General features: G+C 46.6%; 1 protein-coding gene across 1 annotated transcript; it reads left to right on the forward strand.

Moving 5' to 3' along the window:
* The first annotated feature begins 16,752 nt into the window (after positions 1-16,752).
* LOC148139869 (putative G protein-coupled receptor 139) lies at positions 16,753-55,369 on the forward strand. The gene is made up of 2 exons (XM_087980693.1): positions 16,753-16,933; positions 54,462-55,369. Exons 1-2 carry the CDS (start codon positions 16,753-16,755, stop codon positions 55,367-55,369), a joined length of 1,089 nt encoding a protein of 362 aa, XP_087836819.1.
* Positions 55,370-72,089: the final 16,720 nt, after the last annotated feature.

A 72,089-nucleotide genomic window follows, 5' to 3' on the forward strand; every position in this document is an offset into this window, starting at 1 on the left:
CCACCTATCACATTTCCGACGCCCCTCCCCCAAGTCCCTCCTCCCTATCTTTTATCTTAGCCTGCTGGACCAACTTTCCTCATTCCTGAAGAAGGGCTAATGCCCGAAACGTCGATTCTCCTGTTCCCTAGATGCTGCCTGACCTGCTGCGCTTTTCCAGCAAAACATTTCCATCTCTGATCTCCAGAATCTGCAGACCTCACTTTCTCCTCATAGAAAACTGGCTAACCGATCGAAGTCAGAGAGTGGTGGTAGATGGTACATATTCAGCCTGGAGCCCAGTTACAAGTGGAGTTCCGCGGGGATCAGTTCTGGGTCCTCTGCTGTTTGTAATTTTTATTAATAACTTGGAAGATGGAGTCGAAGGTAGGTCAGTAAATTTGCAGATGCTACGAAGATTGGTGGAGTTGTGGATATGGAGGAGGGCTGTTGTCGGCTGCAAAGGAACTTAGATATGATGCAGAGCTGGGCTAAGGAGTGGCAGATGGAGTTCAACCCTGTCAAGTGTGAGGTTGTCCATTTTGGAAGGACAAATAAGAATGCGGAATACAGGGTTAACGGTAGGGTGCTTAGTAGGTTGGAGGAGCAGAATGATCTTGGGATCTATGTTCATACATCTTTGAAAGTTTGCCACTCAGGTGGATAGAGCTTGTAAGAAGGCCTGTGGTGTATGAGCGTTCATTAGCAGAGGGATTGAATTCAAGAGTCGTGAATTTAAGGTGAAGGGTGGAAGGTATAGCGGGATGTCAGGGGTAGGTTCTTTACCCAGAGAGTGGTGGGGGCATGGAATGCGCTGCCTGTGGGAGTGACAGAGTCAGAATCATTGGTGACCTTTAATTGGCAATTGGATAGGTACATGGATCGGTGCTTAAGCTAGGACAAATGTTCGGCACAACATCGTTGGCCGAAGGGCCTGTTCTGTGCTGTATTGTTCTATGTTCTATTCACCACTCCACCAATCATCATGTCATCAGCAAACATACTAACCCACTCTTGCACATCCACATCCACATCCAAGTCATTTATAGAAATCACAAAGAGCAGAAGTTCTAGAACCGATCCCTGCAGAACACTATTAGTCACCAAGTTCGAATACTTTCCATCAAATTCCAACGTCTCTCTTCTATGGACCAGCCAATTCTGTATCCAGAGAGACAGATAGAACATTACAGCGCAGTACAGGCCCTTCGGCCCTCGATGTTTTTTTAGACTCACTCCCCTACATTTACCACTTTACCTAACACTACGGCCAATTCACCCAACCTGCATATTTTTGGACTGTGGGAGCAGCACCCGGAGGAGATCTAAGCAGACACGGGGAGAATTGCACCCGTTGTATTCCTATATCCCATACCTCCTGACTTTCTGGACGAGCCATCAACGTGTTCTGTCAATCATGAAAGAACTTTACATGCAGGCATGGAGGATTGCATTGAACGTACAGGGTTACACAGGTCTGTCGGGGTTTATGGAGATAAAGGAAGGTTAGTATCTACTGGACAAGTTTAGGGATTAGGGTGTTAGGGATTGGTGAAGCTGACAGATATGTTGAGCGTTCCGTAGACTAGGGGAGGTTACAAATAGAGGAAAGATCATGAGGATATTACAGAGATCACTAAGACAGCTTGGACCAGTACTGATGCATGGGACCCCCTGTGCTGTCTCAGTGAGGGCCAGTACAACAGAGGTGAAAGCAGAACCTTCACAAGATGGTGGGAATGAAGCCTCGAATCTTACTCCAAAAAAAAAGAAAATGCTGGAAAATCTGAGCTCTGTCAGCATCTGTAAGGAGAGAAAAGAGCTGACGTTTCGAGTCTAACTGACCCATTGTCAACAGCCTGTCAGCATCCGCATTAATTTGCTTTTATCTAGAATCTTACTGTTCCTTGTCCAGCTCTGTATTTATGTCCTGTCTTCCTGGTCTGAACATAGAAGGCCACTAACTCCTCCCTGTGCTGTTTACTGTGAGTGATCTTACCGCCTGCAGGATTTACTGAAGGTTCCAGATCTCCCTCTCCATCTCTCTCTGGTTGAACAACTCTGGTGATAGACGAGACAAGGGTGGGGGATTCTGCTGAGTTAGGAACATCCTGAATACTTAGAGGATAGAGAGAAATAGGCAGACTCAGAAATTAGACTGATGCAGTGAGGTTTACACATATTGAATGGAACTGTCTACCACAGAGATCTGGAAAATTCCAGTCTCCACACCTGCCTGTGGTGACTCCTCTCTCGTGAGTGGATAATTCTGTTAGCTCAGGATGTGGAGAATTTGCAACAGCGAGAGACACTGACAGAGACGGGAATTAGACCCTCACAGTGAGGGATACCACATGGAGTGATACTGAGTGATATCACCAGAGTGTAGGAAGGTATCAGGATCAAACAATGGTGTGAGAAGTGGTTCTGATGAAGTGGACACTGCTACCAGTACTCAAGGAGGAGTCAGATATTTTATTGGGATGGGCTCCTGTGGTACTGTGCTGGGGCCAGTGCCTTGGTCAATCATATGACAAGGATTTAAACTGACATCGATGTGGAGGAATAGCACTTTGGGGAAAGGAAATTTCCAAATCCAAAGAGAAATGATGAAATAGTGGAATACCATGGGGATGTGGCTTAAGACAAACAGAAAGAAACAGGAAGGAACTGACTTTAACTGAAATTGTACATCAGCAAATAGGTTTCTGACAGGAGATTTTGGTAAAAAAAAAGTAAATCACTGTTTCTTAATTTGAATGCACAAAGCGTCTACAATAAGGTAAATTGGTTTCTGGTGATTTCTATCTAATCGTCATCAGGGAGACCTGGTCACAGGGTGAAAACAAAAGTGAGGCATTAATATTCACAGCTACACAACATTGTGGAAAGCCAGGTAGAATGTTAAGTAGGCTGGGGAACTTTTATCATTAGGAATAACAAAGGGATGACCACGAAAATATGTTATCTCAGGTTTGGAATGGGGATAAATCCAAATTCTGGGTAACAGAGAAGCGGAAGGACAGTATTAAGGCACTTTGCAGCTTTAGATTGTAAGACGCTGCATTAACAGGGAATTATTGGAATTTGTAACAAAGACACGGGGATTTAATCTTCCTATCTTACCATCTCATTAGCGGTGGGTCACAGACGGGGCTAACTCTCTCACACTCTCAGCGGGAGTCTGTCGGTGACTGTACAGACCGTTGTGACCTTCCACAGATTCTGTTACACTTGGGGCCGCGGGAAGGGTGTGGGTGAGGCGTTGGGGTGGCAGCACGCTCCTTATGCTTGTTTTCTCCTGGATTCCCCTTTTCTCCCCACAGGTGTTCGACACCTTCCGAATGCTCCTCCCCCATTTTGGATGGTCTTGGCCCAGTGATTCCCAGGTGTCGATGGGAATGCTGCACTTCCCCAGTGAGGCCTTGTGGGTATCCCTGAAACACTTCCTCTATCCGCCTGGGTCTCGCCAGTCGATTCGGAGCTGGGAGGAGAGCACGTGCTTGGGGAGTCTCGCTTCGGTCATGGGAACGAAGTGCCCAGCCCATCGCAGCAGATCGTGAATTGCAGGGGTCAGTGCCTCCATGCTGTGGATATTGGTCTGGTCGAGGGCGCTGGTGTTCATGTGTCTGTATTCCCAGCGGATACTCAGGATCTTACACAGGCAACGATGGTGGGACTGCCCCAGCACCTTGAGGTCCCTGCTGTAGACAGTCCATGTCTCAGAGCCATACAGGAGGGTGGGAACCACCACATCTTTGAGCATTGGGTTGGAGCTAATGTTGTTGTCCTCGAACACCCTTTCCCTCAGACGGCTGGAGGCTGTGCTAGCACACTGGTGGCAGTGCTGAATCTCATCATCAATATCTGCTTTGGTCAACAGGGCATTCCCTCCCCATGGACCTTGATGATCGGGGATTCGCTCTGCAACGCCAGGCCAGGTTGGTGGGGGGGCCTGTGTCTTGTAGAATTTCGGGGTTGGACCCATGTTCTCATATGTCCCTGTAAAGATGCTGACAATGGGCGGGAGTACACCCTCTGAGATTGCACACACACACAACTACGTCCTGCAGCTCGGTGACACTGGGTTGGGGTGTGTTTGGTTTTGATGTAAACGCGGAGGGAGGTTGAATAACTTCCTGCTGGTTCAGGAGGTGCACTCCACCCCAGCGGGGAGCTTGTCGGCGGTGAGATGAAGTATTGCCGCGAGGTGGATCAGGAACAGTGTTGGGGCAATGACACAGCCCTGACACTGGTCCGAACGGGGAATGGATCAGTGATGGAGCCATTTGTCATTTCCATGACCTCCATGTCATCGTGGAGCAGGCGAAGGACGGGGATAAACTTCATGGTGTAGCCAAAGCTGATAATTTTTCCCGGGTGACGATGTCAAAGGCCTTTGTCAGTTCGAAGGTGGCCATGTACAGGGGGAGGTTCTGTTCTCTGCATTTCTTCTGCAGCTGTCACACTGGGACCATCATGTTCATTCTGCCCCTCCGTGCCACAAACCACACTGCGATTCTGGGAGGACTTCCTCAGCCACAGGGAAGAGATGGATGAGGAGGACCTTGGTGATGACTTTTACAAAGGTCGACAGCAGGGAGATATACCTGCAATTACTGCAGTCGGACATGCTCCCTTCGCTGAAAATGTTGACGACGGTGACATCACAGAGATCTCCCGGGATACTCCTCTCCTTCCAGATAAGGCAGACAAGGGCATGGAGCTGCACTGAGACTTGTGTGAGTCCGGACTTCAATGCCGCAGTAGAAATACCGTCTGCTCCAGCAGCTTTGTTGTTTGCAAGGTTTGTGAAGGTTTGCAGCTCAGACGAAATGGTGAGTTTTCTTTCCTCCGTGTGTAGGGCTACGAGGGAGAGAGGGTCGTGTCTTTTTGTGGATAGCTGGTGTTCGTTTATCCTGGTGGCTAACTTTCTTCCTGTTTGTCCTACGTAATGTTTCTGGCAGTCCTTGCATGGAATTTTGTAGATGACATTGGTTTTGTTCATGGGTTGTACCGAGCAACGACTGCCACAAACACGACGTAGGACAAACAGGAAGAAAGTTAACCACCAGGATACACGAACACCAGCTGGCTACAAAACGACACGACCCTCTCTCCCTCGTAGCCCTACACACGGATGAAAGAAAACACCGTTTCGACTGGGACAACACATCTATCCTGGGACAGGCTAAGCAAGGACATGCCAATGAATTCGTAGAGGCCTGGCACTCCAACTACAATGCCATGAACCAACACATAGATCTAGATACCGTCTATCAACCCCTCAGAAAACGAACAGGAAATGACATCACCACAAACCCCAGGAACCCCATCCAGGACAAACATATAAATAGAAAGCAGGAGACAACAGCTTCGCTTCACTTGGAGGTCGCCACTGATAATGTTACCTAGCCAGGTAATGAAAGGTCTAGATATCAAACTTACAGCTCAGTGAGCAAACCTACACTCTAAAGCTTTGTTGTTCTTGAGCTACTTCGTGTGGGGCTGGGTCATTGCTGAGCCCGTGGCGTGTAGCGTGCTGTGGGATGCAATCAAGGACGGTCGGATCGATGACAGATCCCTGGTTGAGGAGGTCTCTGTACTGCTCGAACCAGCGTTGTTTGATGGCTTCTTTGTCTTTGATCAGTCACTCTGTGCATAGCCAGCAGTGGGGTGGTGCCTTGGGGATTTGGGTGATAAGGTGGAATTCAAATGGATCATTAACTTTCACAGTGACCATTCCAAATGCATCCAACAATGTGAAATTGAAAGAAAGCAAACTACAGGAGTATGAGAGGAGACCGGTCCAAGGATAACACGGTAAATTGAAATGTATAGCTCAAAATTAACAACAATGTTCAGCAAAAGGACATTCCATTGACACGGACAGAACTTCAGCAAGAAAGACAAATCAGTAACTCCCTCAGGTCTTTAAGGTTCATATGAAATTAAAAGAGATTTCGAAGACAGTCAATAAAGAAAACTAACATTCTGATGACAGAGTATCTGTGAAACTGATATAGGGCTATTAAAAATTTGAAGCATGTGTTAAAGGGAGAGCAAGGGTTCTCCCAGCAAGATGAGTCTTGTCCGAATCAGAAACATTGTTGGTCTTTCATGAGTTGATAAAGGAGACTTGAATGTCCTGGAAGTGCTGGCGGACACAAGAAACGTGATAAGGGTCTGAATGACATTATAAAGCCTGTGTAAGTTACTGTGGCAGGAGTTCACGGAGTTCGGAGGGCGATGTGTGCTGGACTTGGTTCAAGAGATATGGAGTCTTGTGGGACATGGAAAAAAAAGTACAATCACAGAGCATGTTGTGAGACCCAAATCAGTTTATAGGGAGAGAAAGTGTCAATGGGATTTGACCAGACATTAACAGCAGGTGATAAAGGAGGTTCGATATTCAGTGGAATTGTCGGAACAGGAGGATGTGTGGGCCAAAAGACAGGAACAGATATAAGGAATGTTTTAGGGAGTGGAGGAACATGTGATAAGGGAGAGTTCTGGTCCTTGAGGAGGAGATGCCAACGCATACTGACAGAACTGAAGATTCACACCGACACACATGCACACACACACAGAACTGAACATTCACACCGGCACACACACACACACAGAACTGAACATTTACACCGACACACACACACGCACACACACACAGAACTGAACATTCACACCAGCACACATACACACACGCACACATACACACACACAGAACTGAACATTCACACCAGCACACATACACAAACACACACACACACGTAGACGCACAGAACTGAGCATTCACACCGGCACACATACACACATGCACACACAGAACTGAACATACACACACACACACACACACACACACACACACACACACACACACACACACACACACACACACACACACACACACACACACAACTGGACATTCACCACACACACAAACATTTACACTCTTCCAGAAAAGATCAACTCGACACGGGTGTCAGTTGTATGAGGTAGGGCGTGAAATATGTCGTTTAATTCACGCATTCGTGGAATGTGGGTGTCACTGGCTGGACCAGCTTTCATTACGCACTGCTAATTGCAGGAGGGTAGCTCAGAGTCAGCCATATTGCTGTGGGTTTGGAGACACATGGAGGCCAAACCAAGTCAGAACGTCAGATGTCCTTCCCTTTAGGATATATGTGTAACATATGAGTTTTTCCCGATGATCAACTATGTTTTTATGGTCAACATTAGATGCCAATAAATGGTCACATCAATGTACTGTGCAGCCACAACATAATGTCCCAACTCCTATTCTCAGTGCTCTGACCAATGAAGGTAAATGTGTGAAATGCCTTCTTCCCCATCCTGTCTATCTGTGACACCACTTTCAAGGAACTATGTACATGCACCCATATTTATCTCTGTGAAAACCCTACACTGGGCCCCACCATTAACTGGTTATGTCCTGCTCTGATTCACCTTACGTGGCACATGGCACTGGGAGAAATCTGGAGATCACGACCCTTGAGGTCCTGCTTTTTAACTTCTTAGGTAATGCTCAATACTCATTTACAGGATCCCATCCCTTTGTCCACCTCTGTCATGTGCACTAATGTGCACAATGACCTCTGTCTGTTCACCCTCCCCCTTCAGAATGTTCAGTAACGACTCAGAGACATCCTTTACTCTGGTACCCTAGAGGCAGCACAACATTCTGGCGTCTCTTCTGCAACCAAAGAATCTACTATCTGGCCCCCTAAAAGTGAGTCTCTTATCAATATCAAGATCATTAGAGAGGACCTGGCAAACATATACCGGGAGGATTATCTGCAGTTGGGTCTACATTTGGAAAGTGGGAACATGTTCAACTGATACAGTGAGAATGGAGTTCATTTCTTGTGGAGGGTCTATAGGCAATTGAGGAGGTTACAGAGACAGGAACTGCTTTAGGCGTTACAATTATTAAATACACCGGTCCACGAGACATACCATAGATATAGTGTTGGAGAGGGAACAAAGAACAGAAGGATCCCAGGCAGCAATCCCACCCTCAAGTGGGAGGTCTGCTTTCTGCCTTGTTACACCAATGCTCACTAAGACAGCACAGCCTGGATTGATAACTGTGAACTCCCGATGCTGTCTTAGTACAACAAAACATACAGTAGGGATGGTGATTGAGCCTGAGGTATATCTGTACTCTGCTCTCTCTCCAGCACTGTATCTATATCAGGTCTTGTGAGCTGATGTTTGGAGCCCTCTCATTGCTCTCTGTTTTGTGCACAGAGTGATCTTACCTCGCTGCAGGATGTATTGCAGGCTCCAGATTGTCCTTCCCTTTGTGTCTCTGGCTGACCAACCATCTTCAATGAGATCATGAACGAAACACCCAGCAGCTGGGAAGCCTATTAGGTCGGGAACTTCCTGACTACCTACAGGAAACAGTGAAATAGACAGAATGGGAAATTAGACTGATGCAGTGAGTGGTACACTTGGAGAATGGTACTGAGTCCCACAGAGTTTCGGAAAATTCCTATCTCCATCCCTGGTCCATACCTCAAACGGTCTGCACGGCGTACCCACAGCAAAGTGTTTGCCTTTCAAATACCCTCTGAAATGGCCGAGGAAGCTACTCAGTTCAAGGGCAGCTAAGGCTGGGCAAGAAAGGCTGGCCAGCCAGTGACACCCGCATCCCACACCTGTCAATCTAACTGCCAGGTTACAAATGTAAGAATCGATAGTTTCAGTGATAGTGAGGTCACAGAGAAAGGGAGATGTTCATGGTTGGAGGACGTTACAGAGTTGTGGAAAGTTGCAGAATCTCCAGAATCAGCTCAGCAAGACCTCAGGTTTGTACATTTACAGCTAGACGCTATTGTGTTGTTGAATTTCAGGTCCAATCAGAAAAACCTGTGATTCAAATTGTAAAGTCCTACAGGTTCTACAATCCATTCTCAGTTCGATCCTGCAGGTTCAACAACCCAATCTCGGTCCCATCCTGGAGGTCCCACAACCCATTCTCGGTCCCATCCTGCATGTTCCACAACACATTCCCGGTCCCACCCTGCAGCTTCCACAACGCATTTTTGGACCCATCCTGCAGGTTCCACAACCCAATCTCGGACCCATCTGCAGGATCCACAACCCATTCTGGATCCAATCTTGCAGTTTTCACAACCCATTCTCGATCGCATCGTGCAGGTTCTATGAATCCCACTACCTCTAACCTCCTGCAGGATCTATGTCCCTTCCTACATTTGTATACTCCTCCAGGTTCTGCAACCATTCCTACCTTCATAACATGGCCCGGACTCTACAACTCTTCCTTTCTCTGCAATGTTCCCCAGAAGAGCTTACGAGGTTCATGAACGTTCCCGAAAAAGGGACGGATATCAGGACATGAGGATTATACAGATATTAGGAGAGTTGCAGTGGCACAATGAGGCTTCATTACATGTGAGTGTGCATGGTGATGAATGAGTTTGAGGATGGAAAAAGACTTGTAGGGACATGAAGGTTTCACTGTTTGGGAGTAGTGTAGTGTCTGGGTCAGGATATTCATAGGCATTGGTGTGGGTTCTACAAATCAGTAGTGTTACAGGGACCTGAAAACATTACATAGTTAGGTAGGACGTAAGGTCTCCACAGACTGATAGTGTTGTTGCAACATGAAGACCTTCTGTCGATCGGGATGGCCTTAGGAGATGCAGGAGCTTATGGAGAGTTTTAGAGTTGGAGTAGTTTACAGTAGGAAGAGATTTCTCAGGTTACAGAAAATGAGGGCTGTGTGGACTGGGAAAGCTAAGGATGGATAGAGTTTTCCAGTTTGGAAGAGATTACAGTGATAGGGACGTATGAAGAAACTGAAGAATTCTTCATGAAGAAGATTACAAAGATAGGGAGGGATATAGGGATTAAAGATGAATACACGGGTAAGGAGGGTTGTATTGGTAGCAGGAGCCTCAGAGGTGGGACTTCTGTAAGGGTTTACACAGATAGGGAAGGTTGTATTTACTGGAGAAGGTTACATTCTACAGGGAGTGTTAGGGAAAGTTTAATAGAAGATTGGAGGTCAGAGACTATGTATTGCGGGGGGAGGGTGGGGGGGGTGGAAGAAATTACTGACACCAAGATGGTTGTAATATTGGGATGAGCTTTTAAGATAGTCAGTGCTGTAAGGCTGGAGGGAGGTTTATAATACTGAGAGTTGTCAAGACTTAATCACTTTATTGATATAGAGCAGGTCTGAGGACGTAACTGTCAAAAAGAAGTTGAGACAATCCAGATGAGTTCACCAAGATATAAATGGTTCTAGGAGTTGCAGGGCGTAATAGTGATGGGGAGTGTTGTAATAAATGGCAATAATTGTAGGTAGAACTCTAATGACAGGAAGAGATGAAAGTCGTATGGAGCTTTGTAATGACAGGAGATGCTTTCATAGGAAAAGAGTATTTGAGAGAATGCAGGAGATTGCAGAGATATAGAGAGTATTGGAGATGAGGCAAGGATCAAGAGAGAAGGATGGTCAACAGCACAGGAGGAAGATCTGAACAGAATCTGAATAGAATCTCCAAGGTGTGGAAACAAGTCATTAGGGCCAACAAGTCCACACCAACCATTTGAAGAGAATCCCACCAACCACCATCCCCTTACACATCCATGTAACCATACATTTGTCATGTTAAACACATCTAACCTACACGTCACTGGGCATCATGGGCAATTTATGATGCCCAATCCACCCAAAATAAGACTGTTTTTGACTGCAGGAGGAAACCAGAGCACCAGGCGAAACACACACAGACGGGGGAGGGGGGTGAGCGGTTAGAGTGGGCACCGTCCAAGCCCCACACAGGCAGTTGCCAAGGCTGGAATCAAACCCATGTCCCGGGCGCAATGATTTTGCAGTGCTAACCATTGAGCCACACGTACTACCCTGTATCTGATGAGACAGAGCATTGTAGAGATTGTACTGGGAAACGAAGTCACGAGGGTTATTGGAACAGGAGAGAATGTAGTTAGGAACAGAAGAAGATTACAGAGAAGATGTCCATTAGAGATACTGGAGGAGGTTACAGCAATAGTGAAGGTTGTGGAGGCTCTAGACAATTACAGAGGAAGGGACGTTTGGGGAGACTGGATGAAGTTAATAATACTCAGAGTTATACACTCTGAGTGAGGTTACAGAGTTAGCAAGGATTCTATGGACTTGCTAAGGTTATAGACAGATGCAGTTGAAGGGAATGGAAGTTGGTACAATAATTAAGAGGATTTTGCAGACACATGGATGGTTGTATTGGCTGCAAGATGTTCATGATCTAGGAAGGCTAGAAGTGGCTGGAGGTGGTCAGAGGTAAGCCACATTATAGTGATGGAGGATGTCACAGCGATAGAGACAAGTTAGAGAGTGAGCAATGTTTCAGATCGAGCGAGGTTTCACGTGGCTTGAGAATGTTACATTTTGGCACGTTGGCAGGAAATGCTGTTGGAATTGAAGGACTCTGTAGAGTCAGGGAGGTGTAATGGATGGTGGAAGGTTGGAGGGAGTGAGGTGCTGTAGCACGGGATGGAGGAATGCTGTAGGGACTGGAGAAGGTTACAGTGATATCATGTGTTGGAGAGGCTAGAAGAAGGTACACAGATAGGAAGGTTGGTAAGGGCTCGATGTTACAGTCAGAGTAGACTGCAGGCACTGGACAAGTTGACAGATATAAGGATTTTTTGTAGTTTAGCGGAGATAGTGGCCATAACACTGAGTATCAAAGTCATTACGGAAAAAGATCAGGATAGTGCAGAAATGAATTGTCCAAATCTGGGGAAGCCCCATCCCTCTATTATTAGACTATCACTATTACTACGCATTATCACTGCCATTGGCCAGGATCTGGCAAACAGAAACTGGAAGGAATTACTTGCAGTTGGGTTCATATTCATAAAGAGGAAGTATGTTAAAGTCATACAGTGAGAATTCAGGGTCAATGTGTTCCCTGAATAGGGAATGACAAAGACAGTAACTCCAGCGAATACTGGTCAAGCAATATCATGAGTTTGATAAAGGAAGTACAGAGCAATAAAAACAGGTGAAACCCTTCACAAGTATAGAGTGTGCAGGGGGTCCTTAAAAATGAGGGGTAAACAATGGCCATGGAACATCCTTGGTAGATACAGTTAAGGAAAAGCACCAGATAGAGTTAGAGGAAGAGGACTCCCAGTTAAAGAATGGGGCCTGTTAGACACCAAAGGGATAATCTGTGCATGGAGCCAGAGCAAGCAGGTGAGTTCTTCAATGAATACTTCCCATCTGTATTCACACAGGAGAAAGGCATTGTAGCCGGGGATTTCAGTTGGGATGGTGAGGTTCTAGAACATGTTAAGATCAATAAGGAGGAGGTATTAAATGTTTTCACAGGCATAAAGGTGGAGAAATCCCCATTGCCCAATGAAATGTACCCCGGGTTGCTTTTGGAGATAAGGGAGGAGATTGTTGTGGCGCTGGCAGATTTATTTAATACTTTGCTGGCCACAAGTGAAGTGCCGGATGGCTGGAGGATAGCTCATGTGGTTCCTTTGTTCAGGAAGGCAGCATGGATAGGCCAGGTAATTACAGATCAGGTACTTTGACAGCAGGGAGAGGGAAATTATTGGAAGATGTTCTAAGGGACACAATGAATCAACATTCAGAAACTGGGAATCGATTAGAGATATTCAAATTTGATTGAGAAAGATCATGTCTGACGAATTCAGTTGAGTTTTTTGAAAAGGTGTCCAAAAATATTCATGAGGGCAATACAGATGATGTGGTTTTCCTGGACTTGACTAAGGCCTTTAACAATGTCTGACATGGAAGGCTGCTCCAAACAGCAAGATCCCATTGGATCACAGACAACTTGACAAACTGGATCCAAAGTTGGTGGATGGATGTTTTTGTTTTTGAAATCTGTGACCACGGGTGTGCTAGAAGGATTGATGCTGGGTCCACTGTTTTTCATTATTTTTATAAATCATTTGGATGTGAACATGGCAGCGATAGTTGGTAAGTTTGCAGATGACAACAAAACTGATGCTGGAGTGGACAGCAAGTAGTTTTACCTCAGATTACAATGGGATCTTGATCAGATGGACTGATGGGCTGAGGAGTGGCAAATGATGTTTAATCTAGATAAATGTGTGGTGCTGCATTTTGGAACTGGAAATCAGGGCAGGACTTATACAGTTAATGGTAAGGTCCTGGGGAGTGTTGCTGAACAAAGAGATCTTGGAGTGCAGGCTCATAGTTCCTTGAAAGTGGAGTCACAGTTAGACAGAAGAGTTTAGAAGGCATTTGGTCAGTGCTTTGACTATATGAATTGGGAGGTCATGGTGCTGCTGTACAGCACATCAGTTCAGCCACTTGCGGAGGACTGCATTCGATTCTGGTCTCCCTCCTATCGGAAAGATGTTGTGAAACTTGAAGGGAATCAGAAAAGATTTGCAAGTATGTTGCCACGGTTTGCGCTATATGGAGAGGGTGAGTAGATTTGAGTGATTTTCCTGGAGTGTGAGGGGCATGTAGAGCGTGCACACCCAAGTTCTTTCCCCCAAAACTAGAGGGCATGGATTTCAGGTGAAAGGGGAAAGATTGAGAACTTATCTAAGGAGCAACCTTTTCAAACAGAGGGTGGTGCATGTGTGTAATGAGCTCCCACGGGGATGTGAGGGGGGGGTGGGGTGGGGGTGGAGGCTGTTACAATTACAAGATTTAAAAGGCATCTGGATGGGTACATGAAAATGAAGGGTTTAGATCGACATGAACCAAATGCTGTCAAATAGGACTAGTTTAATTTGGGATTACTCATCGGCAAGGACGAGTTGAACTGAAGGGTCTGTTTCTGTGCTGTACATCTACGAGACTCTATGACTCAATCTGAACTCACACGAATGTCCGTTTAGTTCATCATTCCCGGAAATACTAACCTATGTTGCCATATGTTATCGAAATGTCTTCATTTCAGCATTCTTAAACCTGTGAACACATCATTTCATAACACTGTCTCTGAATCTCTCTTCCTCTGTCTATTTCCCAAACCCTTCCCATTTAGATTAGATTCTCTATCGTGTGGAAACAGACCCTTCGGCCCAACAAGTCCACACCACCCCTCCGAAGAGAAACCAACCTAAACCCATTCCACTACCCTATATTTACCCATGACTAACACACCTCACACTGTGGGCAATTTAGTATGGCCAATTCACCTGACCTGCACACCTTGTTGGTATTTAAACTGATTCCCCGCCATCCAGGTTTAATTGTCCAGTTTCAATGTGAATAACAGTCCAACATCTTTCCCTGGCCTTGAATGTTGATCACCCGAGAGCATCAGCTTCCAAAATTAAGAAGCTTTGAAACAATGTTCAAAGAGCATAGCTTGCGTTTTCATTGAATTCCCGCTGTCCTGCCCTGTGTTCCCTGTTGGACACTGGGGTTTCAACAGTTTTGAGGCACATCTTTGTAACTTGCTCAGTGCCTATCCACTGAACGCCTGTGTTAGCCAATCTCTGCAGATCATGAGGACATGAGAACATGCGTAATCTCCTCAACTGTGACTGATTCATACCAGGCCTCTCATCTGAGTGAGCTTTGACTTATTTTAGTTTTGGTACATCAGTGGAAATACTGAAGACTATTTCCTGGAGGTTGTGTTTTAAACTGCTCTGGAAATTCAGGAAGACGAGAGGCGTGGTGAGCCAACTATAGATGAATCATAGGGACTGTAGCTACAGCATCTGGGTCTGCAACATGACCTATAAATGGAGCAGAGCGTGCAGACATGGGAATCTCTGTAAAATTGAATGAGGGACTCACAATCAAATCAGCGATGTTCTTAGAAAATGTTGGAGGAGGATTGAATGGCTCAGTCAAGCAACTTATTCATATATTTCTGATTGTAACAAACCAATTACCATTTTCTCCCAGTGTCCCATATTGGTGGGGAGTGAGTCACTTCCTCCTGTTCTTGGGGAACAGGATTCTTGGGCCTCACTCGCATCCAGATTTCCCCATGTACCTGTCTGGAGCAGTCGAATGACTGCATCCTGTCCTTGTCTACTAATCTCGAGCAGTTGAGTGACTGCCTCCTGTCTCTGTGTCCCAGCCTCGAGCAGTTTACCGACTCCCTCTTGTTCCTGTACCACAGTCTCGAGGAGTTGAGTGACTGCTCCTGTCTCTGTGTCCCAGCCTCGAGCAGATGACCGACTGCCTCTTGTTCCACTCCCAGTCTCGAGGAGTGGAATGACTGCCTCCTGTTCCTGTGTCCCTGTCTTGAGTAGCTGAGTCAGTGCCTCCTGTTCCTGTGTCCAGTCTCAAGCTTTTGAATGACTGCCTCCTGTTCCTGTGTCCCAGTCTCGAGTATTTGAATGACTGCCTCCTGCTCTGGTGCCCCAGTGTCGGGCAGTTGAGTGACAGCCTCCTGGCCATGTGCCCAAGTTTAGAGCAGTTGAATGACTGCCTCATGTTCCTGTGCACCAGTTGTGTGAATTTCAGGCTCAAATACCTGTGTACTTTTCTGCTACCCATGTGGACTGGAATTGAGGGACTGGATGGCCTCTTCACAATCCTTACAGCTTCTAGTGACTGAAAGCCTTTCTCCTGTTTCTGTGAAACATCCTAGAATTATGAATGATAGATTTGTGTTTTTTTTTTCTCTCGTTAATAGAACTACAAACTGACTGCGAGTGCTTTAGTATGAGACATCTGAGAGGCTGAATGGCCTCCTCCTGTCCCTCTGCAACAGACTCAAGGCGTTGAATGGCTTCCTCCTGTCCCTCTTTAACAGACTCAAGAATCTGAATGGCCTCTTTCTGTCGCTCTGTAATGGGCCTGAGAGGCTGAATGGCCTCCACCTGTCCCTTTGTAACAGGCTCGAGAGTATGAATGGCCTCCTCCTCTCCCCTGTAACAGACTCGAGAGGCTGAATAGCTTCGTTCTGTCCCTCTGTAACAGACCTCAGACATTAAATGACGCAGCAATCCGTGCACAATGAGCAGTCAGTAAACTGTATCTGATCGAGTACCGTTCCTTCTCAGTCACAGAATCACAAACAGCACAATATACTCCAGGTGTCCGCTCAGCCACATCTCGTACAGCTGCAGTAACGCTTCTATATGTTTTGAATGATTCCCTTTTCAAAATGCACCAACATATCAGCTTTCAAACACTGCAAATAGTAATAGGCTAGTTTTGGCTCAATGGCCTCCTCCAATCTCTCTGCAGCTGGTCTGTTATTTTCCCCAACAGCCACCTTATGCAGCTTATCTATTATTTTAGATTTGTCTTCTATTATAAACAGGGTGAATCATACACAACCCTGCAGGGTTCTGGCACTAATCCCATATACAAGGAAAAAAAGACGAATATGACTAAAAGATTTATGGTCCATTCCTCAGCAATCTTCACACCCATTCCATCCAGACCGAGTACAATGTTGCCTTTTATTGTGATATGAAATGTTCTGTAAGGAAGGGGTTAACTGAACCTGTCAGTTCAGTGACTGTGAGTAATGCCAGTCTCCATGGACTGTAATTATTCCAATGAAGGTTTTGCATCTGTTAAAAAAATTGGCTCCATTCAATTTGTTATTCCACAGTATGAGTGGGAGCATCACTGACAGCACTAACAGGGATCTGCAGTTCCAGAGATCGGGGTGGAGATACTGGAATGTTACAACAGTGGAACAGAATCAGAGAACATTCGACTACAATGTTTCAACAATGGATCAGAATCTGAGAACATTAGATTGGAACGTTCCAAAAATGGATCAGAGACTGAGGACATTAGAATGGAATGTTCCAACGGTAGACAGGAGTTTTTCCTGGACTGTTTGGTATTTTTCTACATATTACAACTGGATACCTTTACCACACCGAACCTATTATGCACTTTTGATTATTCAATATTTTTACTATCCTATTCTGGCTATCGTTGGCGTCCCTGGTAAGTCTCACTGTACAGTTCTTATTTCTATAAATAATACCTAACAGTATTTTTGCACTTTTCACAGTCTCTAGACTCCTTGCTGTTGTTATTTATTTCCTGCTTAGTCTCTGATTCGAGATATTCACTCTTGAAACCTATATTAACTGCTCCAGTGTACTCGTTCATTGAGCCTCTCACTTGTTTTCTGGCAGTGTCCGTCATGGGTCACTCTATTGATTCAGTGTCAGCTGTGAACGAAGATTCACTGTACCAGTACCTTTGGTATTTAAATTTTGGCAGCACAGTGGTCACTGTCTTCTGTTCTGTTTACAAGCTCCATTTCATTCCTCTGACTGCATCCCATTCCTGGCCAATATCTGAGAATGAAACAGAAGAAACACGACCGTTATGGTCCCTTTAGCCATGAGCTGATTCTTGATACCATAATCTGACCATTCCTAATTATAACCACTAACATCTTGAGAATATACTTCACTGGCTCATCTCACCTGCTGTTTGAACCTTGAGCTGTGGACTACAGCCTTAATGATGGCAAAAATCTGCTGACAACACTCCCAGCTTCAAAACTGCTGAAGCAAATGTGCGTTGATACTCCTCAGCTCATGTCCGAAATCAAACTGTGCCACTACTACTCCTTTGACAAGGTTACGCAGTTCTTATTTTTTTTCCAGAGTTTGTAAAAGCAGCAATTCCAAAAAGTCTACTTTTGAAAGATTTTAGGGCCAATTTGATTATAGCTAACATAGACTGCCTCAAGCAAAAGTCTTTCAAGTTTAAAAAAAACACTTGCACATTGGAAGGGATAATTGTAACAGCACAGATTTGCTCTGGTTTGATCTGACTGTTCACTGACTGCAGTAAGTCAGTTTTGAGGCTGCTGGTCCAAGAAACAGCTACATGGAAGTAGGTGTTCCATATTGAATCACTCTGACATCTCGCAATCTTCTGTAAGACCCTGTGTTTGCTTTCACTTTTTACGCCAAGTGGTGTTCATGGGGATTGTTGAATTATTTGGAACAGCATCATTAAGTTGGGATAGTTTGTTGCATTTTCGGATAGATTAAGTTATTATATATTATGTTCTATTTTCTTTGTGTTTCATTTCGTAACCTTGCAAATATATTCTGTTTCATTTAAAACTAAAGTGTTTGACTAGCTGCATAATTCCTGCTATACATACTCATCACCCTTGAGAAAAGGGAGTAAAATCAGGTTTCGGGCTACTTCCTGGAAATGTTTTTAAGTGTGTCTGGCTTGGTCCATAACAACGCAAATTCCTATCCATCCATCATTGCTGTGCGCCGTGATCTCTACTGTTGTTGGGTCTAGCAATGCCTTTATGTTAATGCTCTCAAACCACGTCATCACATCTGACCATGAAATGTCCCTCAGTCTCATAGAACATAGCAAAATACAGCGCAGTATAGGCCCTGTGGCCTTCGATGTTGCGCAGATCCAAGCCCACCTAATCTATACGAGCCCACTATCCTACATATGCCTATCCAATGCCCGTTTAAATGCCCATAAAGAGGGAGAGTCCACCACTGCTACTGGCAGGGCATTCCATGAACTCACGACTCTCTGAGTAAAGAATCGACCCCAAACATCTGTCCTATACCTACCGACCCTTAATTTAAAGCTATGCCCCCTCGTAATAGCTGACTCCATACATGGAAAAAGGTTCTCATGGTCAACCCTATCTAAACCCCTAATCATCTTGTACACCTCTATCAAGTCACCCCTAAATCTTCTTTTCTCCAATGAAAACAGCCCCAAGTGCCTCAGCCTTTCCTCACACGATCTTTCTACCATACCAGGCAACATCCTGGTAAACCTCCTCTGCACCCGTTCCAGTGCCTCCACATCCTTCCTATAGTATGGCGACCAGAACTGCACACAATACTCCAGATGCGGCCGCAACAGAGTCTTATACAACTGCAACATGACCTCAGGGCTCCAGAACTCAATTCTGCTCCCACTAAAAGCCAGTACGCCATATGCCTTCTTCACCGCACTATTTACCTTGGTGGCAACTTTCAGAGATCTGTGTACATGGATACCAAGATCCCTCTGCTCATCCACACTACCAAGTATCCGACCATTAGCCCAGTACCCCATCTTTTTGTTACTCTTACCAAAGTGAATCACCTCACACTTAACTACATTGAACTCCATTTGCCACCTTTCTGCCCAGCTCTGCAACTTATCTATATCCCGCTGTAACCTGACACATCCTTCCTCACTGTCTACAACTCCTCCGACTTTCGTATCACTCGCAAACTTGCTCACCCAACCTTCTAACCCCTCCTCCAGGTCATTTATAAAAATTACAAACAGCAATGGTCCCAAAACAGATCCTTGCGGAACACCGCTAGTAGCTGCACTCCAAGATGAACCTTTACCATCAACTACCACCCTCTGTCTTCTTCCAGGCAGCCAATTCCTAATCCAAACCTCCAACTCACGCTCAATGCCATACCTCCGTATTTTTTGAAGTAGCCTACCATGGGGAACCTTATCAAACGCCTTACTAAAATCCATATACACCACATCTACCGCTTTACCTTCCTCTACCTCCTTAGTCACCTTCTCAAAGAATTCAATAAGGTTTGTGAGGCACGACCTGCCCTTCACAAAACCATGCTGACTATCATTGATCACATTATTCCTATCCAGATGTTCATAAATCCTATCTCTTACAAATCTCTCTAAGACTTTGCCACAACAGAAGTGAGACTCACCAGCCTACAGTTACAAGGGTTATCCCTACGCCCCTTCTTGAACAAGGGAACCACATTTGCTGTCCTCCAGTCTTCTGGCACTAATCCTGTAGACAACGACGACATAAAAATCAAGGCCAATCTCCTCCCTTGCTTCCCAGAGAATCCTAGGATAAATGCCATCAGGCCCAGGGGACTTATCTGTTTTCACCTTTTCCAGAATTTCCAACACCTCTTCCCTACATACCTCAAAGCCATCCATTCTAATTAATTGTGACTCAATATTTACATCGGCAACAATGTCCTGTTCCTGAGTGAATACTGACGAAAAGTATTCATTCAGTGTCTCCCCAATCTCTTCAGCCTCCACACGCAACTTCCCACTACTATCCTTGACTGGACCTATTCCTACCCTAGTCATTCTTTTATATAGAAAGCCTTAGGGTTTTCGCTAATCCTACCAACTAAGGACTTTTCATGTCCCCTCCTTGCTGCTGTTAGCTCTCTCTTCAGGTCCTTCCTGGCTACCTTATAACTCTTGATCGCCCCAATTGAACCTTCACGCCTCATCTTCACATAGGCCGCCCTCTTCCATTTAACAAGGGATTCCAATTCCTTATTAAACCACGGCTACCTCACACGACCCTTTCCTCCCTGCCTGACAGGTACCTACTTATCAAGAACAATCAATAGTTGCTCCTTGAACAAGCTCCACATATCAATTGTGCTCATGCCTTGAAGCCTACCTTTCCAAGCCACGCATCCTAAGTCGTGCCTCACCACATCATAATTTCCCTGCCCCCAGCTATCACTCTTGCCCTGGAGTGCACACTTATCCCTCTCCATCACTCGAGTAAAAGTCACCGAATTGTGGTTACTGTCCCCAAAGTGCTCACCTACCTCCAATTCTAACACCTGGCCTGGTTCGTTACCCAGAACCAAATCCAGTATGGCCTCACCTCTTGTTGGCCTGTCTACATATTGTGTCAGGAAACCCTCCTGCACACATTGGATAAATACCGACCCATCTAACGAATTCGAGCTATAGCTTTCCTAGTCAATATCTGGAAAGTTAAACTCCCCCATAACAACCACCCTATTACGTTCACTCTTCTCCTGTATCATCCTCGTAATCCTTTCTTCTACATCTCTAGGACTATTTGGAGGTCTGTAGAAAACACCTAACAGGGTGACCTCACCTTTCCTATTCCTAACCTCAGCCCAAACTACCTCAGATGGCGAGTCTTCTTCCATCGTCCCTTCCACCGCTGTCATACTATCTTTGACAAGCAATGCCACACCTCCCCCTCTTTTACCCCCACCTCTGATCCTACTAAAGCATTTAAACCCTGGAACCTGCAACAGTCAATCCTGTCTCTGTTCTACCTATGTCTCCATAATAGCCACAACATCGAAATCCCAGGTACCAACCCACGCTGCAAGTTCACCTACCTTATTTCGTATACTTCTTGCATTGAAGTATACACACTTCAAGACACTTTCCTGTTTACAGGCACCCTCCTTTGAGATTGATGCCATGTTCCTAACCTCCCTACACTCCAGGTCCTGCACCCTGAAACTACAGTCTGGGTTCCCATGCCCCTGCAGAGTTAGTTTAAACTGAATCAAGATACCTTGGAGTGCAGGTTCATAATTACTTTAAGAAGAGACGCAGTAGGCTGGGGCTGCTTTCCCTGGAGCTTTGCTGGCTGAGGGGTGACCTTATTAAAATTTATAAAATCAAGGGGTTAGACGATAAATTAAATAGACTAGTTATTTTCCCTGGGCTGGGTAAGTCCAGGACAAGGTGCTAAGGTTTAGGGTGAGAGGGGAGGATTTAAAAGGGACCGAAGTGGCAAATATTTTTCATGCCTTTATGGAATGAGCTGCCAAAGGATCTGGTGGAGGCTGATACAATTGCTACATTTAAAAAGCAGGGGGATGGATATATGAATATGAAAGGTTTCGTGGGAATTGGACCAAGTGCAGGCAATTGGGGCTAGAATGGGCGAGATTGTCTGATCGGTATGCACGAGTTGGACTGAAGGATCAGTTTCCTTGTTGTACATCTCTATGACTGTATACCTGTACACTCGCATAGTCTGCACAGCTCTTCATGCTGGAGTATTACCCTGTCCAAATTTATCGTGCCTGGCCTGGTTCATTGAGGCATTTTCAGAATTTAATGTCGTGAACCGTTCAAATTATCCTGCAATGCCTTTATTTAATGTTTTCATCCATGTGATTGGACCCACCAAGGTGTATCGATTGCTGGAATTGTGAAGCTCAGAAACAATGAAATGGTGTGTGTCGGATTGTTGTTCACTTTGTGGGCGGCACGGTGGCACAGTGGTTAGCACTGCTGCCTCACAGCACCAGAGACCCGGGTTCAATTCCCGGCTCAGGTGACTGACTGTGTGGAGTTTGCACGTTCTCCCCGTGTCTGCGTGGGCTTCCTCCGGGTGCTCCGGATTCCTCCCACAGTCACAAAGATGTGCAGGGCCAGGTGAATTGGCCATACTAAATTACCCGTAGTGTTAGGTAAGGGGTAAATGTAGGGGTATCGGTGGGTTTCGCTTCGGCGGGTTGGTGTGGACTTGTTGGGCCGAAGGGCCTATTTCCACGCTGTAATGTAATCTAATATAATCCCCGTGTTTCCCATGTAGTGCTCCAGCTACATAGTGGACAGCTTTGATTCACGTCTTTGAAACTTGGTCTGTGCCTGTCCACAGAACGCATGTGTTTGTCCCTCTCAGCTGATCGTGCGGTCAGGAACACGAGGTAGGCCCACCAGTTATATTGTAAAGGACCAGGCATCGAATTTGTAACTGAGGGGCTTCTAACTGACTCTTGTTATTGAGAAGTTAGTGGAGGGTCTGAGGAAGATTTGCTGGAGGTTGTGCTGTAAGCTGTCTCAGACAATCAGGGAGACCTGAGGATTTGGTGACCGAACGCAGGATAGAGCATGGGGACTGTAGTTACAGCATCTGGATCTGTAACATGAACAACAATTGGAGCACAGACTGCAGAGAGGGGAAGGTCTGACACCACGAGTGAGCGTGTGTGGAGAAAGGCATCTGCTGTATCCACGGTGTGATTTCCAAGAACAGCTTCTCAAGCTGCACTTAACCCAGGAGCAGAGTGTGAGTGGGCCCTGACTTAACAAGGAGCTGATCACAGAGCAGTGTCACCTCCTTCAACACGACCCCTTCAGCTTCACACCAGGGGGAGTACGGTGCTGCCAGTGGCTGTTAGGCTAACAGTTTCATCAGCTTCCATGAACCAGAAATTTCCAGGCAGGAGCGAGTGATATATCCATCATCTCCCAGTATATTAGCATCAATGTCACCATTCGGTGACGTAGGATATATGTGGTGGATGAGGTGAATGCAATGTCTTCTCCCACCGCGGGGAGCTGCCGAGTGTATCCTTGTTTTTTCCAGTATAGTGGGATTCCCGATGGTGAACATGGCTCTGTGGGGTCACCATGTCAATGTGGCGAGGTAGAGGAACTGAAGAACCTCTCACTCCATTAATGTTACTATGTGGCCATGCACAGTACATCATGTTGGTGAATACCCACTGTCCTGGCAGCAGCCACGACCTCTTCATTCAGAAACAGTCAGCCATTCCCATGGACTTCGGGTCTCCATGTAGACAGAAAGAATGGCCTTTCGAATGCAGGCTGTTCTCTTGATACAAAGCCCAAACACCCTTCCCCTGACTACTCCCCACCGCCAACCAACCAAATGAAAACATCCGAGTGTACTGAGAGCAATGGGGCCGCTGGGAACATCAGGGAGCAGACCATCAGGGAGATGGAGCAACACTTCCCATGTCTAAACAGGTCAGGGTGAACTGTCTAGTGCACGTTGTATCACTAAGTCCTGTAAACTCTTTCCATATCTGCAACATTCTGCATTCCATTCTTCCTGAGAACAGAAGGCAGGTGATATATCCATTGATTTTATTGACTCTATCTACTTGCAGCGTCTCCACTTTATCTTGACAATGTAATTTCATGCTTATCTTAGGGTCATCAGTACATGTGTTCCACTTCTGATCATTGACATAGATTGTAATTAGCTGAGGACGCAGCACTCCTGACTGCGTGTTTCCACTGGTTTGTTCTGGCAAACGGATTAAGACTGATTTATCTCAAGTGCCTGGCTCCTGCTTGATAACCAGTCCTCCCCCAGTCCTGTGTAACACATTCGAAGAGCTGAATAAGAAAAAGCAGCATCAGTCAGCAATTCAGCCCCTCGGGGAGGATGAAGAGCTGATGCTCGAAACGTTGATTCTCCTGTTCTCAGATGTTGCCTGACTGGCTGTGGTTTTCCAGCATCACACGTTTGACCACACTTCAGCCCCTCTAGCCTGATCCGCCAGTTAATGCGACCATAGATGATGTCATCTCGGCCTCAGTTCCAATTTGATGCCCATTCTCTGTTTCCCTTCATTTACGCAATGTCCCAGCATCCACTGCACTCTGGGACAGTGAATTACACAGATTCAGAACGCTTTGTGAGAAGTAAGTTCTCCCCACCCTGTTTAAAATCCGCTCCACCTTATCCTAAAACCATGATCTTTTGTTCTAGTTTACCCAATATGAGGAAATAGCCACTCCACATCGACATTGTCAATCAACTTTAGCACCTTCAAGACCTCAGTGAGATCTCCTCTCATTCTTCTAAACTCCAGAGAGTATAGGCCTGAACTGCTCAATCTCCCTTCAAAAGACAAATTCATCTCTGGAATCAATCTAATTAACTTGTTCTGAACTGCCTCCATTGCAACTAAATCCCTCTTCAGTTCAGGGCACGAAAACTGTACATAGTATGCCAATTACAGCGTCACTAATGCCTTACACAGTTGCAGCAACACTTCCACGCTTTTAAACTGTGTTCATTCAGAAATAAACGCTTAAATTGAACTTGCCTTTCTCATTACCTGCTGTATCTGCACGTTTTATGTGATATGCATGAGGACACCCAGATCACTCCACACATTAGAACTCTGAAGTTTCTCTCCATTTATGTAACAATTGCTTTTCCATTCCTCTGATCAAATGGATAACCCGATACTTACCCACAATAAATTTAATCTGGCAAACTTTGGCCTGTCCACCAAACCCATGCATGTCCATTTGTAATTTTCATACATTTTCATTACAAGCTGTTTTTCCACAAATTTTAATGTCGTCTCAAAATTTAGCCACAGCATTTTCGACCCCTTATACAAGTAATAAAATTGTCTGCTTAGATTTCGGTCCGAAAACAATATCACAATAAAAATTGCCAACCAGAAAACGACCAAACTATTTCGTCTCTGTACATTTTACTGGTTCACCAATCCTCTATCCTAACTAGCAGATTACACCTAACACCATGTGCTCATATCTTGTGGATTAGTCTTCTGTGTAGCACCTTATTCCATGTCTTCTGGATGTCCAGGCATGTTACGTCTCCAGGAATCCCATTCCTTCTCACATGTTTCAAACTCGAGTAAATAATTAAAAATATCATTTATGCTTCATAAAGTCATGCTGGCCCTGAGGGATTGTGGTCTGACTTTGCAAAACGTCTGTTACTTATTCCTTGACAATGGAGTCTAATAATGTATCTTGAATCCAAATAGTTTGCTCACTTTTTAAAAGTTCCCTCGTGAAGATGATTATTTTAAGTTAATTTCTTTCTATGTTCCCTTTCAATTCCTGTGCAATGGGCACAAGACTTTTAAAAGATCTGTTCTGATTGCTGTGTAATAGGCATGAGTGACTGGATTGCCTCATTGTGTTTCTGGTTTGCACACTTGATAGGCTGAATGTCCTGTTCGTTTCCCTGACGAGTCGGTGTAAGGTCAGTTTGCCCCCCTGTTGATGCTGGAGATACTTGAAGACTTATGAAATCTTCCTGTTGCTGTGTAAAAGTTTTAGGGGGTGAATATTCCACTATATTCCTCTATAACAGGCTCGATATACTGAACGGTCTCCTCCTATAACCCTGAATGGATTGTTGTTGTGAATGGCCTTCTCCTGCTCCCATATAGCAAACACAGGGTATAAATTACCTCCTACATGCCAAACGAAAGAATCACAAAGCTGTGTGCCATACTCCAGTTTCTGTGTGACAGGCTCAATGGGCTGAATTACCTCCTGTTACCGAAGTGTACCAATCTCCTGTCACTTTCTGGCCTCTTCCGTTTCCTGTGTTACAGATTTGAGCATGCTGAATGAACCGATCAAGTTGTTGTGCTGCATGCACAGTTGTGGGTCATTGTTATAGGCTCGAGGGGCTATTTGTCCTCCTCCTGTAACTGTATATCAGGGGCAATGGGCTGAATAGCCTCGTCCTGTTCTGATCTAACAAGGTCAAGGGCCTGAATACCCTTCTGCTGCTCCTATGTAACAGGTTGGAGAAATGGAACGGATTCCTCCTTTCGCTGTGTAAATGGCTTCTGTTGCTGACTCCTTCTAGTGTTCGGTATAAAATAAGATCATCTTTCATTCTTGTAAACTCCTATGTATTGGATCAACCTGATTATCCTTATAAGTTAACACATTCTTTGAAGGGATGAATTGAGGAGAGCATGTCTGTGCTGTTTCCAATGGAACAATATCCTTTCTTCAATGAGGAGACTAAATCTGTACACAAGACTCCAGATGTGATCTGACTAAAATCCTGTACAGCAGCGGCAACACGTTACCAGCCTGTTGTAAGTGTTCCTCCCAGGATAGAGCAGTCTCAGATGGCTGGGGAATTGCACAGCATTGTTGAAAGATCATTGTCTTTCTCTACTCCACCAGCAAAAGGGGAAATCTGGTGAAAATGTCACAATGACGCTTGAGAAGCACGACTAACATGTGACGAGATGATCTCAACATTGGAACAGGCCTTGCCAAATATCTCATCTCCCCAGAACCAATGTCGCTCAGATTCCACAGAATCTGCTAAGGTGGAGCTCAGAAACAGCAAGGAGATGCAAACATTGATGGGAATTATATATCAAAGTAAAAACTATAACAAAAATGTTGGGCATGTCATAAAAGAGGAAACTGGATTTATAGATTTTTGGATACTGTAGTAATGATGCACAAATTCTTGTTGCATCTAAAATGCGTTAGCCCAAGTGAATGGTATTGCTGGGAACAATTCATTTCACAGGCGTATGTGAGATGGTTTGCTTAAACAGTTTGTTGGGCACAGAGCTAGAGATCAGGCTGTTTTGGAATGGGTGTTGTGTTGTTAAGGAGGTTTTGGGAGCAAGGATCATAATTTATTGACTTTTATTTAACAGATGAATAACAAACTGTTTTTGTTTATTTTTGAAGTCAGGTTAGCCAGGCAAGTCATGAAGGTGTGAGGGAAGAGATTGGCTTCAGTGAATTGGCAAAGTATGTTATACAATTTAATAGCAGACAGACATTATCTGTTATTTATACAAACAATGTAAGATGAAAAATATACATATTTTCCTGCAAGGTGCAAACAGCAGAGGCGAAATCAACGATGGATAAGGAAAGAAGTTAAAGATTGCATTAGATAAAAGGAAACAACTTTTAAATATGCCAGACATTGTGGTAAGCCAGTGGATTCAGAGAAATTTAGGACCCAACAAAGGAGGACCGAGAAGCTGATAACAAAATCAAAAGGAGAACATGAATGAAAAATAATAAGAAACCTAAAGACTGCTGAAAACCTTTTACCAATATTGGAAAGGGAAAATAAAACAATGTCAAATGTGGAACAGCGAAGTAATGGACTGGATAATTTATTGCGGAGAACGGAGAAATTACACGGAAAATAAACAGTTACTTTTGCCTGTCTTCATAGCGGGAGATCTAGAAAGCTCCTGGAAATACAAAGGAACCATGGGACTTGTGTAGCTAAAGAATACATTCATCCATGTCAGTGACGAGTTAGTATATGGAAACATAGCTGTATTGAGCATTGATAAGTCTAAAGGAGCAGCTGTATTTCATGCCAGTCTTTTTGAGGCAACATCAGTAAACGTATTGTTTGCATTGATGTCCACTGTGTTATTTTCCTATACATTTTGCAAAGTCATGAAGCCGTTCTGGATAACAAAAGGTTATAAATATAACCCGACTATTGTGGAAGGGAAGAGGAAGAATGACGAAATATGGAGCAGTTAACTTGTCATCAACAGTAGAGAATCTGTTGAAATCTATTATAAAGGATGCGAAATTGGCTATTTCGAAAGGAATAGCAAATGTGTTAAGAACGACAATGTATTTTTGAAAGGCAAAACAGAATTGACAAACTTTTCTTCAAATCGTTTGAAGATAATACTTGCAGACATAAACAATGGAAAACCAATATATGTTGTATAGACCAGTATAGGAGGAGTTTTCGACAACACGTACCGTGATTTAGTAAATATGATTAAATCGAAGGATGAACAGTTCCAAATTTGATTGTGAAAGTGAATTTGAACTTCATTTTAAAGGGAAACGGAATATTGAAGCAAAGAATATTACAGCTCATTACAGGCTCTTTGGCCCTCGATGTTGCGCTGACCTGTGAAACCAATTTGAACCCTATCAAAGCTATACTATTCCATCTCATCCAAATGTCTATAAAATGACTAGTAAATGCCCATAAATTTAGGGGGTCTACTATTGTTGCAGGCAGGCTGATCCACGCCCCTGCTAATGTATGTAAAGACACCACCTCTGACATCTGATCTATATCTATCACCCCTCAGTTTAAAGCTATGTCCTCTCGTGCTCGCAATGACAATCCGAGGAAAACGGTTTTCATTTCCCACCCTCTCTAACCCTCTCTAACCTCATTATATGTTCCAATTAAGTCACCTCTCAACCGTCTTCTTTCCAACAAAAACAGCCTCGTAAGACACTTCCCTCCATATCAGGCCACATCCTAGTAAATCTCCTCTGAACCTTTACCACAGCTTCCACATCCTTCAAATAATGCGGCGACAAGACCTGTATGTGATACTCCAAGTTCAGCTGCACCAGAGCTTTGCACAGCTGCAGCATGACCAAATGGCTCCGAAACTCAATCGCTTTACCAACAAAAATCTAACACAACGCAAGCCTTCTTGACAATCTGATCAATTGATCAAGGATAGTCAGCATGGTTTTGTGAAGGGCAGGTCGTGCCTCACAAACCTTATTGAATTCTTTGAGAAGGTGACTAAGGGGGTAGACGAGGGTAAAGCGGTAGATGTGGTGTATATGGATTTTAGTAAGGCGTTTGATAAGGTTCCCCATGGTAGACTACTGCAAAAAATACGGAGGTATGGCATTGAGGGTGAGTTGGAGGTTTGGAGTAGGCGTTGGCTGGCTGGAAGAAGACAGAGGGTAGTAGTTGAAGGCAAAGGATCATCTTGGAGTGCCGTCACTAGTGGTGTTCCGCAAGGATCTGTTTTGGGACCATTGCTGTTTGTCATTTTTATAAATGACCTGGAGGAGGGGTTAGAAGGTTGGGTGAGCAAGTTTGCGGATGATACCAAAGTCGGAGGAGTTGTAGACAGTGAGGAAGGATATGGCAGGTTACAGCGGGATATAGATAAGCTGCAGAACTGGGCAGAAAGATGGCAAATGGAGTTCAATGTAGCTAAGTGTGAGGTGATTCACTTTGGTAAGAGTAATAAAAAGATGGGGTACTGGGCTAATGGTCGGATACTTGGTAGTGTGGATGAGCAGAGGGATCTTGGTATCCATGTACACAGATCTTTGAAAGTTGCCACCCAGGTAAATAGTGCGGTGAAGAAGGCATATGGCGTACTGGCTTTTATTGGTAGAGGAATTGATTTCCGGAGTACTGAGGTCATGATGCAGTTGTATAAGACTCTGGTGCGGCCGCATCTGAAGTATTGTGTGCAGTTTTGGTCGCCATATTATAGGAAGGATGTGGAGACACTGGAACGGGTGCAGAGGAGGTTTACCAGGATGTTGCCTGGTATGGTAGAAAGATCATATGAGGAAAGGCTCAGGCACTTGGGGTTGTTTTCATTGGAGAAAAGAAGGTTTAGGGGTGACTTGATAGAGGTGTACAAGATGATTAGGGGTTTAGATAGGGTCGACAGTGAGAATCTTTTTCCACGTATGGAGTCAGCTATTACAAATGGGCATAGCTTTAAATTAAGGGGGGTAGGTATAGGACAGATGTTAGGGGTAGGTTCTTTACTCAGCGAGTCGTGAGTTCATGGAATGCCCTGCCAGTAGCAGTGGTGGACTCTCCCTCATTATGGGCATTTAAGCGGGCATTGGATAGGTATATGGAGGATAGTGGGCTAGTGTAGGTTGGTGGGCTTGGATCGGCGCAACATCGAGGGCCGAAATGCCTGTACTGCGCTGTATTCTTCTATGTTCTATGTTCTATGTTCTAATTTGCGGGACAGCTTTCAGGGATTTATGTACATAGACACCGAGTTCTCTCTGTTCTTCTAACTTACCAAGATGTTTACCAATAGCCCAGTACTCTTTCTTCTGCTTCTTCTTCAAAAGTGAATCACCTCACACTTTTCCACATTTAAAACAATTTGCCACCTCTCCTCCCAGCTCTGCAGCTTATCTATGCCCATGTGTAACCTGCAACATCCTTCAGCACCATCCACAGTTCTACGGAACTTTGTGTCAACCGCAAATTTATGAACCAACCTTCTGTTGAAATGACCTATTATACATGACAAGTATCAATAACGTTTTCCGCTCTGTCAGGATAAAGGACACCGTATTCTCTCTACACCTTCACACTTCAACCTTGTGTGGAGATTCTGGAATAATCACTTCCCATCGACCGAGTAAGGAGCAATGTTCACGAAGGGATAATTCTCACTTTAAACGCACTGTAAGTACCGTTTCCCCCCGGCACAACTTCAAAGCCGTGGCCCTGATGCCATCTCTTTTTTGTGTCAAGCTGGTTCAAATGCAATCCCCACTGTCTAGATGGACAGGAGGGTGGGCTCACAACACATCGTCACCCCCCTCCCAGGAAGGGGGCACGGAGGCTGCCTCCTACACCTCATCCTGTCAACAGCTCAGATACTGAATCTAATCTGTGATATTACTGCTCTCCACAATTGTTCTGACATCTTTAATAACCTGTGCTCATATACATCTCGTGCCCTCTGCTTCTGCACCCCCCTCCCCCCATAACTGTACACGCTGTTTTATATTGTCCTTTAATGCCCTTCCTACCAAAGTGCATTATCTCATATTGCTCTGCATTTATCCACATCGGTCTGTACACCTGTATGCGTTCACTGCCCTGTCGGAGTTCCACACTACTACTTATAATAGAAAGTCACTAAACATTCCAAGATAGAGACACACAAAAATCAACTAATCCCCAGACAAAATGGTTCAGAGTTGCTTTGACAAAATTGCAATCAAAATAGTCTTTAATATGTGCATTGTGTGTCAGAATATTGCCCAAAGATAGATCATCTCCACATGCCAGCGGGAGCACAGACAGTTCGCCACATGAACATGTACCACTTTGACGGCACTCAGTACAAATACAGTCCTTTCCACCTCAACCTAGAGTGTCTGTTTGCGTGTGATGTGTCTGTGTGTGTTTGGTGTGTCTGTGAGTGTGTGTATCTGGTATGTGTGTGTGGTGTACGTGTCTAAGTCTGTGTATCTGTGTTTGTGTGCGTGTGTGTGCTTGTATGTGTGTGACAGAGAATGTGTGCTTGTCTGGGTGTGTCTGTGTGGGGGGAGGGCGTCTGTATGTGTGTGTGTTTTTCTCTGTGTGTGTGTATGTCTGCGTGCCACTATCCTGTTGGAATTTCACATTCTTCTCCACACGGTTAACACTTTTTCCAGGTTTTGTATCTGCAAACATTGCAATTGTACATTGAAGAGTCACATTCGACACAGAAATACTAACAAGCTTAGTCGTGTGAGCAAGTGCAATACTGATAGACTCCAAAGACAGACAGAAATATTGACGTACGCCAGACTGAGTGAGTGAAATATTGACAAGCTCACCATATCTGTATTAGTGTCAGTGTATTAGCGAAAGCGTCTATTTCTCTGTAATTCGTGTCTGTGTAACTGTGTGGGGGCGGTCTGGCAGTCTCTGTCGTGTTTAAAGTGATAGAATATTCCTCTGACATGATTTCTGAGGAAGGATCACTCTATCTGAAACGTTAACCTTCGTTTCCCTCCACAGATGCGGCCAGACTTGCTGAGTTTTCTGTTGTTCTCGGTCTCTGCTGGCCTCCCCCACACCATTCTACAGGTGGCAGCGGAGGGTGAAAACCATCAGGGATTCAGTCTGGGAGGGAGAGAGGGACGGCAGCAGCTCACAGCGACAGCAGCATCAGCACAAACACACACAGACACACATAAACAGGCATACACACACACACATACATACACACACACACACACACACACACATACACAGACGCACACACAGATTTAGACAGACATACACGCACACTCTCACACACTTACACACATATTAGGTTGGCGTGGAGAGGATTGTCATTATACTGAGGCCCTCAGAGTGGAACATGCTCATGTATAGGATATTAGAAGTAGAGGGCCTGGGTTAACATTAAGGGGGAACGTTTGAAAAGAGATGTAAGGGATAACGTTTTCACACAGAGATTGGTGCCACTCAGGTGGATAGAGCTTGTAAGAAGGCCTCTGGTGTATTTGCGTTCATTAGCAGAGGGATTGAATTCAAAAGTCGTGAAGTGATGTTACAGCTGTACATGACTTTGGTTAGGCCACATTTGGAGTACTGTGTGCAGTTCTGGTCGCCTCACTTTAGGAAAGATGTGGAAGCTTTGGAGAGGGTGCAGAGAAGATTTACCAGGATGTTGCCTGGAATGGAGAATAGGTCGTACAAGGATAGGTTGAGCGTGCTAGGCCTTTCCTCATTGGAACTGAGAAGGATGAGGGGTGACTTAATAGAGGTATATAAGATGATCAGGGGAATAGATAGAGTAGACAATCAGAAACTTTTTCCCCGGATACAACAGAGTGTTACAAGGGGACATAAATTTAAGGTGAAGGGTGGAAGGTATAGGGGAGATGTCAGGGGTAGGTTCTTTACCCAGAGAGTGGTGGGGGAATGGAATGCGCTGCCTGTGGGAGTGACAGAGTCAGAATCATTGGCGAACTTTAAGTGGCAATTGGATAGGTACATGGATGGGTGCTTAAGCTAGGACAAATGTTCGGCACAACATCGTGGGCCGAAGGGCCTGTTCTGTGCTGTATTGTTCTATGTTCTATCTTCTATGTTCTATGCTCTATGTTCTATGTTCTATGTTCTATGAATGAATGAGCTTCATCTGGCAGAGAAAGTGGTGGAGGCTGGTACAACTAAGCATTAAAAGGGATCTGCATGGGTGTATGATTAGGAATATTTTAAAGACAAATGCTGGAAAATGGAAAAAAATTAATTTAGGATTTCTGGTCGGCATGGATTAGTTGGCCTAATAGGTATGTTTCCATGCTGCGCAGCTCTAATACTCTATGACATTTATTTTTTAAAATTGTTCTCCTCACCTCTTGTAACTATCCCCTACGTCTATAAATTCTCCACACTTGAGAAAAGATCCCTGCCATTGAACGTTACCTGTACCCCTTATAATTCTTTCAACCTCTATCAGGTCGCCCCTGTAACCTCCTATGGTCCAGTGAAAAAAGAAGACCCAGACATTTCAGCCTTTCGTTATAATTCAAACACCCCATTCCTAGTAACAGCCTGGTAAATGTCTTCTGAATCTGCGCTTCCCCCCTCCCCCCTCCCCCCCCCCCCCCCCCCCCCCCCACCACCCTCCGGTTAATAATGTCCTCTATTCAAGAGGGCGACCAGAACTGCACACAGTACTCGAATGCCCTGCACAACCTGAACATAACTTCCCACCTCCCGTCCTCCTGTCTACATTTGACGCATTATACTGAAACCCTAGTTCAATCTGTTATACAACAATACCAGTGGCCCGACATTTAATTGTTTCAGTCTTGCACGTGTCTGTTTTACCAAAATGCAATACTTCACATTTATCCAAACTAACTCCATCCGCCATTCCTCAGCCCAGTGAGTGATATTACCGCACTGCATCCTCCCGCTTCAGTTTCAAAAGACCCACCCCTTCTCCAGGAGACCTGCACACTCCGGCTTTGATTTTCACAAAGACTCTGAGCTTAGTTTGCTTTATGCGGGCTGTAGGAGGAGGTGATGTTTTGGTGACCCAGTCAACGGGGAGGAGAATTTGGAAAGTAATCGGCTGTCTGGTATCGAGTAATTGTTTTTGGATGAGGACAGGAAATAGTGATCGGTGTTTTGGAGTCAGAAATTATGCCCTTTCAGTGTTCACCAATAAAATCTATTTGAGATCATTCATAGTGCAGAGTGTGTCTGCAGGATTTCTTCCCCTAATATTGCAAAGTACAGATAATCGCCATTTGAGCTGGAGGTCATAGACAAGCAATTAAATATGTTAATTGTTTATCTTGATGGCAGAACACTTGCACTCAACATCCTATATTTGAGGCAAACACCTTGCATTTGTTCATCAAATGGAACATGTTCAATGTGCATTTCAGTAAAGTGAACCGGTTTTTAATGAATTCATACTGAGCTGAAAGCTGACATTTAAATTGTGACGCAAAATTTGAACATGGTTTAGGTATTGTGTAGTGGGTAGCGCCCCTTCCTCTGAACGAGAACTCTGGATTCGATTCCAATTCCTGAACTGTTTTAGTATTGTCCCCAGCTCTGGAGCAGAAGTCTGGATTCAAGCGCTGCATATTGCAGCGCTGACGAAAGAACTCGAAGACCTTAGGCTCATCCGAGAAAACGAGATCTTTCTGGACAAGACCTTCAGCGATGTTATTACACCAATCATGCCAGAAGAGAGCAGAACAGAGCAGACGATGAGGAAGGCGGAGAGGAGACAGGTGCAGGGAGAAGTACCTGTCAGGAACAAGTTGAAGCTTTTGGAAGCAGAGACTGATGACACTGACAGTTCGCAAGGCGGCCAAGTTTGTCAATCAATTGTTGCCGCAGAGGCAGAGCGGAAGAGTCGGACATCGCACAGAGCCGTGGTAATAGGGGACTCCATAGTGAGAGGAACTGACCGGGGTTTTTGTGGCAGCAGACGGGATTTAAGGATGGTGTGTTGCCTTCCTGGTGCTACAGTGAAAGACATCACGGACAGAGTGCAGGAAATCCTCAAGGATGAGGGTGAAGAGCCAGAGCTGGTGGTACATGTCGGCACAAATGATGTCGGGAAGAAGAGGAGGAACATACTACAGCGAGACTTCGGAGAACGAGGAAGAAGGCTGAATAGCAGGACGTCCAAGGTGGTTATCTCCGGTTTGCTTCCAGTTCCTCGGGCTAGTGTGGCCAGAAACATGGAGATAGTGGACTTGAACGTGTGGTTGAAGAACTGGTGCAGGAAACAAGGATTTAAGTTCTTGGATCACTGGGGTATATTTTGTGGTAAACATAAATTCTACAAGAGAGACGGCTTGCACCTTAATAGGTTAGGGACCAGTATTCTGGCAGGCAGGTTTTCTACTGCAACACCGCTACATTTAAACTAAGTAGCGGGGGGGGGACACAAACTGGATGTTTAAAAAGGAAATTGAAGGGAAAGTTAGAACAAGAGAAGTCAAGAAAGACAACTGTATTAATGAGGCAGAAAACTCGGAAAGGCATCATGCTGTAAGGTTGAGTGAAATAAGAGTTGATGGGAAGCGTGAGAGCAGTAACAAATTAAAAATACTATACATGAATGCACGAAGCATTAGACATAAGATGGATGAGCTTGAGGCATTTTTGGAAATTGGCAGATACGATATTGTAGGGATAACTGAGACGTGTCTTCAAGTGGACAGGGCCTGGGAAATGAATATTCAAGGATACACGTGTTATCGTAAGGACTGACTGACCGGGCAGAGGGGGTGGGGTGGCCATGTTGGTAAGGGACGATATTCAGTCCCTTGCGCGGGGGCACCTAGAGTCAGGAGATGTAGAGTCAGTGTGGAGAGAGCTTCGAAATACTAAGGGCAAAAAGACCCTCTTGGGAGTCATCGACAGGCCCCCAAACAGTAGTCTGGATGTCGGATGTAACTTAAATCAGGAGCTGAAATTGGCCTGTCGCAAAGATGTCACTACAGTTTTTATGGGGGATTTTAACATGCACGTAGACTGGGAGAATCAGGATGGTATTGGGCCACAAGAAACAGACTTTGTGGAGTGCCTCAGAGATGGATTCTTAGAGCAGCTGGTGCTGGAGCCGACCAGGGAGAAGGCAATTCTGGATCTGGTATTGTGTAACGAACCGGAATTGGTCAGAGACCTCGAAGTGAAGGAGCCATTGGGAAGTAGTGACCATAATACAATAAGCTTCAATCTGCAATTTGAGAGGGAGAGGGTACAGTCGGAAGTGACAGTACTTCTGTTGAATAAAGGGAATTATGGAGCTATGAGGGAGGAGCTGGCCAAAGTTCAATAGTGCAATACCTTCACAGGGATTACCGTGGAGGAACAATGGCGGATATTCCTGTGTATAATGCAGAAGTTGCAGGATCAGTTCATTCCTAAAAGGAAGAAAGATCCCAGGAGGAGGCATGGGCGGCCGTGGCTGACGAGGGAAGTAAAGAAACATATAAAGTTAAAAGAGAAAAAGTATAACATAGCTAAGATAAGTGGGAAAACTGAGGACTGGGAAGCTTTTAAAGAGCAACAGAGGATTACTAAGAAGGAAATACGCAGAGGAAAAATGAGGTACGAAGGTAAACTGGCCAAGAATATTAAGGAGGATAGTAAAAGCTTTTTTAGGTATGTGCAAGGCAAAAAAATGGTTAGGACAAAAATTGGGCCCTTGAAGACAGATACAGGGGAATATATTACTAGGAACAAAGAAATGGCAGAGGAATTAAATGGGTACTTCAGATCTGTGTTCACTTGGGAAGACACAAGCAATCTCCCTGAGGTAACAGTGGCTGAAGGACCTGAACTTAAGGGAATTTATATTTGCCAGGATTTGGTGTTGGAGAGACCGTTAGGTCTGAAGGTTGATAAGTCTCTGGGGCCTGATGGTCTGCATCCCAGGGTACTGAAGGAGGTGGCTCGGGAAATCGTGGATGCATTGGTGATTATTTTCCAGAGTTCAATAGATTCGGGGTTGGTTCCTGAGGATTGGAGGGTGGCTAATGTTATACCATTTTTTAAGAAAGGTGGGCGAGAGAAAGCAGGAAATTATAGACCAGTTAGTCTGACCTCAGTGGTGGGAAAGATGCTGGAGTCTATTATAAAGGATGAAATTACTGCACATCTGGATAGTAGTAACAGGATAAGACAGAGTCAGCATGGATTTATGAAGGGGAAATCATGCTTGACTAATCTTCTGGAAATTTTTGAGGATGTAACTATGAAGTTGGACGAGGGAAATCCAAATAGATGTAGTGTACCTGGACTTTCAGAAAGCTTTTGATAAAGTCCCACACAGGAGGTTAGTGAGTATAATTAGGGTGCATGGTATTGGGGGAAAAGTACTAGATTGGATTGAAAATTGGTTGGCTAATAGGAAACAAAGGGTAGTGATAAATGGCTCCATTTCGGAATGGCAGGCAGTGACAAGTGGGGTACCTCAGGGATCCGTGCTGAGACCACAGCTTTTTACAATATATGTTAATGATATAGAAGATGGTATCAGCAATAACATTAGCAAATTTGCTGATGATACAAAGCTGGGTGGCAGGGTGAAAAGTGATGAGGAAGATAGGAGATTACAGGGTGACCTGGACAAGTTAGGTGAGTGGGCAGATGCATGGCAGAGCAGTTCAATGTGGATAAATGTATGGTTATCCATTTTGGTAGCTAGAACAGGAAGGCAGACTACTACCTAAATGGAAGCAATTTATGTAAAGGGGCAGTACAGAGAGATCTGGGTGTTCTTGTACACCAGTCAATGAAGGCAAGCATGCAGGTACAGCAGGTAGTGAAGAAGGCTAATAGCATGCTGGCCTTTATAACAAGACGAATTGAGTAAAGAAGCAAAGAGGTGCTTCTGCAGCTGTACAGGGCCCTGGTGAGACCACACCTGGAGTACTGTGTGCAGTTCTGGTCTCCAAATTTGAGAAAAGACATTCTGGCTATTGGGGGAGTGCAGCGTAGGTTCACGAGGTCAATTCCTGGACTGGCAGGATTACCTTACACAGAAAGACTGAAGCGATTGGGCTTGTATACCCTTGAGTTTCGAAGATTGAGAGGGGATCTGATTGAGACGTATAAGATTATGAAAAGATTTGACACTCTGGCAGTAGGAAACCTATTTCCACTGATGGGTGAGTGCTGAACCAGAGGTCACAGCTTAAAAATACGGGGTAGACCATTTAGGACAGAGATGAGGAGAAACTTCTTCACCCAGAGAGTAGTGGCTGTATGGAATGCTCTGCCCCAGAGGGCAGTGGAGGCCCACTCTCTGGATTCATTTAAGGAGGAGTTGGATACAGCTCTCAAAGATAGTGGAATCAAGGGTTATGGAGATAAGGCAGGAACAGGATAATGATTAGGAATGATCAGCCATGATTATATTGATTGGCGGTGCAGGCTCGAAGGGCTGAATGGCCTCCTCCTGCATCAATTGTCTAAAAGTCTATTGTCTATTGTCATAAGTCCTGCCTGTCACGGAGGTGTGTCATGCATGTCAGAACAGGTCGATGAAAAACGCAGGAGAATGATGTTGGCTTTAGGGATTATTGCCGAGTGGTGGTAAAGTCCCCACCTCTGGGCCCAAACGTCGAGGTTCAAATCACACAGATGTTTTTCATAATAGATCTGAACAAGTTTACTAAAATAGCTTTAGAATTGTGCCTTGTTGGAAAAGGATGATGTGTCACTATTGAATTTCAGAATTTAGGTCCAGGATGACTGAAAGTTCAGCCATTCGTGTTGATTGGAGTCAAATTTGCACCTTCTGGAGGTTTCTAAAACCATGACTGGGATAAATAGTCAATTTCTTTTTCGCACGATAGGCGAGTGCAAAACTGGAGGACTGAGGTTCGAGACGAGAGAGGACAGTTTTCAAAAATTATCTGATGGTAGACCTTTCACGCAGTGCATGTATGGAATGGGCTGCCAGAGGAAGTGGTGGAGGCTGGTATAACTACAACATTTAAAAGGCAACTAGATGGGTATACGAATAGGAAGGATTTCGAAGATTTGGGCCAAATGTTGGCAAATGCAATTATGTTAATTTACTATGTCTGGTTGGCACAAACGAATTGGACCAAAAGATTTGTTTATATGTTGTGCATTTGTAATTGATCCAATTGATCCAGATCTCTTTGTAATCTTTATTGTCCATTATGTATTGGGTGGCACGGTGGCACAGTGGTTAGCACTGCTGCCTCACAGCGCCAGAGACCCGGGTTCAATTTCTGCCTCAGGCGACTCTCTGTGTGTAGTTTGCACATTTTCCCCGTAACTGCATGGGTTTCCTCCGGATGCTCCAGTTTCCTCCCACAATCCAAAAATATGCAGGTTAGGTGGATTGGCCACACTAAATTGCCCATAGTGTTAGCTGAAGGGGTAAATGTAGGGGCATGGGTCTGGGTGGGTTGCGCTTTGGCGGGTCGGTGTGGACTTCTTGGGCCGAAGGGCCTGTTTCCACACTGTAAGTAATCTCATCTAATATAACTACACTTGGTACCATTCACAAAATTGCTAACAATGCCTTCTATAATTCTTATCTAAATGATATACATAAATGACAAACAAAATGATCCAGCACAGGTCACTAAGGAATACAGCTGGCTGCAGGCTTCCATTCCCAAATAAAATATATTCCCTCTGATCAAATCATGCTGACTATACCTGATATGCTGACTATCTCCTGTCGACAGATTCTAATTAAAAATTTAGGGGTGGGTGGAAACTTGCCTCCCTAATCTCCAACAACATCCTAGGGTACAAGTAATCTGGACCTGGGAACTTGACAAAATTGCTATCGGTCAAAACCATCAACCAATACCAGCATCTTACATCAACCTACTCAAGTGCTTCGCAGTCTATATTTTTGAGAATGTCGACTGCGAAGCACTTGAGTAGATTGATGTAAGATGCTGGTATTGGTTGATGGTTTTGACCGATAGCAATTTTGTCAAGTTCCCAGGTCCAGATTACTTGCACCCCAGGATGTTGTTGGAGATTAGGGAGGCAAGTCTCCACCCCACCCCTTAATGTTTAATCAGAATTGTAGCTGCATCCTTCTTCTCCAAGTAAAACAGATGTGAAGCTCTCACGTGACAATCTGTCAATGTTCACCAGCTTCATACACAGATTGTCCTCTTGGTTTCTGATTGGTCCTAATTGTTCTCTAGTTATTCTGTTTGCTTCACGTATGTGTGGAATAGCCTGGGATTTTCCCTAACCTTACCTGCTTGTTTTTGTCCATGCCGTGTGTTAATCTGTCCCCTCAGTGTGATTTTTCGAAGTTTCATGGTGAATACCTTGCAACTTTTGAAACTGTAGAGAACACAGGACAAGTTTCTTCATCAGACAATCTTGCCATCTGGGATGCTAATCTGGACGAATGTCAATATATTTCTTCTGTGATCGATACATTCTTTCTTGTATTGGAATACCAATACTGTACCATTACTCTGAACACAGTCTCACCAACAGTCTCTGCAACTGGTGCAGGAGATCGTTCTTCAGACTGCAGATACTGCACTCAGCCGACTAGTGATCTCAGACTCTGCTCGGTGGGTCTGATAGAGTGGCCCCTCTGGAGAGAGTATGGTTATCCTCTGTTCTAGCCCATCCACCAGGCCTTCCTAGCCGCTGTCGACACATTGTGGTGCAATTGCCCGTTATTTGTCCTGCTCAGGGTAAAAAGTGCAGGGCAGCTCCGAACTGAGAAAGCTAAAATGTGTGCCCATTCGGCTTTTAAAAATGGCACCAGTGCCAGGGAAAACAAAATATCCAGGGACATCCGCGCCCTGGTGAGTACCTCCAACGATGATGGGTGGGAGGATCGGGTTGGCAATGATTTTTAAAAATTAATTCACAGCATGAAAATTCACGGGTGAATAAATGAAAAAAATATATAATAATAAATAAATAAATAAATATCGGAGGGCAGTTAGGAGTCAACACGATTACTGTGGGTCTGGAGTCAGATGTAAGCCAGACCAGGTGATGATTGCAGTTTGCTTCCTTCAATGACATCAGTGAACCAGATGTTTTTTTCGAAATCGAAAATGGATTCATGGTCGCCTTTCGACTCGTAATTCTAGGTTCAAAGTGAATCCCGAGAAGAATCGAAAGACAGTCAGAATACTCTTAAGTGGGAAATCACGAGGCCAAACAGAGTACATGGGGCAGCCTTGGCAAATAGGATTTAGGAGAATTCAAAGGGATTCTGCAAATGTTTTAAGAACAAAAGAGTGACTAGGAGAGAATAGGGCCCCGTAAAGATCAGCAAGGCTGCAGATGTGCAGAAACGCAGAAGATGGGAGATGTATTAAATGAGAATATTGCATTGGTGTTTACTGCTCAGACCGAAAGAGAAGCTAGTTATCCAATGCAAGTATAACACGAATATACTGGTAAACGTTTGCTATCCTCCCCGTGCTGGTCAGATAGTCCAGTTTATGGAGCAGTCCACTGGCATGGTCTGCACAGCTCTCCATTCCGGGCTGACATCTTGTACCAGTTTATACTGTCTTGGCTGGCTCTGTGAGGCAGTTTCAGAATTTCATGTAACAAACCATTCCAGCTGATCTGGCAATTTCTTTATTCAATGTTCTCATTCTTGTGATTGAACCCACACCCTACCACCAATGCCTCACTCCTCCAGTTAGTCCGACTCGCTTGCCGTTTTCCTCATATGTCCAAAACATGTTCTCAGTTAATTAGTTGTCTGTTTCTATATTTAATGTGAATCTCTTTGCCCCTCTCTATCCTTCCCAGATCTTGGTTTTTGGCCTCCCAGTGTATCGAATGATGGCATTGTAAAATGGTGTCTGCCCAGCTGTTATTCACAACCCAGTGTGTCCCATGTGATGCTTCATGTTAGACAGGGAGGTTTCAGAAGCATTAACGCCATCTATGAAACTTGGCCTGTTCCTACCTACTGACTGCCTGTGTTTGTCCCTGTCAGCTGATCGTGCAGTCAGTAACGCGAGGAAACCCCTCGCGTATTATTATAAAGGATCAGGCATCTAACGTTTGGTTAAGAGGCTTCTAACTGACTCCTGTTATTGAAATGTTAGTGGAGGTACTGAGAATGGTTTGTGGAGGTTGTGCTGTGAGATGCCTCACACATTCCGGAAGACCTGAGGATTTGGTGACCCAACTCTGGCTGGAACATGGTGACTGCAGGATCAGCATCTGGGTCGGTATTATGATTAAAAAAATGGAGCAGAGGCTGCAGAGAGGGGAAGCTCTGAAACCACGGAGTGAGTGTATGTGAGGAAGGGATCTGCTGCATCCATCGACGGTTTTCCAAGACCAGCTTTCCAGGCTACACTGAACCCAGGAGCAGAGTGTGCGGGGTCTCTAACTGAACAGGAAGCTGGTCACAGAGCGGTGTCACCTCCTTCAACACGACCTGCAGCTTCACACCAGTGGTAGGATGGTGCTGCCAGTGCTTGTTAGGGTCACAGTTTCATTCAGCTTCAATGACCCAGAACTTTCCATGCAGGAGTGTTTGACATATTTATTATCTGTCGACATCAATGTCACCATTCGGTGACGGAGGATATCTGCGATGGATGAGGTGAATGCAGCGTTTTTGCCCTCAGCAGGTCAACTGAAGGGTCTATTCTTATTTTCTCTGTGTAGCGGGATTTCCGGTGGTGTACATGGATCTGCCGGGTCCCCCCTGTCATTGGGGAGAGGGATTGGGGTTTTAGAATGGAAGAATTGACCGGGAACGGTGAGTAGGAATTACACAATCTTTGCATGGAGTGGACGCCTGTGGGTTGTTTCAGGAATTGGTGTTTGGGACTCGGCTATTCCCAATACACAGCAAACGTGTGTCTAAGGGAATTAAATGCAACATTTCCGCTTCTGCTGACAGCACTAACCGATGTTGGATTGTGAGTGAGTGAGGAGGATGTATAAAAGTCCACCAATTGGGTAACTGTAACACTGAAAAGGATCTGTATCTCCTTTACACTAGTCACTGAACACAATGTTAACGCACAGGAAGCAGTTGGGAAGATCAGTGGTGTGTTGATCTTCATTTCAAGGGGATTTGAGTACAGGAGTAAAATTGTCTTACTGTCTCTTACCTTGGTGAGACCCAATATCAAACATTGTGCAGTACTGTGTGCAGTTTTGGTCTCCTTAACAAATAAAGGAAAACCTGACATTGAGGGAGAGCAGTGAAGGATGACCATACTGATCTTTGGGATGAGAGCTTTGTTGTGAGAGCAGGGTGGCTGGGATTGTATTCTATGGGGTTAGGGAAATGACGGTAGATCCCAGTGACATATATAATACTCTGACAGGGTGAGACAGATTGTAAGCAGAGACGATAATTCCCCTGGCTGGGACGTCTAAAACAAACGGCCACAGTGTTTGTTACAGAAACGCCACTTAGCTCAGAATAAATGTTTGCACTCAGAGACTGGTGAATCTGCGGAATTTTCTCCCACATAAATCTCTGGAAGGAAAAGCGCTGAATACAAATAATGATTTCTGGACATTAAAGTGATGGTGAGAGAGCAGGAGTATTGTTTGGAAATAAAGGGTCAGCCACCATTATATTGAATTTGATAGAAAACTTAAAAGACCAAAGGGACGACTGCAGTTTCTATTTTACAGCATCCCTAAGTTAATCGCATTAAGGAATGTGTACAGTGTGTGGGAAAAGTGCATTGTGGAAATGTTTCATCAAGACCTAGAATGGGGAAGGCTCACGTGTTGTATGACCTACTCCTTTCCAGATGTTTCTGTGCAGTCTGTGGGAAAGCTCTGTAAATGCTGTAACACGCTCTCCGATATTAGGAAGGAGGTCTCTGCAGGGTCGACAGGACTGTGCTTCCCGTTCCGTTTACCGTTGCTGAGGCTGGGTTGTGTGTTATCTCTGGTTTTATCCGTCAAGACCTCGGAGCAGTTTGATACAATTGAGAATCGTTTTGGCCGTTTCAGAGATCATTGAAGAGTTTATCACATGTCTGTGTGTGGAGTCACTTTTAGGCCAAACCAGGAAAGTTTGTGAGATTTGCTTCCTGAAAGTACATTTATAATCTACATTGGCTTCAGGGTCACTACTACTGACAACAGATTTTAGATCTCGATATTTTATTAATTGTTTTTAACGTCCACCAGCCGCCAGAGCATTAGCCTGGTCTGAAAAAGTAATCCAGTGACATTTCCTAAACAGCATCTCCATATGGGGACCTACCGGAATCCACACTGAGCAGGTTATTTCTGTGCTGCTTGACAACTCTGTCAGAAAGAACTCCCACCTGTTTGAATATCGTAGTAGAACTGAGGGGTTTAATTAGTATGATTGTCATTATTCTCCTCTAAGGGAACTGGACATAGTTGAGTAATTTTCAACATTGCCAGAGTGACGTCAGAGTCGGAGCTGGAATGAAACAGCTTCCCCAGGTACACGGCTTGTTGATTAGCACAAGTCTTCAGTCCGATTGCAGAACTTGTGGTAGGACCAGTTGCGTTTGTCTTATCTACTGTGTTCATCGGTTTCTTCATGTCACATGCAGTGATTCGTATTGGTTTAAGACTGGCTTCTGTGATTCTGTGGGCATCATGGGGCGGGTGAGTTGGAACATCAACTCAACGCTTCTGGCTGAGGATGGTACAGATACTAGACCTTGTATTTTACACTGATATACAGGTCTGTTCCATTATTTAGGATGTGGATATTTGTGGGGTCCTCTCCACCTGTAAGTTGTTTATTCGTCCATCAACCGTTATGACTGGATGCAGCAAATCTACAGAGCTTCGATTTTATCTGTTAGTCTTGACATCATTCATCTCTGTCTTTAGAATTAGAATCCCAACTGTGTAGGAACAGGCCCTTCGGCCCTACAAGTCTACACTGATCCTCCGAAGAGTATCCCACCAGACTCATTCCCCTATATTTACCCCTGGTAATGCAACTAACCTATACTTCCCTAATCCCAAAGGCAATTTAGCATGGCCAATTCACCTAAACTGCACATCTTTGGATTGTGGGAGAAAACTGGAGCACCTGGAGGAAACCAAATGCAGACACAGGGAGAATGTGCAAGCTGCACACAGATAGTCGCCCGAGGCCGGAATGAAACCCAGGTACCTGGCGCTGTGAGGCAGCAGTGCTAAGCACTGAGCCACCGTGCTGCCCCCATCAGGTATTCGTTCTGCTGTTTGGAATTCAGGCAGTAAAGTGTGGTCGCTTTAGTGGGCTGTCATCAGGTTTCTGTACACATGATTCAACCCCCAACATGTTCAACCACACTCGTCACTGAACCATGGATCAGCTTGGTGGTTATGGTAGACTGAGGGAATATCATGGGCAAAACGATTATCGTTCATATTTGAATAAAATTCTGCTGCTGCTGCTGTGGTCTACATTACTACGTCAGTTTTAGGAATTCTCTTTTCAAAGTAAGATACGTTCGATCGAGAAATGAATTGAGTGCACAAACGAATTGGTGATGAATGAAGAGTTATAAAGTCATGGAGGCTGAAAGTCACACAATATGCAAAAGACCCTTTGGCCCAACTTGTCCATGTTCACATGGTTTTCGGAACTGAACTAATCCTATTTGTCTATATTTGACACATACCCTTCAAACACTTTCCTGTTCATGTACCCATCCAATTTTCTTTTACGTGTTGTAATTGTATTTCCCTGTATCACGTTCTCTGACAGCTCATTACATATACACAGCACAGTCTGTGCGAAACATTTACCTCTTAGATCCCTTTTAGGTCTCTCCCCTTAAATCTGTGCGATTTGGTTTTGGGCACCTTTTCCCTGGGAAAAGTCCATGGCAATTCACTCTATCCACGCCGCTCATTATTTTATAACCCTCTGTAAGGTCATCCTCAGCCTCTTACACAATTGGGCAAGAATTCCCAGCCTATCCAGGCTATTCTTATATCTCAAAACCTCCAGTCTCCATCACGTCATTTTACATACTTTTGCACCGTTTCCAGTTTGTAACATGCATCCTATAGCAGGGCAACATGAATTGTACTCAGTATTTCAAATGTGGCCTTACTATTCTCTTGTACAGTCACAACATGATATCCCAATTCCTCTACTCAGAACTCAGACTGATGAAGGTATGCGTACTTATTGCCTTCAATAACATCCTGTCTACCCGGAACGCCACTTTCAAGCAACTATCTTCCTGCATCCCTAGACTCTCTGAATGACAACATTCCACAAGGCACAACCCTGTTAACTGTGTAACACTGTTCTGGTTTGTCTAACAAAATGGAACAACTCAAATGTACCTGCATGAAACTCCATCTGCAAATCGTCAGCCCACTAGCCCAGTTGATCATGATCTTATTTTCCTTTCAAGTGACGTTCGTTACGATACATGGTGTCAGCAATTTTGGCAGAGTCTCCAAACTTACTATCTATGTTTCGTATATACTCATCCAAATCATTTATAACACCCAACAACAGTGCACCCAGCACTAGTTCCTGTGGCACACCACTGGTCATAAGAAATCTCTCCCAGCACGCTCTGTCTCCTACTGTCAAGCGAATTTTGTATCTCTCCCTGATCCCCTGTGAGCTAACCTTATAAACCAGTCTACCATGCGGAATTCTGTTTGGGAATACCTAAGTTCAATGTCGACTACGTATGGTGATTTAACTTCATCTACCTTCCTGATCACCTCTTGAAACATTTCACTCAATATTTGAAGCCCTATTTCCCCCACACAAAGCTGTGCTGGCTGTCCAAGATGAATCCTTGCCTTTCCAAATGCATGGAGGTCCTGCCTCTCAGAATCTCCTCCGAACATGCAGCCATCCCTGAAATCAGACCTCTTACTGGTCTATAGTTTCCTGGCTTTTCTTTGCAGTCTTTTTAAATATAATGTCACAACATCTAGCTGTCTTCCAGTCCTCATGCAATCATACAAATAAAATGTGAAAGAGCTATGGATGCCGTAAATCGCGAACAGCAACCAGAACAGAATGGAGAAGCTCAGCAGGTCTGGCAGTATCTGTGCAGAGAAATCAGAGTTAACGTTTCAGATCTAATGAACCTTCCTCAGACCACTGAGGAATGAGATAACCACCTCAGCAAGGGGCCCCGTAATTTCCTCTCCAGGTTCTTACAATAATGTGGGATACATTCGAACAGGCCCTGGGTATTTATCTACGGTTATGCATTGTCAGATCTCCAGCACTTCCTCTTCAGTAATGTGGCATCGTTTCAAAATCTCACTACATGGAATTATTTCCCTGAGGTCCCTCGCTTCCATGTCTTTCCCCATAGTAAATATCGATGTGATATATTCATGTGGGCCCTCACCCATCGAGCAAGAACAGGCTGTAAGGCAGAAGAGTGTGGGGAGGTTTAGTCCTTGTAAGGAGTGTGAACCTAGCATGGTCAGTGTCTTATGTACCGTGTTGTTGAACTGTTAACTCTGCTTATGTGTTCTTCCACTTCGATCGGAAGAGTAATAATGTTTACATTTTAACTTTGTTTTTTTTATTTTTCTACGTTGTACAAAAATTCTGTAACTTGGGGGAGCGAGGGGAACTTTGTACATTAGATTGCGTCACATGTGATGACTTGTAAACCTTTCACTGTCCTCATGTGACAAAAATCCAATTAACCTAATTCATCTACTGTGGAACCACACATAGATGGCTGCTTGATTTTTTAGGGAGCCTATTCTCTCCCCAGTTGCTCTTTTGCCTTTAATATATTTGCAGAATCTCTTTCCATTCTCCTTATCCTTATCAGCCAAAGTTATCTCATGGGACCTTTTTGCCCTCCTGATTTACCTGGTAAGTGTTCTCCTACAATCCGTACGCTCAACTGATTCCCTTGATCCCCACTTCCTATACCTGACATTTCCCCCCTTCTTTTTCTTGATTGAGCCTCAGTATCCCCTGTCATGTCCTGTCATGTACGCCTGCTAGCATTGTCCGTCACACCAGCAGAAACATAGAACATAGAACATAGAAAAGTACAGCACAGAATAGGCCCTTTGGCGCACGATGCTGTGCCGAGATTTAATCCTAATGTAAAATATAGTAACAAACTACGCACCCCTCAACTCACTGCTATCCATGTGCATGTCCAGCAGCCGCTTAAATGTCCCCAATGACTCTGCTTCCACCACCACCGCTGGCAACGCATTCCATGCATTCACAACTCTCTGTGTAAAAACCTACCTCTGACGTCTCCTTTGTATCTTCCTCCTAATATCTTCAAACTATGACTTCTCATACCAGTCAATCCTGCCCTGGAGAAAAGTCTCTGGCTATTGACTCTCATTATTTTGTACACATCTGTCAGGTCTCCTCTCTTCCACCTTCTCTCCAGAGAGAAAAGGCCGAGCCTATTCAACCTTTCTTCATGGGCGGCACGGTGGCCCAGTGGCCCAGTGGTTAGCACTGCTGCCTCACAGCGCCAGAGACCCGGGTTCAATTCCCGACTCAGGCGACTGACTGTGTGGAGTTTGCACATTCTCCCCGTGTCTGCGTGGGTTTCCTCCGGGTGCTCCGGTTTCCTCCCAGTCACAAAGATGTGCAGGTCAGGTGAATTGGCCATGCTAAATTGCCCGTAGTGTTACGTTAAAGGGGTAAATGTAGGGGTATGGGTGGGTTGCGCTTCGGCGGGTCGGTGTAGACTTGTTGGGCCGAAGGGCCTGTTTCCAAACTGTAAGTAATCTAATCTAATCTTCATAAGGCAAGCTCTCCAGTCCAGGCAGCATCTTGGTAAACCTTTGCACTCTCTCCAAAGCCTCTGTATCTTTCCTATAGTAGGGCGACCAGAACTGGACACAATATTCCAAGTGTGGCCTCACCATGGTCTTGTAGAGCTGCAGCAAAACCTCATGGCTCTTAAACTCTACCCCCTAATGAAGAAAGCGAAAACACCATTTGCTTTCTTAGAAAACCTATCCAACCTCCTCATCCAAGTCATTTATAAAAACTGCAAAGAGCCGAGGCCCAAGTACAGAGCCCTGCGGGACCCCACTCAACACTGTCTTCCAGGCAGAATACTTTCCATCTACAACCACTCTCTGCCTTCTGTCAGCCAGCCAATTCTGAATCCAGATAGCCAAATCTTCCTGTATCCCATACTTCCCGACTTTATGAATGGGCCTACCAAGTGGAACCCTATTAAATGCTTTGCTGAAATCCACATACACCACATCCGCTGCTCGACCATCGTCGACCTGTCTTGACACCTCCTCAAAGAACTCAATAAGGTGTGTGAGGCATGATCTGCCCCTCACAAAGCCATGCTGACTGCCTTTAATCACACTATGCTGTGCCAAATAGTCACGTGCTGTCGCTGAACTCTCACTACCTCGCCTTTGAAAGACTCCAACTTGACAGACTTCCCTTTACATGTGGGCAGTCTCCCCAAGTCACCTCTCGAACGTTCCTGCCTGATACGATCACAATTGGCCTATCCGTTGTTTATAACATTAACTTGTGGACCAGACATATTGTTTTTCAGAACTTGTTTTTTCAAATTAATAGAATTACGGTCACTGGTCCCAAAGATCTCCCACTCTAACAGCTCAGTCACTTGCATTACCTTATTTCCCAAGAGGAAATAAAGGTGAGACCAGGATCAGGGAGTGTGTGTGTGTGTGTGTGTGTGTGTGCTTGGATATGTGAGCTTTGTGTTATTGATGTGTGTATGTCTTCATCTGAGTCTCTGAGCATTTGGGTTTCAGTACTTTTCTGAGTGAATCCAATGACAAGGGAATCAAAATGTCCCTCCTCATCACGAACTATCTCTCTGTTTGTCTCAAGCCATTTGTATTTAAACTGTTGTAATACCACCCTCCGCTGGCACTCCCATGCCACTGCAGAAGGAGCAGCTTTGTTTGGAAAAGGCATCAAAGACAGTGACTCTCACATTTGAATTGAATTTGCTTCAATGTCGCGTGCACTTTAATAAATGCAGTGGAAACTTTTCAATGTTTTCAGTTATGGCGCCATCTTAAGTACAAGATAGCTATGTACAGATTCTTAAGCAATTGATACAAATTTGGAAGAATCATAAATGAAAATCTAACAGAATAATAAAAAAGAAAAATAAAGAACAGAATCGAATTACAGACCTTTTAACTACAGTCTGTACCAGCACTGTGTCTCCAGGCCACACTGGGACCAGTCTCTCAACCACACCAGTTTCAGTCTCCAAAGCACGCTGGGTTCAGCTCCAGAGCACAGTCTCCAAGTCGCACTGGGCTCACTCTTCAGACCACACTAGGCCCAGTCACAAGACTGCACTGAGCCCAGTCTCACGCATGCACTGCACCTCGTCTCCAGACCGCACCAGGCCCACCCTCAAGGCTGCACCAGCTCAGTGTCCAGATCAGACCGAGCCTACTCACCAGACCACGCGGGTCTCAGTCTCCAGACTGCACTGTGCCCAGTCTCCAGACCGCACTGAGTCCAATCTCCAGGCCACACAAGGCCCAATCTCCCGACTGCAGAGGGCACAGTCTCCACTCCACTCCGGGCCAAGTCGCCAAACCACAACCAGACCAGTCTCCACTGTGCAGAGGGCCAAGTTTCCAGACAGCACCGGGCTCAGTATCCAAGTCAAACCAGGCCCAGTCTCCAGATAACACTGGTCCCAGTCTCTAGGCCACCTCAGGCCCACTCTCCAGCTCGCGCATGGGCCAGTGTCCAGACTGCGCTGGGCTCAGTCTCCAGACAGCACCGGGCCTGTCTCCAGACTGCACTGGGCCCAGAAACTAGACTGCATCAGGTCCAGTTACTAGACCACACTGGGCCCAGTCTCTACAGCACAGTGGGCTGACTCTCCTGACAACACTATGTCTTCTGTCCAGACACCACCAGGCCCAGTATCCAGGCTGTACTGGATTCAGTCTCCAGACCATGGCGGGCCCAGTCTCCAGGCCACACACACGGCCCAGTCTCCAGACCTCACTAAGCCAAGTCACCAGATCACATGGGGCCCAGTGTCCTGACGACATCGGACCGAGTCTCGAGACTGCACCAGTCCTCGTCTCCAGACTTTGCTGTGCTGAGTCTCCAGACTGCACCGGACCCAGCCTCCAGACTGCACTGGGCCCAGTATCCAGACTGCACCAGACACAATCTTTAGAATGCACAGGCACCAGTTTCCAAACCACACGGGCCCAGTGTCCAGGCTGCACTTGGCCAAGTCTCCTGGCCACACTGGGCCCAATATCTAAACTGCACCAGGCCCAGTCTCCAGACCACACAGGGCTCTGGCTTCAGACCACAAGTGAGCCAGTCTCCAGGATGCACTTGGCCCAGTTTCCAAACCACACCAGGCTGAATGTCCTGACTACACAGTGACCAGTTTCCAGACAAAAAGATCTAGTCTCCAGACCACAGCGGGCCCAGTCACCAGACCGCACCAGACTCAGACTCCAGGCACGACTGGGCTCAGTCTAACGACAGCACCCATCCCACTCGCCAGATCGGAACAGTCCCAGTGTGTGAAGCACACTAAGCCCTTTCTCCAGACCACATTATACCCATTCTCCAGACCATACCGGGCGTCGTCTCCAGACCTCACAGGGCCACGTCTCCAGACCACACTGAGCCAAACCTACAGACTACACTGGGCCCACTCTTAAGTCCACACTGGGCCCAGTCCGGCTGCACTGGGCACAGGCTGCACTTGTCCCAGTCTCCTGTCTGATCGCACAGGGCCCAGTCTCCAGACTGCAGCAGGTCCAGTCTGTAGATCACATGGGGCAGAGGCTGCAGGCCTCTGCGGGACCAGTCTCCAGATTATATCGGGACCAGTCTCCAGATCGCACTGAGCTCTGATTTCCAACAGCACTTGACTTGTCTCTCAACATTTCCTGTCTCCAGACCGCACAGGGCCCAATCTTTAGACTGCTCTGACCAAGTTTCCAGACAGCACTGGGCCCAGTCTCCAGGCGACACCGTCCCCGTCTCCAGACCACACCCGGGCTGCCCAGGCAAGGTCGTAAGACCGCACTGGGCCTGTCTCTAGGCCGTATTCAGCACAGTATCCACACCACACCGGGCCCAGTCTCCAGGCTACTCCAGGCCCAGTCTCCAAGCGCCACTGGGCCCAGCCTCCAGACTGCTCTGGGCCAGTCTCCAGGCTGCACCCAGGACCAATCTTCCGACTGCACCGTCCCAGTCTCCAGACCTTACTGGGAACAGTGTCTAGACCTCATGGGCCTCAACCCCATACCACACTGTGCTTCAAACGTCGAGGTCCCTCCTCGCCACATCAGCCACCGTTCTGGGACTCTCTTCCTCTATACCCATCGGAGTAACTTTGAAAATGTGGAGGTTTGGGAAAAGGAAGCCCTTCAGAAAATAGAATAGCGAAGAGACACAATGAGTGGACGGAGCAGAGACGTTTTGGCCGGAACATTTCTCCCCTGCTGCCGTCTTTGGGACATGTTACAGCTGTTTCCTTACACAAAGAATGACTTTGGAACCTCAGAACACCTTTAACCGATATCTGGTAATGCTGTCCCTCAGATATGAACGAAAGGGAATGAACATGCCCATTGCTGCCCTGTGTGCTACAATTGAGTTTGTTTCAGGACTTTGCATACAATTCTCACGATAATTTGGAAGAGTACATGAAAACATATTGAAAGGTAGAGCAAGGGAAATGAACTTCACCTGAACCTCTTCCAAAGTGCTTCACTCAGAGTGGAATGGAAACTATTTTAATGCTGTGGTCTGCATATCTCCGAGTGCTGGACAGATATCTAGGTCGGGCTTATAGATCAATGCACTGCTGTGGTTTGCACAGCTCCCGGTGCTGGACAGATATCTAGTCCGGGTTTATAATCAATTCATTGCTGTGCTCTGCACAGCTCCCTGTGCTGCATAGATATCTAGTCCATTTTATAGATCAATGCACTGCTGTGGTATTCGTAGCTCCCTGTGCTGGACAGATATCTAATCGGTGTTTACAGGTCACTGCACTGCTGTGGATTGTACAGTATTCTGCACACAGCAGATTGCTGTTTTGGAATGAGCCGAGCTTGATCTACAAAGTGCTCTGTGCTGAACAGATATTTCCTCTCGGCTAATGGTCCTCTGTGGTGGATTGAGAATATTATATAACTCACCATTTCAGCTGATCTGGCAATGCCTATAATTCCCATCCTTCTGATTGGCCCCTCCGTCTCTCACTCCATGAAGTTTGCAGTGTACCAATGCACAGTACATTATGTTAGCAAATACCCACTGTCGTACGTTATGCTATTCCAAATGGTAAGTGGTTGTCCATTGCTTATCCAATTAGAAATTCTCTACCTTCTCTTCATACTTCCAGTTTATACCCATCTTAGTGTGAATACATTTGTTCCATTGATCTAAAACGTTGATATAGTTTGAAAATAGTTGAGGCCCCAGCACTGGCCTCTGTGACACTGCAGTCGGTAATTTCTGTTAAAACGATAAAGACTGATTTATCAATAATCTACTCCTGCTCCAGACTCAGTGAACAGGCCTCCCAATATTCCTGTGTACGAGCTTTGAAAGTTGAAGGAACCCTTCCATTTCCTGTGTAACAATTGCTGAGTAACAGCCTCCAAAGGCTGAACGGACTCATTCTGTGCCTGTTTAAAACTCTTGATGGGCTGAATAGCCTCGTTCAGTATAGATGCAGTTGGGAATGCTGCAGAACATTTTGGAAGCATTGGTGAATAGCCGATTTCTGACATTATGATGGAGGGAATGCCATTGATGCTGCAGCTGTTGCTTTCCCACTGTGCCTCATCGACTGACCATTTGCTCGGTCCTTCAGAAGTATGTCCTACTTCACAGGAGGTAGTGCCACATAACACAGTGGGCAGTATCTTCAATATGAGGCTGAGAATTTCCCTCCTCCAGGACTGTTTGCTGTATGCTCCTACAGATACTGTTAGGGACAGATGCATCTGGGGCAAGGAGTTCCCCAGGACATTCGGCACACAGCATTCTTTACCCGACATTCCCCGGAACATTATGTACCCAACATTCTATAACTGACATTTCCTGGAACATTGCATCCCAACATTCGGTAACTTATCTTCCCAGAAACATTCTATCCCTGACATTATTTGTGAATGGCCGGACGTCAGTGAATTGATCAAAATATAAAATGCCGAGGGAAGAGATCCTGTTCTACGGAGAAGAAGACACTGTTCTGATGTCCGCCCAGGCAGTTAAAGTTGTGAATACGTTTTCCTGCGTTTACATTTCTTCACGACACTGAATCGACCACAATTTCGATTAAAAGGCAGAAATTCCAAACTCCATTTTTTTACCTTATGTAACTGGGAGGGAATGCTTGCGACTTTTTCACCCTCTGTGTCAGGAACTGGAAAGAAGTGACCTGTGTCTGCTTTCGAGTGAACGAGTGTGTAGGAATATTCTAGAAACCACCTGTTCTTATGGATGAGTCTCTGTATGTTTGAGGATGGAGGGTTTCTTGTTTTTTATGAAACATTTTTGTGAGTAATTCAGACCTTCGCAGTTCTTATTCCAGCTCCAATTATTTTAATAAATCTCTGAATACAGTGACACATTCGAAAATCTTACTGCATCCCCAAACATACTGTTTACTTTGCCTCCAGGCTGATGCATAATGTGTTTGTTTTCCTTTCTCACAGTTAACGTAGTGACGATCTACGTCCTGCTTAATAAAGATTGTGGATTGTCTCCATGTGTCAGACGTTACCTGGGGGCCATGTCAGTGGCGGATCTCCTGGTCATTATCCTCGACCTGATACTGAGACACATTCCCATTGTTTATAAGGAAAAGTTTTATTTCCTGTTGGACATCCCTGTGTGTAATATCCACGCCGCCCTGCTTTATGCAGCCACTGACTGCTCTGTTTGGTTCACCGTCACATTCACGTTTGATCGGTTTGTGGCCATTTGTTGCCAGAAGCTGAAAAATAAATATTGCAGTGTGAAAACGGCGGCTGTGGTTCTGGGAACAGTGACTGTGCTGAGCTGTTTAAAGAACATTTTCTGGTATTTTATGCTCTCAGCTTCGTATTGGCTGGGGAACGACCCCTGGTTTTGTGATGTAGCATTTACAATTTATTTCTCCCGTGTCTGGGTCATAATCGAGTTCCTCCACCACGTTCTAACTCCTGCTCTCCCATTTCTCCTGATTCTGCTGCTCAATGTTCTCACCGTCAGGCACATTCTAGTGACCAGTACAGCCCGCAGAAGACTCCGGGCTCACACCAAAGGGGACGCTCAGTCTGATACAGAAATGAGAAACCGAAAAAAATCCATCATTTTACTTTTTGTGATCTCGGCCAATTTCATTCTGTTATGGTCAACATTAATGGTGTATTCTATATCGTATCGGATGTGGGGGATTGCATATCAGTCTTTGGATCTATATCCCTTTGTGCGTGAATTGGGCTTCATGCTGCAGCTCATCAGTTGCTGTTCAAACACCGCGATTTATGCCGTGACCCAGACTAAGTTCAGACAGCAGTTGAAGAATGTGCTGAAATATCCCTTTAGCCAAATCCGTCAATCGATTAAATTCACTCATTAATCAATCTATCCGGGATTTTCTCATTTAAGTTCAGTGTTTCAGAGATGGAGCAGCCTATCGCTATGGTAACAGACGAAGGGTAGCACAGTTTTGTCCATACTTATCCCACGGGATGGGGGGGGGGGGGGGGGGGGTTACAGGGGTACATTTCAATATTTCTCACAACTAAGGAGCTAGTGAGAAAAGGCACCATCCCACGGACTGTATGCATCAGTTCAATTTATAAACAATAAGATTGGATTATTTACTGTGGAAACACCGACCCGCCGAAGCGCAATCGAACCTAACCCATTCCCCTACATTTACCCCTTCACCTAACACTACGGGCAATTTTGCATGATCAATTCACCTAACCTGCACATTTTTTTTGGGATTGTGGGAGGAAACCGGAGCACCCGGAGGAAACCCACTCTGACACGGGGATAATGTGCAAACTCCACACAGAGGGTCGACTGAGGCGGGAAACATGTTCATTAAAAAGTGTCGAGCAGCAGGGTTAGCGATGTTGTTGGTTGTCTTTGTGTTGAAGAAGCTGAGGTGGAGATAAACAGCTGCCCCTCAGGGAAGGGGAGGGTACGGAGCGCTGTCTCAGAAGTTGAGTTTAAGTCACTCTTGTCCTTGCTTTCACCTCTGGATCTCCCTACTCTGACCTGGCCTTTGGCAGAATTCATCTCTCAGCTTTTGTCCCTCTCCTTCCATATCTCCCTCCCAGTCTCACACTATCCCTCTCTTTCAGTACCTCTTTCTCATTCTCTCTCTCTCTCCTCCTCCCATTTACACAGTGAATTCCAATCTACGGGAATGAGCGCGACGTCCGGGTGTGTGGAGGAGCGAGAGTGACGGTTGGGGAGCGTGCAATGGAGTGAGTGTGACGATGGCAGACTGTGCAGTGGAGAGAGTGTGGCCGTAGGGGAGTGTGCAGGGAAGTGTGATTGATGGTAGGGGAGATTACAGGAGAGTGAGCCTGTCGTGGGTGTGTGCAGTGGAGTAAATTTGACCGTAGGGCAGTATGCTGGGGAGTGAATGCGATGGTGGGGGAGTGAGTGTTACAGTGGGAGTTTCTGCAGGGGAGTGAGAGCGATAGTGGAGGAGTGTGTGGGAGTGAGAGTGATCATGGGGAATTGCGGGTTAGAAGCGTGACCGTGAGGGAGTGTGTGGGAGAGTAAGCATGATGGTGGGATAGTGCACAAGAGAGTGATTGTAACGACATGGGAGTGTGAAGAGGAGTGACTGTGACACTGGGGGAGTGTGTGAGACAATGCATGTGACGATCAATGAGTGTGTTTGGGAGTGGGTTTGACGGTGGGGGAATGTGTGGAAGAGTGAGTGTGAGGGTGGCAGAATGTGCGGGCGAGTGAAGGTGACGGTGGGGGGATGTGCAGAAGAGTGAGGTGACGGTGGGGGAGTGTGTGGGGGAGTTAGCATGACACGGGGGAGTGTGTGAGTCAGTGCGCGTAATGGTGAATGAGCGTTTGGGGGAGTGTGGGTGACCGTGAGGCAATGTGCTGCGGAGTGAACACAATAGTGAGCGAGGGTGCGGGGAGAGAGTGTGACGGTTGGAGAGGGCAGTGGAGTGAACAAGATGGTGGAGGAGTATGGGGCAAGTGATTGTGGTGTTGGGGGACAGTGCAGTGGAATGAGTGTGACTTTGGGGATGTGAGCGGGGCAGTGAGCATGATGGTGGGGCATCTGCAGGGGAGAGAGCGTGACAGTGTGGGAATGTGCAAGGGAATGAGTTTGACAGTGGCGGAGTGTGCAGGGTGTGGGTTTGACGCTTAGAGAGTGTGTGGAGGAGTGAGTGTGACAGTCTGGGAATGCGTAGGGGACTCAGTGTGTCAGTGGGCCGTGCGAGGGCAAGTGAGTAAGATAATTCGGAGTGTACAGGGGAGTGAGTGTGACAATGGAAGGGAGTTTTGGACAGTGAGTGTGATGGTGGTGGAGCGTTCGGGAGAGTGAGTGTGATGGTAGTGGAGTGTGCAGTAGAGTGGGTGCGACATCGGGGAGAGGGCGGGAGTGCCAGGTTGATGGTGTGGTAGGAGGGGGGGAGTAAGCATGTCGGTGGGGCACATTGCAGAGCAGTGAGCATGATGATGTCGGAGTGTGTTGGGGAGTGAACAGACGGTGGGGAAGTGTGTGGGGCAGCGAGTGTGATGGTAGTGGAGTGGGCGAGGCAGTGAGAGTGACAGTGGGGGAGTGAGCAGGGGAATTAGTGGGATCATATGGGAATGTGCAGAGCGAGTAAGCAGGACGGTAGGGAATAGACAATAGACAATAGATGCAGGAGGAGGCCATTCTGCCCTTCGAGCCTGCACCGCCATTGAATATGATCATGGCTGATAATCCTTAATCAGTATCTTGTTCTTGCCTTAGCTCCATAACCCTTGATTCCACTATCCTTGAGAGCTCTAGCCAACTCTTTCTTAAATGAATCCAGAGACTGGGCCTTCACTGCCCTTTGGGGAAGAGCATTGCACACAGCCACCACTCTCTGGGTGAAGAAGTTTCTCTTAATCTCTGTCCTAAATGGTCTACCCCGTATTTTTAAGCTGTGTCCTCTGGTTCGGCACTCACCCATCAGCAGAAACATGTTTCCTGCCTCCAGAGTATCCAATCCTTTAATAATCTTATATGGATCAATCAGATCCCCTCTTAGTCTTCTAAACTCAAGGGTATACAGACCCAGTCGCTCCAGTCTTTCAGCGTCGGGTAGTCCCGCCATTCCAGGAATTGACCTTGTGAACCTACGCTGCACTCTCTCAATAGCCAGAATGTCTTTGCTCAAATTTGGAGACCAGAAGTGCACACAGTACTCGAGGTGTGGTCTCACCAGGGCCCTGTACAGCTGCAAAAGAACCTCTTTGCTTCTATACTCAATCCACCTTGTTATGAAGGCCAGCATACTATTAGCCTTCTTCACTACAATGTGCTGGGCAGTGAGCATGATGGTATGTGAGTGTATGGGAGACCATGCACGATGATGAGGGATATTTGCACGGGAGTGAGCGTGGTGATGAGGGAGTGTGCAGGTGAGTAATCATGATGGTGGTGGAGTGTGCGAGAGAGTGTGAGCGATGATGTCGGAGTGTGTAGGTGAGTGAGCGTGATGATGTTGGACTTTCGGGGAGTGGGTTTGATGGTGTGGGAGTGTTTGGGGAAGTGGTAAGGAAATACTTATCACACTTTTAGAAGAGACCATCACACACACACCAACCACCATCAATCACATTACCAACGAAAACATTATGAAGCTAGTGGACCTGTGCCTCACCACCCACTTCACTTTCAACAACATAGTCTATAAACAAACCAACGGCACACCTATGAGATCTCCACAATCAGGATTCATAGCAGAAGCAGTAATGCAAAGACTAGAACAAACACCCTGCTAACCATCAAACCAAAAATCTGAGTCCGCTATGTAGATTTTGTCATCACAAAACGAAACAAGATAGAAGAGACATTTAACATCATCAACAACACCCTCACAGTCATAACGTTCACCAAGGAGGAAGAAACCGACAATAAACTCGCATTCCTGGACGTCACACTCGAAAGAAAGGACAACGGAGAACTACAAACCTGCATACACAGAAAACCGACAAATACTGACCAAATACTTAACTACACCAGCAACCATCCCAATGCACACAAACAAAGCTGTATCAGTACACCTTAACAACGAGCCACCACACACTGCAGCACAGACGAACTTTGGAAAACTGAGGAGAACCACCTATACAACGTATTCAAGAAGAACAGATACTCAAAACATACAGTGCGCAGATTCCTCAAGAACAAACCACGACAAGCAGACCAAACACAGCCAGAAACCCTAACCACCGTACCATACATCAAAGAGGTTTCAGAATTGACAGCCAGACTACTAAGACCTCTCGGAATCCTAGTAGCACACAAACCCACCAACACTCTCAAACAAAAACTAACAAACTTAAAAGACCCAGTACAACCCATGGTCAAAACCTACGACAGCTACAAAATTCCATGCAAGGACTGCCACAAACAGTACTTAGGACAAGCAGGAAGAAGGTTAGCCACCAGGATACACGAACCAGCTAGCCACAACAAAACACGTACCTCCCTCCCTTGTAGCCCTACACACGGATGAAAAAAAAACCATTTCGACTGGGACAACACATCTATCCTGGGACAGGCTAAGCAAAAACATGCCAGAGAATTCCTAGAGGTCTGGCACTCCAACGACAACGCCAGAAACAAACACACAGATGCTATCTATCAGCCCCTCAGAAAAAGAACAGGAAATGGCATCACCACAAACCCAAGGAACCCCATCCAGGAGAAAGATATAAATAGAAAGAAGGAGACAAGAGCTTCGCTTCACTTGGAGGTCGCCACTGATGATGTTACCTAGACAGGTAATGAAACGTCTGGATATCAAACCTACAGCTCAGCGAACAAACCTACACTCTAACCCCCTCTTTTGTGGGGAATGAGCGTGATAGTGGTCGAGTGTGGGGGGGAGCGAGTGGGAATGTGTGGTGGTTGAGGGTGATAGTGGGGGAGTGTGCAGAGGAGTGAACATGAAGGTGGGGGAGTGTGCAGAGAAGTGAAATTGATGTTAGAGGAGTTTGCCGGGGATGAGCTTCAGAATGTGGAAGTGTGCGGAGGTGTAAGGGGGAATGGTGATGGTGTATGCAGGACAGTGAGCTTGATGGTGGAAGAGTGAGCTACGGAGTGAGTGTGACAGTGGGGGAGTGTGCAGGGTAGAAAGCGGGACAATAGGGGATTGTAAGTGGAAGTGAGCATGATGGTACTGGAATGTGCGGAGTAGTAAGTGCGACATTGTGGGAGATTGCAGTGCAGTAAACATGATGATGTGGCAGTGTGTGGGGGAGTGATCGCGATGATATGGGAGTGTGCAGGGGAGTGAGGGTGATGATGTGGGAGTATGCAGAGGAGTGAGTGTGACAGTGGGGAAGTGGGCAGGGGAGTGTGTGCTGGTGGAGTTGTGTGCTGGGAAGTGATCGTGATGGTGTAGGAGCATGTGTGGGAATAAATGTGATGGTGGACGTGTGTGTGGGGAATGAGTGTGACGGAGGCGAAGAGTGGGGGGAGTGAGCGTGATGGTGGGCGACTGTGTCGGGCCGTGAGTATGATGATGGGGAAGTGTGTGGGGGAGTGCGCGGGGTGTTGGGCGAGTACGTGGGGGAGTGAGTCTGCTGATGGGCGAGTGTATGTGGGAGTGAACGTGATGGAAGGACAGTGTGTGAGAGAGAGGTTGTGTGAAGATATGGGAGTGTGCAGGGGAGTGAGCATGAGAATGTGGGAGTGTGTGGGGGAGTGAGAGTGATGGTGGGGAGAGTTTGGCGAGACAGTGTGAGGGTGGAGTAGTGTGCGGAAGAATGAGTGTGACTCGGGGGAGTTGGCAGGGGAGAAGCATAATGGTAGGTTTGTGAGCTGGCAATTGATCGTGACAGTGTGAAAGTGTGTGGGGGAGTGAGCGTGATGGTGGGCGAGCGTGTGGGAGAGTGAGCGTGATGGTAGGTATGTGTCGAGGCACAGAGGCAAACGGTGTGGGAGTGTGTGGGAGAGTGAGCATGACAGTGGGGGAGTGTGCAGGGCAGTGAGCATGACAATGGGACAGTGTGCGGGGGCATGAGCGTGGTGGTGGGGAAGAGTGTGGGGCAGTGAGTGAGATAGTGTGCGAGTGTACAGGAGAGTGAACGTGATGGTGCGGTTGTATGCTGGGGAGTGAGCGTGAGCGAGTATATGGGGGAGTGCACATGATGGTGGGGAATTGTGTGGGGGATTGAGTGTGATGGTGGCGAAGTGAGTGTGACGAAGTGGGAGTACGTGGAAGAATGAGTGTGACGACGTGGGATTATGCAGGGAAGTGAATGTGACAGTGGGGGAGTGGTTGGTCGAGTGATGATGACAATGGGGAATTGTGTGGGAGAGTGAGTGTGATGGTGGTGGAGTGTGCAGGGGAGTTAGCGTGACGGGGTGAGTGTGTGCAGGGAGTTAGTGCAACAATGCATGAGTGTGTCAGGGAGTGTGTGGGGCAGGGGGCGTGACGAAGTTGAAGTGTGCAGGAGAGTGAGCATGGCAGTGGGGTAGTGTGTTGGGGAGTGAGAAAGATGATCGGGAGTATGCATGACGGTGGGGTACTGTGTCGGGGTGTGAGCATGACGGTGTGGATGTCTCCAGAGGAGTGACCGTGACGGTGGGGGAGATTGCAGGAAAGTAAGCGTGATGATGTGCAGTGTGCAGTGGAGTAAGCGTGATGGTGGAGAAGTGTGCGAGCGAGTGAGCGTGATGATGAGAGAGTGTCCAGGAGAGTGAGCATGACGATGTGGGACTGTGCAGGTGAGTGAGCATGGTGGTGGTCGAGTATGTGGGAGAGTATGCAGGATGATGGGGAGTGTGCAGGTGAGTGAGTGTGACAGTGTAGTAGTGTGTGGGGAGCATGAGTGTGACAGTGCGGTTTTGTGCAGGGAAGCAATCATGCCAGTGTAGGAGTGTGGGGGGCAGTGAGTGTGATGGTGGGCGATTGTGTGGGGGAGTGAACGTGACGGTGGCAAAGAGTGGGGGACTGAGGGTGATGGTGGGAGACTGTGCAGGCGAGTGATTATGACAATGGGGGCATGAGCAGGGGAGTGAGCATGACGGTGGGGGAGTGTGCATGGGATTAAGAAGCATAGTAGGGGAGTGTGCCGGGGAGTGAGGATGATGGTGGGGGGTTGTGTGGCGAGTGATTGTGACATTGGATGAGTGGGCAGGAAGTGAACGTTATGGTGGGGCATTCAGCGGGAGAGTGAAAGATAGCAAAGGGGAGTGCATGGGCGAGTAATAGGGATAGTAGAGGAGTGTGAAGGGGAGTGAGCATGACGGTGGGGTTTGTGCGGGGAAGTGAGAGTGATGATGGCGTGTGTGCAGGATAGTGAGCGTGACGCTCGGAGAATGTGCGGGTGAGTGAACTGATCGTGGAGGAGAGTGTTGGAGTGTGTGGGGGAGTGAGCATGACAATGGCAGTGTGTGCAGTGGTGTGCATGTGATAGCAGGGAAGTGTGTCGAGAAGTAAGCGTGACGGTGGGAGAGTGTGTGGGGGAGTGAGCATGATGATGTGTGACTGTGTGGGACATTGAGCGTGATAGAGCGGGTGTGTTTGGGGGAGTGAGTTTGACTGTGGGTTCTTATGCGGGGTAGGGTGTGTGTTTGATGATGGGGGAGTACCGTCAAGTGAGAATGACGATGGGGAACTGTGTGGTGGAGAAAGGGTGATTGTAGGGGAGTGTATGGGGGTGTGAGTGTGATGCTCGGACAGAATGTGGGAGAGTAAGAGTGACGATGGGGAAGTGAGTGGGGGAGTGAGCGTGACGATGTGGGGGTGTACAGGGGAGCGAGTGTGACGTTGCAGGAATGTGTGGGAGAGTGAGTGTGATGTTGGTGGAAGTGTGTGGGGGCGTGACTGTGATGGTGCTGTTGTGTGCTGGGAAGTGATCGTGACAGTGTAGGAGTGTGCGGGAGAGTGAATGCGATGGTAGGCAATTGTATGGGGGAGTGATTCTGATGGTGGAGAGTGTGGGGGTTCTGAGGGTGATGGTGTGTGAGAGTGTAGACGCGTGATCGTGAGAATGGAGGGGTGTGCGGGAGAGTGAGAGTCACAATAGGTGTGTGTGTGAGGGTCGAGTGAATGTGACTGTAGGGGAGTGTACCGGGAGTGAATTGATGTTGGGAGAGGATGTGTGGAGTAGTGCGAGGGACAATAGGGGAGTGTGCAGGCTAGTGGGCATGACAAGGGGGTTGTGTGCAGTAGGAGTGTGCATGAGAGTGGGGGAGTGTGTGGGTGAGAGAGCATGACAATAGGGAAGTTCACGGGGGAGTGAGTGTGATGATGGTGGAGTGTATGGGGTAGTGAGCATGAAAATGGGGGTGTGCATTGGAGTGAATATGACACTGGGGGAATGTGTGGAGGAGTGAGAGTCACGATGTGGGACTGTGTGTGACACTGAGCGTGACGGTGGGGTAGTGTTTGGGGTAGTGAGCGTGTCAGTCGGTTCTTATGCGGGCGAGTGCGTATGATGATGGGGATATGCCATAGAGTGAGAGTGACGATGGGGGACAGTGCAGCAGAGTGAACGTGATGGTGGGGAAGTGTGTGCGTGAGTGTGATGCTGGGGAGGAATGTGAGAGAATGAGACTGAAGATTGGGGAGTATGCAGAATAGTGAATACGACAGCAGCTGTGTGCAGGGAAATCAGCGTGAAGGTGGGAGAGTGCCTGCGGAGTGAGAGTGAAGTTGGTGCAGCATGAGAGGGTGAGTGCGACAATGGGATAGTGTCAGGAGTGTGGGTGTGGCGGTGGTAGAATGTGAGGGGAATGGTTGTGAGGGTGTGGTTTGTGAGGGGAGTGAGCGTGACGGTGGTGGAGTGTGAGTGGAGTGAGCGTAATGGTGGTGGATTGTGAGGAGCGTGAGCGTGATGGTGGGGTTGTGAGCGTGGAAGTGAGGGTCACGTTGGGGGAGTGTTTCAGCAGTGAATTACGCTGTCGCTATGGTAACAGACTGAAGGTAGTGCTGGTTTGTCCAACCTTATTGCACGGGGGGGGTTTGCTACAGAGACTCATTTCAATGTTCATTTCAATTCAGGGGCCAGTGTGAAAAGGCACTATCCCACTGACTGTATCCATCACTTCAATTTGTAAACAATAAATGTGTTCATTAAAACGTGCCGGGCAGCAGAGTGAATGATATTGCTGTGTATCTTTCTATTGAAGAAGCTGAGCTGGAGACAGACAGACTCAGTCTCAAGCCCTAGTCTTCGGGGTAGGGGAGAGGACACAGGCTGTTGCTCGGGAACACAACAGAAATGGAGATACAGGCTGTTGATAAGGGTATAGAACGGGGATAGAGACAGAGCCTGTTGTTAGGGGAACACAACGGGGAAGAAGACAGAGACTGTTGAAGGGGAACAGTGTGGGGATGGGTTCACAGGCCGTTGCTAGGGGATCTGATTGTGATGGGTTCACATCCGGTTGATAGTGGATCAGAGTGGGAATGGATTCACAGGCTGTTGTTAGAACATAGAACATAGAAGAATACAGGACAGTACAGGCCCTTTGGCCCTCGATGTTGCCCCGATCCAAGCCCACGTAACCTACACGAGCCCACTATCCTCCATATGCCTATCCAATGCCCGCTTAAATGCCCATAAAGAGGGAGAGTCCACAACTGCTACTGGCAGGGCATTCCATGAACTCACGACTCGCTGAGTAAAGAACCTACCCCTAACATCTGTCCTATACCTACCACCCCTTAATTTAACGCTATGCCCCCTCGTAATAGCTGACTCCATACGTGGAAAAAGGTTCTCACGGTCAACCCGAACTAAACCCCTAATCATCTTGTACACCTCTATCAAGTCACCCCTAAACCTTCTTTTCTCCAATGAAAACAACCCCAAGTGCCTCAGCCTTTCCTCATACGATCTTCCTACCATAGCAGGCAACATCCTGATAAACCTCCTCTGCACCCGTTCCAGTGCCTCCACATCCTATCTATAGTATGGCGACAAAAACTGCACGCAATACTCCAGATGCCGCCGCACCAGAGTCTTATACAACTGCAACATGATCTCAGAACTCCGGAACTCAATTCCTCTACCAATAAAAGCCAGTACGCCATATGCCTGCTTCACCGCACTATTTACCTGGGTGGCAACTTTCCGAGATCTGTGTACATGGACACAAAGATCCCTCTGCTCATCCCCACTACCAAGTATCCGACAATTAGCCCAGTACCCCATCTTTTTATTACTCTTACCAAAGTGAATCACCTCACACTTAGCTACATTGAATTCCATTTGCCACCTTTCTGCCCAGTTCTGCAGCTTATCTATATCCCGCTGTAACCTGACACATCCTTCCTCACTGTCAACAACTCCTCCGACTTTCGTATCATCCGCAAACTTGCTCACCAAACCTTCTAGCCCCTCCTCCAGGTCATTTATAAAAATTACAAACAGCAATGGTCCCAAAACAGATCCTTGCGGAACACCGCTAGTGACGGCACTCCAAGATGAACCTTTACCATCAACTACTGCCCTCTGTCTTATACCAGCCAGCCAATTCCTAATCCAAACCTCCAATTCACCCTCAATGCCATACCTCCGTATTTTTTGAAGTAGCCTACCATGGGGAACCTTATCAAACTCCTTACTAAAATCCATACACACCACATGTACCGCTTTCCCCTCGTCCACCTCCTTCGTCACCTTCTCAAAGAATTCAATAAGGTTTGTGAGGCACGACCTGCCCTTCACAAAACCATGCTGACTATCCTTGATCACATTATTCCTATCCAGATGTTCATAAATCCTATCCCTTACAATTGTCTCTAAGATTTTGCCCACAACAGAAGTGAGACTCACCGGCCTATACTTACTAGGGTTATCCCTCCCCCCCCCCCTCTTGAACAAGGGAACCACATTTGCTCGCCTCCAGTCTTCTGGCACTACTCCTGTGGACAACGAGGACATTAAAATCAAGGCCAATGGCTCTGCAATCTCCTCCCTTGCTTCCCAGAGAATCCTAGGATAAATGCCATCAGGCCCAGGGGACTTATCTATTTTCACCCTTTCCAGAATTTCCCACTGACAAAAAGTATTCATTCAGTGTCTCCCCAGTCTATTCAGCCTCCACGCGCAACTTCCCACGACTATCCTTGACTGGACGTATTCCTACCCTCGTCATTCTTTTATTCCTGTTAGGGGAACTGAAAGGGATGGGTTCACAGGCCGTTGCGAGTAGAAGCAATTGGGGATGTTCACCGGCTGTTGTAAGGGGAAAGTGGAATGGATGTGGATCACAGGCAATTGCTAGGAGAACAGAGTGGAGATGGTTTAACAGGCCATTGCGAGGGAAGCAGAGTGGATCAGCAATCAAAGTCTGTTGCTCGGAGAAGAGTTGGGTGAGATGCGTTCACTGACCATTGCAAGGACAACAGAGTAGGTATGGGTTACAAATCGTTAATGGGAGAACAAAGTGAGGTTGGGTGCACATGCTGTTGCTAGGGGAGCAGAGTGGGGATGGGTTCACAGGCCGTTGGTATCAGAACAGTCAGGCGTATGCGTTCACAGGCCGTTACTAGGACAACAGAGTGGGGATGGGGTTATACGTCGTTGATGGGAGAACAGAGTGGGGATGGGTTCGCATGCTGCACATATTAGAACTGTCATGGATATGGATTCACAGGCCATTCTTTGGACAACAGATTATGAATTGGGTCACAGGCCGTTACTAGGGGAAGTGAGTGGGAATGAGTTCACAGGCAGTTGTAAGGGAACAGAGCAGGGATGGGTTCACAGGCCGTTGCGAGGGGAAGAGAGTGGGGAAGTGTTCACGGGCTGTTGCTATTGGAATACAGCGGGGATGCGGTCACAGGCAGTTGCTCGGAGAACACTGTAGGAATGGGGTCTCAGGCCATTGCTAGTGAAACAGAGTGGGGATTGAGTCCCAGGTCATTGTTAAGGGAACCGTCTGGTGGATGGGGTTAAAGACTGTTGCTTGGATAACAGAATGGGGATGGGGGATCACAAGCTGTTACCAGGGAACAGAATAGGTGGGTTCACACGCTACTATGAGAGGAATAGAGTGGGCAAGAGTTCACAGGCTGTTGTTATTGGAAAACAACGTGGATGTGGTCTGAGGCAGTTGCTAGGGAAACAGCGCGGGGATTGAGTCAAAGGCAGTTTCTGGGAGAACGGAGTGGGAATGGAGTCACAGGCCGTTGCGAGGAGAACAATCGGAGGACGGGATCACACACCATTGCTTGGAGAGCTGAGTCGGGATCGCGTTATAGGTTGTTGAATGGAGAATAGAGTGGATTGGTTCCACAGGTTGTTGTTCAGGCAATAGAATGGGGATGGGTTCACAGGCCTTTGCTCGGGGAACAGAATGGGATGTGCTTACAGGCCGTCTCTAGGGGAACACAGTGTGAATGGGATCACAGGCCGTTATTGGGAGAACAGAGTGAAGATAGGTTCACAGATTGTGGCTGTTGGAAAACAGGGAGGGTGGGGTCACAGGCAGTTGATCGGAGAACACAGCGGGGAAGGGGTCACAGCCCGTTCCTCGGAAAAATGGCGTGGGGATAGGGTCATAGACGATTGCTCTGGAAACAGAGTGAGGATTGACTTACAAGTCATTGCTCGGGGAACAGCGTGGCGATGTGTTTCCAGGCCATTGCTAGAATAGAGTGGAGCAGGGTTCACAGGCCGTTGCTAAAGGAACAGTTAGGAAAATGTGATCACAGGCCATTTTTCGGACAACAGAGTGGGGATGTGCTCACTGATTTGTGCTTGGAGAAAAGCTTGACAATGTGTTCAGAGACCATTGCCATTAGAACAGAGTGTGGATGGGGTGTGATAGGTGAACACAATGAGGATAGAGTTACAGGTTGTTGCTTGGAGAATCGAGTGGGGATGGGTTTACAGGTCTTTGCTGGAAGAACAGAGTGAGGCTGAGTTCACAGTCTTTTACTAGGGGAACACAGTGTGGATGTGTTCACAGACAGTTGCTGGGTAAAAAGAGGGGGCAAACGGTTCACTGGTAGTGGCTAGAAAAAACAGCCGGAGTGATGGGATCTCAGGCCATTGCAAAGATAACAGAGTGGTGATGTGTTCTCAGGCCATTGCGAGGGGGTGGAACCACAGGCAGTTGTTCGGAGAATACAGCGGAGATGGCGTCACAGTTCGTTGCTAGGAGAACAGAGTGGGTTTGGGGTCACAGGCTATTGTGCGGGAAACAGAGTGGAGATTGTATCAGAGGTTGTTGAGAGGGGAACTGAGCAGCGGTGGTTTTCCAGGCCGTTGCACAGAGAACAGAGTCAGGCAGGGTTCATAGGCCGTTGCTTGGAGAACATTCTGGGGTGTTTGGATAACAGGCCATTTCGAGGATAACAGAGTGGGGATGAGTTCACAGGCCGTTGCTAGGGGAACAGAGTGGAAATGGATTCACAGGATTCCCACTCCTGTGGGGTTCAGATGCTATTGCAAGGAGAGAAGAGTGGCGATAGTTTTACAGGCCGTTGCTCGGGGAACTGATGCGAATGGGTTCACAGTCTGTTGCTAGGGGAACAAAGTGAGGGTGGTTTCACTGGTCGCTGCTGGCGGGACAGAATGGGAATGGGTTCACAGGTCGGCGTTGGGAGGCCAGAGTGGGGATGGGATCACAGGCTGATGCTGGGGGTAAAAGAGTGGGAATGGTATAAAAGGGTGTTGCTAGGGGAACAGAACGTGGATGAGGCCACATGGTGTTATTATTGGCACAGAGCGGTAAAGGGGTTACAGGCCATTGCTAGCAGAACAGAGTGGGATGGTGTTCCAGGCTATTGCTGCGAGAACAGAGTTGGGCATTGAAAGACCATTGTGCAGAGAAGAGAGAGGGGATGCGTTCACAAGCAGCTCATAGGACAACAGAGTGGGGCCCTGTTCAGAGACAGTTGCAAGATCATCAGTGTGGGAATGGCGTTACAGGTCGTTGATGTGAGAACAGAGTTTGTTTTGGTTCACAGGCAATTGCTAAGGAGATCAGAGTCGGGATCAGTTCACAGACGGTTGCTAGGGGAACAGAGTGGGGATTCGATCATAGATTGCTGCTAGGGGCACAGAACAGGAAAGAGGTTACATGCCATTGTTATCAGAACAGTATGGGATGGGGTTACAGGCAGTTGTTCTGGGAAGAGAGTGGTGATGAGTTCACAGGCTGTTGCTAGGTGAAAAGAGTGGTGATGGGTTCACAAACTGTTGTTCTCTGAAACCAGCAGGGGTGGTCACAGGCAGTTGCTAGTAGAACACAATGGGACTGGGGTCAGACGCCGTTCCGAGGGAAATGGAGTGGGGAACGGGTCTCAGGTCGTTGCTATGGAAACAGAGCGGGGATGGGGTTACAGGTCGTTGCCAGGGACCAGTGCATAGACTGGTTCACAGTCAGTTGCACTGAGAACATCGCTGGGATGGGGTCACACGCAGTTGCAAAGGAAACAGTGTGGGTTTAAGTCACAGGTCAACAGAGTAGGGAAGGAGTCAGAGGCAGTTGCTATGACAACAGAGTCGGAATGGGTTTACAGTTCGCTGATGTGAGAACAGAGCGGGGTTGATTTTGCAGACCATTGACAGTGGAACAGAGTGGGAATAGGCTCGCAGCCAGTTTCTAGGGGAGCAGCGTGAGATAGTTTCACAGGCCATTTCTAAGGAACAAAGCGGGGATTGGGTCACAGGCAGTTGCTAGGAGAACACAATGGGGATGGATTCACAGGCAGTTGACAGGAGAACAGAATGGGGATGGAGTTACAGTCAGTTGCTCGGAAACAGATTGGAAATGGGTCCACAAGCTCTCCTAGGGGAGAAGAGTGGGAATGGTTTCACAGGGTGTTGCTGTGAAAACAGAATCAGAATGGGTTCAGAGGCCTTTACGAGGATAACACAGTGTGGCCGTGTTCGCAGTCAATTGCTCGGGGAACAGAGTGTGGATTGGACGATAAGCTGTCGCTGGGTTAACAGAGAGAGCATGGGTTCACAGGCCGTTGTGAGGGAAAGAGAGTGGGGAGGTGCTCACAGGCTGTTGCTTTTGGAAAACAGTGGTGATAGGGTCACAGGCCAGTTCGAGGAGAACAGAGTATGGATGAGTGCACAGGCTGTTGCTGGGGTATCGACGTAGGGCCAGGTTCACAGGCTGTTGATAGGGGACCAGATTCGGGATGGTTCACAGGTAGTTGCTTGAAAAACAGAGCCTATATGGGTCCACAGGTTGGTGTGTGGGGAAGAGAGTGGGCAAGGCTTCACAGACTGTTGCTCTCAGAAAATATTGGGGATGGGGTCACAGGTAGTTGCTCGGTGAAGACAGCGGGGATGAGGACTCAGGCCATTTCCAAGAGAACAGAGTGCGTTTGTGTCATAGGCAGTTGCAAGGGCATCAGTGTGCATAAGGGTACACAGTTAGTTGATGGGAGAATAGAATGAGGATGGTTTCACAGGCTGTTGCTAGGGGATCAGAGTGGGGATGGTGTCACGGGATGTTGTTTGGAGAACAGAGTGGGGATGGGTTTCACAGGCAGTTGCTAGGAGAACAGAGTGGGGATGGTTTCACAGGCCATTGCGAGGGAAAAGTACACGGATTGGGTCCCAGACAGTTGCTCTGAAAATCACCGCAGGGATGGAGTCATAGGGCGATGCGAGGTTAACAGAGTGCGTCTGAGTTGACAGACCACATGAGCAGAACAGTCGTGGGGATGGGATCTCAAGCCATTACTAGGACAACAGAGTGAGGATGGGTTTACAGGTCATTGAATGGAGAACCAAGTAGGTATAGGTTCACAGCCAGTTGCTAGGGGATCAGAGTGTGGAGGGGTTCACAGGCAGTTGCTGAAGATCAGAGTGGGGAAGGGCTCACAGGCTATTGCTAGAGGAAAATGGGGGATTGGTTTACAGGTCATTGCTTGGAAAACATTGTGAGGATGGTTTCACAGACCGTTAATAAGAAAACAGTATGTAGATGGATTCACAGGCCGTTACTGGGAGAAAACAGATAGGATGTGTTCACAGGCTGTTACGAGGAGAACACAGTGCAGGTGGGTTCATAGGCTGTGCCAAGAAGAAGCCAGTACGGATTAGTTCACAGGACATTACTAGGAAAATACAGTGCGGATGGGGTCACAGGGTGTTACTGGGAGAACAATGTGCGGATGAGTTCACAGGCCGTGATGAGGAGAGCACTTTGTGGTGGGTTCACAGGCTATTAATAGGGGAACACAGTGCGGATGGGTTCGCAGACCGTTACTGGGAGAACAGTGTGAGAATGGCTTCACAGGACGTTACTAGGAGAACACATTGAGAAAGAGAGGGGATGGGGTTACAGTATGCTGCTAGTGACACAGCGGAGCGATGTAACCACAGGATATTGCCTTCAGAACTGCACGGGAGGGTCTCACAGGCCGTTGTTAGGACGACAAAATGAGGATGGGTTCACAGACCGTTGCTGTGGAACAGAGTGTGGATGAGGCCACAGGCGGTTGCTTGTAGAACAGATTGTGGTTGGAGTTAGAAGCATGGGAACAGAGGTCGTGTCGAGGCAAATAATGTGGGTATTGGGTCACAAGCTGTTGCTGGGGAAACAGAGTGGGGATGGGATTACTGGTAGAGGCGAGGGAACCAGTTTGGACAGTAGAAAATAGATAATAGGTGCAGGCGTGGGCCATTCTGCCCGTCGAGCCAACACCACCATTTATTATGATCACGGCTGATCATCCTCAACCAGTATCCTGTTCCTGCCTTATCCCCAGAACCCTTGATTCCACTATCCTTAAGAGCTCTATTGAACTCTTTCTTGAAAGTATCCAGAGACTTGGCCTCCACAGCCTTCTGGGGCAGAGCATTCCAAATACCCACCAATCTCTGGGTGAAGAAGTTTCTCCTCAACTCTGTTCTAAGTAGCCTACCCCTTAGTTTTAAACTGTGTCCTCTGATTCAGGACTCACCATCAGCGGAATCATGCTTCCTGCCTCCAATGTGTCCAATCCTTTAATAATCTTATACGTCGCAATCAGATCCCCTCTCCGCCTTCTAAACGTAAGCGTATACGAGCCCAATCGCTCCAATCTTTAAGCATAAGATAGTCCCGCCATTCCGAGAATTGACCTCGTGAACCTACGCTGCACTCCCTCAATAGCCAGAATGTCTTTCCTCAA

The sequence above is a fragment of the Chiloscyllium plagiosum genome, unplaced genomic scaffold, assembly GCF_037043375.1.
Source record: "Chiloscyllium plagiosum isolate Xiang-an unplaced genomic scaffold, Cpla_swu_hap1 HiC_scaffold_37, whole genome shotgun sequence".
Lineage (NCBI taxonomy): Eukaryota > Metazoa > Chordata > Chondrichthyes > Orectolobiformes > Hemiscylliidae > Chiloscyllium > Chiloscyllium plagiosum.

Coding starts and splice junctions, on each gene's coding strand:
- LOC148139869 (XM_087980693.1), top strand. CDS start 16,753: ATGGATCAGAGACTGAGGACATTAGAATGGAATGTTCCAACGGTAGAC. Junction 16,934..54,461: donor GGCTATCGTTGGCGTCCCTG/GTAAGTCTCACT, acceptor CCTTTCTCACAG/TTAACGTAGTGACGATCTAC.